The sequence below is a fragment of the Manis javanica genome, chromosome 2, assembly GCF_040802235.1.
Source record: "Manis javanica isolate MJ-LG chromosome 2, MJ_LKY, whole genome shotgun sequence".
NCBI lineage: Eukaryota > Metazoa > Chordata > Mammalia > Pholidota > Manidae > Manis > Manis javanica.
Genome location: NC_133157.1, coordinates 199,567,080 through 199,639,168, shown reverse-complemented (window position 1 = coordinate 199,639,168; position 72,089 = coordinate 199,567,080). Strand labels below are relative to the sequence as shown.

General features: G+C 39.1%; 1 protein-coding gene across 1 annotated transcript; it reads right to left on the bottom strand.

Moving 5' to 3' along the window:
• Nucleotides 1-30,011: 30,011 nt before the first annotated feature.
• On the bottom strand, nucleotides 30,012-59,946 carry SLC30A8 (solute carrier family 30 member 8). The gene is made up of 8 exons (XM_017660154.3): nucleotides 59,876-59,946; nucleotides 52,249-52,448; nucleotides 43,001-43,147; nucleotides 40,805-40,958; nucleotides 36,763-36,913; nucleotides 35,036-35,141; nucleotides 32,155-32,289; nucleotides 30,012-30,797 (listed from the first exon to the last, which is right to left on the bottom strand). The coding sequence occupies exons 1-8, from the start codon at nucleotides 59,944-59,946 to the stop codon at nucleotides 30,652-30,654; spliced, it is 1,110 nt and encodes a 369-aa protein (XP_017515643.1). The 3' UTR covers nucleotides 30,012-30,651.
• Nucleotides 59,947-72,089: the final 12,143 nt, after the last annotated feature.

The window sequence follows — 72,089 nt, the reverse complement described above, 5'->3', positions numbered from 1 at the left end:
GCAACCTCATTGTCAATTAGTCCTACAAAAAGAATCTCAGTAGGCAATTCTCCATAATTCAGGCAGGCAAATAGTGTATATATGAGTGTGTGTTTTAGAAATATCAAAGGTTACAGAGGGGAGCAGGGGCAGCCATACTTCCATGGAGAGAGGTAAATCTATTGTATAATTTCTACAGTGTAGTGTTGTGCAGTAATCATTGCAGTTAGTAATAATAATAAATGTGATTATATGGCAGTTTACAATTCACAAAGTGCTTTTGCCTGTGCTATCCCATTCACTCTTCATAACAACTGAAGGGAGTAAGAAGGGCCAAGAGTCTTATTCCCATTTTACTTGCAGAGAGACAGAGCTCCAGAGTCAGCCATAAATAACATGCAATGGCAGAATGGGCTCTGTTGACGCCTGTCCTTCCTGCCTCCTAGTCCCACCTGCTCCCTGCACTCCAGTTCCTTAAAGGCTCAACCAGGGATCCATGAGCCACACCTGTATTTTAAAACTTGATATATTCTGAGGCGGAGCCAACATGGTGGTGTGAGTACGACAGTGCGAATCTTCTCCCAAAAACATATATGAAAATACAACAAATACAACTAATCCTAAATGAGAGACGAGAAGACACAGGACAACAGCCAGAATACATCCACACGTGCGAGAGCCCAGCGCTTGGTGAAAGGGGTAAGATACAAGCCCTGGCCCGGCAGGACCCAGGCACCCCTCACCCCAGCTCCCGGCGGGAGAAGAGGAGTCGGATCGGGAAGGGAGAGGGAGCCCAGGACTTCTAAACACCCAGCCCCAGCCATCCACACCAGAGTGCAGACACAGTGCATGTGTAGAGGGCTGGAAACTAGGGAAACAGGGCAGCAAGACCTCTGAGTGGGTTCCAAAGCTGATGCCCCTGTGACAAAGAAAAGCGACTGCTTTTTGAAAGTCTTAAAGGGACAGGGACGCAACAGCTGGATGGAAACAACACAGGTCAGAGTCCAGCAGCTGGAAATCCCAGGGAAAACCGAGTGTACTAACCCCTTGGGAAACAGCTCTGAGACCCCTCATGGAGGTAAACAGCCAAGCAGCCCCCCGTCCATTACCGCTCCGGGGTGCGGCGATAGCAGAGAGGCAGCCTAAGGCTGGCCATGCCCTCAGCAAGGGAGCTTCCTCCATACCGGCCAGGCAAGGCACAAAGACCCAGTCTACACACAATTACCCAACACAAGCCACTAGGGGTCGCAGTTGTCCCAGTAAAGAAAGGCTAGTAGCAAGTGGAAAGTTTGGCCCTCCTAGCTGACAAGTCAATAGCACCTATCAACATGAAAAGGCAAAAAAATATGATCCAGACAAGACTAACCCAGACAGCTTCAGCATCTGCTACATCTTCCCCTGAGAAGGAACCTGGGGAGATAGATTTAACCAGTCTTCCTGAAAAAGAATTCAAAACAAAAGTCATAACCATGCTGATGGATTTGCAGAGAAATATGCAAGAACTAAGGAAGGAGAATACAGAAATAAAACAAGCTCTGGAAGGACTTCAAAACAGAATGGATGAGATGCAAGAGACCATTAATGGAATAGAAAACAGAGAACAGGAACGCAGAGAAGCAGATGCAGAGAGAGATAAAAGGATCTCCAGGAATGAAAGAATTCTAAGAGAGCTGAGTGACCAACCGAAATGGAACAATATCTGCATTATAGTGGTACCAGAAGAAGAAGAGAGAGAAAAAGGGATAGAAAGTGTCTTTGAAGAAATAATTACTGAAAACTTCCCCAAACTAGGGGAGGAAATAGCCTCTCAGACCACAGAGGTACACAGAACTCCCATGACAAGGGATCCAAGGAGGGCAACACCAAGACACATAATAATTAAAATGGCAAAGATCAAAGACAAGGACAAAGTATTAAAGGCATCCAGAGAGAAAAAAAAAGGTTACCTACAAAGGAAAACCCATCAGGCTATCATCAGACTTCTCAACAGAAACCCTACAGGCCAGAAGAGAATGGCATGATATACTTAATGCAATGAAACAGAAGGGCCTCGAACCAAGACTACTGTATCCAGCACGATTATCATTTAAATATGAAGGAGGAATTAAACAATTCCCAGACAAGCAAAAGTTGAGGGAATTTGCTTCCCACAAACCACCTCTACAGGGCATCTTACAGGGTGCCCTGAAAGGAGAGAAATAAAGAATCATCAGACCGTCTTTATAAAAGCTCAACCAGCGAGTTAAGTTAGACAGTAAGATAGTAAAGAAGCTAACTCTGAACCTTTGATAACCATAAACTTAAAGCCTGCAATGGCAATAAGTACATACCTTTCAATAATCACCCTAAATTTAAATGGACTGAATGCACCAATCAAAAGACACAGAGTAATAGAATGGATAAAAAAGCAAGATCCATCCATATGCTGCTTACAAGAGACTCACCTCAAACCCAAAGACATGCACAGACTTAAAGTCAAGGGATGGAAAAAGATATTTCATGCAAACAACAGAGGGAAAAAAGCAGGTGTTGCAATACCAGTATCAGACAAAACAGACATCAAAATAAAGTAACAAAAGATAAAGAAGGACATTACATAATGATAAAGGGCTCATTCCAACAAGAGGATATAACCATTATAAATATATATGCACCCAATACAGGAGCACCAACATATCTGAAACAAATACTAACAGAACTAAAGGAGGAAATAGAATGCAATGCATTCATTCTGGGAGACTTCAATACACCACTCACTCCAAAGGACAGATCCACCAGACAGAATATAAGTAAGGACACAGAGGCACTGAACAACACACTAGAACAGATGGACCTAATAGACATCTACAGAACTCTACATCCAAAAGCAACAGGATACACATTCTTCTCAAGTGCACATAGAACATTCTCCAGAATAGACCACATACTAGGCCACAAAAAGAGCCTCAGTAAATTCAAAAAGATTGAAATCCTACCAACCAACTTTTCAGACCACAAAGGCATAAAACCAGAAATAAACTGTACAAAGAAAGCAAAAAGGCTCACAAACACATGGAGGCTTAACAACATGCTCCTAAATAATCAATGAATCAGTGACCAAATCAAAATGGGGAACCAGCAATATATGGAAACAAACGACAACAACAACACTAAGCCCCAACTACTGTGGGACACAGCCAAAGCAGGCTTAAGAGGAAATTATATAGCAATCCAGGCATATTTAAAAAAGGAAGAAGAATTCCAAATAAATGGTCTAATGTCACAATTATTGAAACTGGAAAAAGAAAAACAAATGAGGCCTAAGGTCAGCAGAAGGAGGGACATAATAAAGATCAGAGAAGAAATAAATAAAATTGAGAAGAATAAAACAATAGCAAAAATCAATGAAACCAAGAGCTGGTTCTTCGAGAAAATAAACAAACTAGATAAGCCTCTAGCCAGACTTATTAAGAGGAAAAAAGAGTCAACACACATCAACAGAATCAGAAACGAGAAAGGAAAAATGATGACGGACCCCACAGAAATACAAAGAATTATTAGAGAGTACTATGAAAACCTATATGCTAACAAGCTGGGAAACCTAGGAGAAATGGACAACTTCCTAGAAAAATACAACCTCCCAAGACTGACCCAGAAAGAAACAGAAAATCTAAACAGACCAATTACCAGCAACGAAATTGAAGCGGTAATCAAAAAATTACCCAAGAACAAAACCCCTGGGCCAGATGGATTCACCTTGGAATTTTATCAGACATACAGGGAAGACATAATACCCATTCTCCTTACAGTTTTCCAAAAAATAGAAGAGGAGGGAATACTCCCAAACTCATTCTATGGAGCCAACATCACACTAATACCAAAACCAGGCAAAGACCCCACCAAAAAAGAAAACTACAGACCAATATCCCTGATGAACGTAGATGCAAAAATGCTCAACAAAATATTAGCAAACCGAATTCAAAAATACATCAAAAGGATCATACACCATGACCAAGTGGGATTCATCCCAGGGATGCAAGGATGGTACAACATTCAAAAATCATCAACATCATCAACCACATCAACAAAAAGAAAGACAAAAACCACATGATCATCTCCATAGATGCTGAAAAAGCATTTGACAAAATTCAACATCCATTCATGATAAAAACTCTCAGCAAAATGGGAATAGAGGGCAAGTACCTCAACATAATAAAGGCCATTTATGATAAACCCACAGCCAACATTATACTGAACAGCGAGAAGCTGAAAGCTTTTCCTCTGAGATCGGGAACTAGACAGGGATGCCCACTCTCCCCACTGTTATTTAACATAGTACTAGAGATCCTAGCCACGGCAATCAGACAAAACAAAGAAATACAAGGAATCCAGATTGGTAAAGAAGAAGTTAAACTGTCACTATTTGAAGATGACATGATACTATACATAAAAAACCCTAAAGACTCCACCCCAAAACTACTAGAACTGATATCGGAATACAGCAAAGTTGCAGGATACAAAATTAACACACAGAAATCTGTGGCTTTCCTATACACTAACAATGAACCAACAGAAAGAAATCAGGAAAACAACTCCATTCACAATTCAATCAAAAAGAATAAAATACCTAGGAATAAACCTAACCGAGGAAGTGAAAGCCCTGTTCCCTGAAAACTATAAGACACTCTCAAGAGAAATTGAAGAGGTCACTAACAAATGGAAACTCATCCCATGCTCTTGGGTAGGAAGAATTAATATCATCAAAATGGCCATCCTGCCCAAAGCAATATACAGATTCAATGCACTCCCTATCAAATTACCAACAGCTTTCTTCAATGAACTGGAACAAATAGTTCAAAAATTCATATGGAAACACCAAAGATCCCGAATAGCTAAAGCAATCCTGAGATGGAAGAATAAAGTGGGAGGGCGAGGGGCATCTTCAAGCTCTACTACAAAGCCACAGTAATCAAGACAATTTGGTACTGGCACAAGAACAGAGTCACAGACCAGTGGAACAGATTAGAGACTACAGACATTAACCCAAACATATATGTATGGTCAATTAATATTTGATAAAGGAGCTGTGGACATACAATGGCAAAATGACAGTCTCTTCAACAGATGGTGCTGGCAAAACTGGACAGCACATGTAGGAGAATGAAATTGGACCATTGTCTAACCCCATACACAAAAGCAAATTCAAAATGGATCAAAGACCTGAATGTAAGTCATGAAACCATAAAACTCTTAGAAAAAAACATAGGCAAAAACCTCTTAGAGATAAACATGAGTGACCTCTTCTTGAACATATCTCCCCGGGCAAGGAAAACAACAGCAAAAATGAACAAGTGGGACTATATTAAGCTGAAAAGCTTCTGTACAGCAAAAGACACCATCAATAGAACAAAAAGGAACCCTACAGTATGGAAGAATATATTTGTAAATGACAGGTCCAATAAAGGCTTGACGTCCAAAATATATAAAGAGCTCACACGCCTCAACAAACAAGAAACAAATAACCCAATTAAAAATTGGGCAGAGGAACTGAACGGATAGTTCTCCAAAAAAGAAATACAGATAGCCAACAGACACATGAAAAGATGCTCCACATTGCTAATTATCAGAGAATTGCAAATTAAAACTACAATGAGGTATCACCTCACACCAGTAAGGATGGCTGCCATCCAAAAGACAAACAACAACAAATGTTGGCGAGGCTGTGGAGAAAGGGGAACCCTCCTACACTGCTAGTGGGAATGTAAATTAGTTCAACCATTGTGGAAAGCAGTATGGAGGTTTATCAAAATGCTCAAAACAGACTTACCATTTGACCCAGGAATTCCACTCCTAGGAATTTACCCTAAGAACGCAGCAATCAAGTTTGAGAAAGACAGATGCACCCCTATGTTTATCGCAGCACTATTTACAATAGCCAAGAATTGGAAGAAACCTGAATGTCCATCGGTAGATGAATGGATAAAGAAGATGTGGTACATATACACATAAGAAGAGGGCAAATCCTACCATTTGCCGCAACATGGATGGAGCTGGAGAGTATTATGCTCAGTGAAATAAGCCACATGGAGAAAGAAAAATACCAAATGATTTCACTCATCTGAGGAGTATAAGAACAAAGGAAAAACTGAAGTAACAAAACAGCAGCAGAATCACAGAACCCAAGAATGGACTAACAGGTACCAAAGGGAAAGGGACTGGGGAGGATGGGTGGGTAGGGAGGGATAAGGTGGGGGAGAAGTAGGGGGTATTAATATTAGCATGCATAATGTGGGGTGGGAGAAAGGGGAGGGCTGTACAACACAGAGAAGACAAGTAGTGATTCTACAACATTTTGCTATGCTGATGGACAGTGACTGTAAAGGAGTTTATAGGGGGGACCTGGTATAGGTGAGAGCCTAGTAAACATAATATTCTTCATGTAAGTGTAGATTAATGCTGACAAAAAAAAAAAGAAAGAAAAGGGGGATTACTCTCTGATAGGATAAAACTAACTGTAAATCAACAATTAATGCATGCTTTAAATATCCTTAATTTTGACCACTTAAAGGGTGTCAGAAGATCAGCTATGGAGGTACATTTTTCTGATAATATTCCTTTCTCTTAAAAAAAAAAAAGCAGTTCCTGTGTGGTGACCCCAATGAGTTCTACACAATGGTATAAAGGGCATATAAAAGTGTGGGCAAAGGGTCTGTTTGTGTTTATACAGAGGATCAAAGCCTAATTTGGCTACCCAGAAAATGAACTAAGATACGATATGAAGAAAACTTCCAACATCAGCACTCTCTGGAAGACTCATGCCAGAAGATGATCATCAAAATACCTCAACATTATCCAGGCACTGCTACAGCTGTAGCTGCATTCATCCCACCAGTTCCTGGACTTGCCATGGGAACGAATAAGGAGATATCTAAGCTGGCCTGTGCATACAGTAAAACAACAAATTTGACTGGATCTATACTGTTGGAACTCAATCAAGAATTAGGAGAAGTGCAAGTTGTAGCGCTCCAAAATCTTACAACTACAGACTATCTACTGTTAAAAGAACATATGGGATGTGAACAGTTCCCAGGAATGGGTTGTTTTAATTTGTCTGATTTCTCTCAGACTGTTCAAGTACAGTTGGACAATATCCATCATATCATAGATAAATTTTCACAAATGCCTAGAATGCCTAACTGGTTTTCTTGGTTTCACTGGAGATGGGTGGTAATTATAGATCTGCTTTGGTTATGCAACTGTATTCCTATTATGTTAATGTATGTGCACAATTTAATTAGTAGCTTAAAACCTATACATGCTGAAGTTACTCTACAAGAAGATATGTCCAAGAAATAATCAATCTTCCCATGTTTTCTTCCGCCTGCTACTTCTATAGCTTTTCTTCTTCCTTCCTAATTACAACCCTTAAATAGAATTTGTGCCTCATATCGAATTTACTGAGCATCATAATTCCTTCAAGTGGTAAAGATACCTCAAGACAAATGTTGGGCATAGAAGCCACAGGGCATAAATCTGCAAAGAAGTAAAAAGCTAACCTTTTCAAACAATATTGCTTCTCTCTCACTTACCAACTTTACATTTCCCTGTATGGCCCTGGAAGATGACTGGTTAGCCAGAGACGGGTAATATTCCTCAAGGGAGGAACAACCTAAGACAGGCACAGTCACAGGGGGGCCATCAGGTGAGAAATTGGGGATCAACAGAGGTGAGGCTTAGAAACGCACCCCCCCTGTTTTGAGAGAAATTTTCTGCATCCGTGGATGTTTTATTGCCCTTGTCTAGCTTGGATTAACACATAGTCTACAGGCACACACCTGATCATCTACATTTGCTCTCTTACAACACTGAACTATGTTTTCTACCTTTATCTTGCATCTACCTACCACTTCAGCATTTTATTAAAAATTATAATAATAATAATAAAGGAAGAAATGTGGGATCCACATATAAATCAAGTATAAAAATCAAATGAATATTCATATTTGACCTGATTGTTTATAGTTCATAATGCATGATCAAAACTGAAAGTTTCTGTGATGACTGCCCTTGTACTGTTCACCATGTAAGAACTTATTCACTATGTAAGAATTTGTTCACCATGTAAGAACTTGTTCATTATGCTTCAGAAGATCGGAGACTGTTGAGAATTAGGCTTGGCTTGATTAATGATTGAGCATTGACTCCCCTATACAGAATTTTATTGTTGTTAACAACCATTTGATCAATAAATATGAGAGATGCCCTCTCAAAAAAAAAACTTGATATATTCCGTAATTATTTGTTCAACAAATTATCCCATGATTAGTTAGATGCTAGGTATACAGATGGGTTCTGGGGGAGGAAAAAAAGCTAAATAAGATAAAGATCACTGCTTTTGAATAACTCACTAACTGAGGAAGTCAAAATTGTGTTTTTTTGTGGGATGTGCTAAATGCCTACAATGTGTGGAATAAACAAAGACAATGGAGGAACCAAATCTTTTGAAGGAAGAAGTTGGAGAAGCTTCAGAAAGAACTGATCTTTGGCAAGACCTTGGAGATAAATGGTTTTCGTTTTCTCCTAGCTTTATTGAGATAAAATTGACATATAACTGTGTGTAAGTTTAAGGTGTATAAAATAATGGTTTGATATTTATATAGAGAGAAATGATAACCACAAGTGTAGTTAACATCCATCACTTACATAGCTAAAAATTTTTCTTGTGACGAGAACTTTTCAGATCTACTCTCTTAGCAGCTTTCAAACATACAATGCAGTGTTGTTAACCATAGTCACCATGCTGTGCATTACATCCCCAAGACTTAAAACTGGAAGTTTGCAGAATATGAGTTTTAAGGGAAAGAAGAAGAGAACAAAAGGTATTTCAGATGGGGTGGACAAGCCAAAACAGTCATGACCCACTATGGCCCAGAGGAGAAGCTCAGGATCTTACAAGCATAGGATCCTTAGGAAACGTGATAGTGAATGAAACTGAAAAATGAAGTCAAGCCAGATAACCCCATACTGACAAGTCTAGTTTTTAACCCTGTGGATTATATATTTTTTGGGAATTTAATTTTTAAAAAGGCAACAACGTTTATAAATAAGGACTGTACCTAGGTACTTGGCTAATACATTTTAAACTTCCTTCTCTGGAGGGAGGTCAAGATAATCCAATTAGATGTGGACAGGATATGGGCCTTACAGTGAATGGGGAGGATTGTCTGGGTACCATGGCTTTTCCTTGGCAGTTTCATGAAAGAAAGGAACAGAGAAGGAAGCCATGCCTTAAAAGCCAAAAAAGAAAGAAAGCCACATATGGGTTAATTTTATTATCTTGTTTAAATGTTGTTTAGATGTTGGGGATGGCAGATAGGAGAGAGGCTCCAAGAAGCGAGGCATCTCAGCAGCATGGAGATGGGAGTCATTAGTCATCCATGTTCCCATCGCCACCGGACGCTCTCCCAACCCTGGTGGTGGCCTGATGGTGGGCTGCTATTTCCCTGAGTATAGTAGAAAGCTCTGAGTATAGAAGCTTCGCTGTGTGTGTATGTCTGTGTGTGTGTGTGTGTGTGTGTGTGTGTGTGTGTGTGTGTGTGTGTGTTAAAAAATGAAGGATTTCTTTACAAGGCATTTGGGCACTTGGTAAATCTTTGATGAATTTATTTGAAAATGTATTTTGCTAATACAGTACAAACCTACAGAATTGTCATGCAAGCTTGTGCTGCAGTTTGCCTTTCTCTCCAGTGGAGAGCATTGCATTTACTAAAATTCCAGTTCCTTACGATGTGTCCTACAGAGCTTTTACCTATTCCAGCTCAGCTCATCCCTCATCCCCTTGCCTTGCTCACTTTGCCTCAGGCACACTGCCTTCTTTTCTTTTCCTCAAGATTGCCAAGTTCTTCCTGCCTTGGGCCTTTGCACATGCCATCCTCCTTTATCCTCCACCACTTTGTGTGGCTGGCTCCTTCCTAAGATGACTCAGTTTATGTGGCATCTACTCATAAAGGACCTTGTGACCACCCTGTATAGATACCTGCCTCCCTCTATCCCATCCTGTCACTGATGTATATTCTGGTTCCATAACAGAGCAAAGAGCAATTTTATGTATGTAAAAAAAGAATTTATCCAGGAATAGAAAAGGAATTGAAGTTTGTGACAAGCAAGCTATAGCGAAGCATAGACACGTCCAAAAAGACAGGAAACACCAGCTTTTATTAAGTTTTAGGAAGAAATTAGTAAGGGTTGTTTTAAACAAGTTTATTGGCAAATGAGTTTAAGGTTGTGGTGGTTCCTCATTTGGCTGCAGGTGGTGGTTAGTACATTGTTGCGGCAGCAGGGAGAAACCTTCCTCCCCTTTTTTAAAAGCAGGAGTCAAACTCCTATATGAAAAGTGCCCTCCCTACTCGAAATATTTCTTCCTTGTTCCTGTTGGTCGTGTAGGCTGCAAGTACATGCAAGGGATCTCTCCCTTTAGTGGTTCTCGACTCCATTTTCAATGAGGTTCCCTTTATTTTCGCATTTTCCCCCTTGGATCAAGATTTCCTCAGAAGCATCACTGATCAAAACCCAGATTTGCCACATTTATTGTGTTTTGTGTCTGGGTGTCAGGAAAGATTTTTCTGGGTTGTCTGGTCTCACAGGGGAGGGAAGGCACCTAACAGTTGGAAATCACTGAGGACACGTCTGCGCAACAAGGAGGGGCAGGAGGGAGAACTCAGGCCTTTTCCAGGTGAAGTCCATGCCTTATTGAGGTTGAAAGCCTTGGAGATCATCTCATCCCCGAGCACTGAGATAGCATCACCCTATCTGATGCCTCACTTCTGCAGAGATTTGACAAGGAAGGAACAGGTACAAAATTTTAAAAGTAATACAAAGCAGAATTAAAATATGACAAATGCAGTTTGTATGATGGTTCTCAATCATCAAGAGCCCAAACCTGAAGGTAACCAGCTAAATAGATCAAAGACCAGGGGTCATTTGATGAAATTTGTTGTAACCAGTGCGCTTGTTCCCTGATCTGGTGTTAACTGAGTTTCTACTACTCCAGGGATATTGATCTATGCGCAACAGGTGGTATTTGTAAATACCTCATTGTTCAGCAAGTAGATAATCAAGGGTTATCAGTTGTCCAAACCTATGTCGCCAACACGTCAAATGATCATTGTTGGGCCACTGTTGCTTTGGCTGTGGAATGGCGCTCCTCCTTAAGGGAGAGATTTCTGATCATGTGTTAACTGGTACTTACACCAATCCAAGGGAGAAAAGCTCTCCCCTTAGAGGCAAACTGGAGTCACGTAAGCTCCCTGGAAATTCCTGTTTAGGAAGGCTGAGGAGGCTTAATGGAGCAGACCAATCAGAGGCATCTGATTTGCTATGGACATTTATAAGGACAGTTAAATGTCCCGGTAACACTGACTTCCAAGTTTCCAGCTATCTAAGCATTCATATGCCCGTAGAAATGCTGCCCACCACAAACAAAAATTAAACACTGGGTGGAGCACCGAAGACATCAGCTCATGTTTTGTTATTGGTATATTCCTTAGCTGGAATCTCCTGATTGATCCTTTTCAAGCCATGGGTCAGAGTTGTTGGGATAACATTCTGAGAGATGCTACCCTTTCCTAAAAGAGTCTTTTCTAAAACCATGCAGAGGCATAAAATTGTTTGTATTTAACATGGATGCAGGAAGACAGATCAGAGATAAGGGAAAGAACGAGGGGGAGTGAAGATTCTGTGATTACAAAGAAGGAGTGATTTAATGGTTACAAACTGGGGAAAAGTTTAAACAATGTATGGGAACACCTGGTTGTAACAGCCTAACTCAGCAAGTAACAGCAATAGGCCTGCCGGTATAGTCAACAGGGGCATTTGGGTCTAAAGAGAAATTGATTACAGGTAAAACAGAGGAGGGGTCTCTGACATCATGAACAGATTGGAGCTTTTGGTGACAGATCCAGCTGTCAGGAGGTTTCCCCCTTTTGCAAAGGTTTGGGAATGGATGGGCATTGTCCTGAGAAAGAAAGAGAGGGTGGAAAAAGCAAGAGAATAAGCAAGGGAAAGAAGGTACATAGGCCTGGTCCAGTCATCTTGGGAAAGCTGTCTCCTTCAGCCACCATCTGCTTCAATTCCTAGAAATTGTTATTTTCAGGTCACCAGTTGGTGTGCGGGTCCAGTCAGGGTTTTGTGCTTTCTTTAGAAATGACACATGAACCCAAGAATCTATTCCTTGGAGTTTGGCAGCACAAGCGTTGGTTAACAGTTTTGGGTAAGGCCCCTTTTGATGAGGTTGAGAGAGTCTTTCTGGAGAAGTCTTTTTCAGTAGACAAAATATCCATATTGTAATGTATGATGTTTGAGGTATTCATCTCCTGGGAGTGCAGTGTAAAAAAGATTGCTCACTCCACTGAAGTGTGGTTATTTTCAACAGAAACAATAAGGCCTTTACAATATTGAAGTCTTTCTCCTCTCATCAGCTGTGGACCTGTGGGGAAGTTGGGGTTCCTGTGGCCAGGATCCTCACTGAACTTAAACCACCTGATGATGTAACTGGCCTGTTGCTGGGCTGCCGCTTCCGCACATGTGGGCAATAAGCTATTGTTGCGCTATATAGGGAGCTCGGCCCAGTGCTCTGGGTGGAGGTAGAGACGCTAGTGCTCGACCTACTGCTGGAGACCAAGCCGGGTAATAAACCCTTTCACCCCAAGAATGTTTTGCTGTCGATTCCTTTGTTCACACTGAATCCATAGTGAACTTGCCCAGGGCTGAAACCCATTGGCAAGACAGGACCAGAAGAAGCAGAAGCCACTTGCACTGGGCGTTCCATGATTATCTCAAAGGGTAAGAGTTTATGAGTTCCAAAAGGGGTGGACCTGAGATTTAAAAGGAATAATGGCAGTGCCTTTGGCCAGTGCATTTGGAGGGTCTCTGAAATTTTTCCAATTGAGTCTTAATGACACCATGCATGTGACTGACGGGCCCTGAGGATTGAGGATTGGTGAGCACAGTGAAGAGTGGTGTCAAACTGGCCCAGTGTCACATGCCTGTCAAATCACCTGCCAGTGAAATGAGTTCCCTGGTCACTATTAAGTTGGAGAGGGGTTCCCCAGATAGGGATGATCTTTTCTAATAGTATTTTAGCCATAGAAGAGGTAGTAGCCTATACACAAGGGAAAGCTTCAGTCCAGGGAGAAGACATATAAATCATGACTAAAGTATATTTGCATCCATGAGATGGAGGAAGCTGAATAAAATCCATTTGCTTAACCTCAAACAATCCATGAGACAGTTTAAAGTGTCTGGGAAAGGTGTGGACAGCTTTCCCAGAACTGTATTTTGGGCAGATAGGGCAAGCAAAGTAGGCCCTTTTTCCAGCCTTATTAATATTTCCTCACCAGTATTAAATTACCCAAGTTATCTTTTTATCAGCAGATCAATGACTTAATGCATGTCTAGGGGTTAATAGTAGGAATTTTAGAATCTCTGGCAGGACTGGATTGAAATTATGCCCAAAACAGATTCCCCTCTTCTTATCAAATCAACAATTAATAGATTTCCAGTTTTGTTTTTCCTTTTCTGGTGCCCATTGGTTGTCTCCAGACACTTTTTAGATCATCATGTGGGAAACTTCCCTTTGGGACATGACAGAGCTTGGTTATTGGCTTCTTTAATTGCACATTCTCGTTAGAAATGTCAGTGAGGTGGTTTCCTTTAGCGTCATATCAAGTTTGTAATTCTCATGTACCTTATAATAACCAAAGTGGCTGGTAGGAGTATGGAATCTAGTAACTTTTGGACATAAGAGCAATTGTGAATTTCATCCCTGCTGGAAGTAAGGAAGCTACACTCTTTCCATAATATTCCAAAATTGTGAGCCCCTCCAAAGGCATATTTACTGTCCGTGCAGATGTTAGCGTTTTAGCTGTTGGCTAGGAGGCAGGCCCAAGGGAATGTGTATGACTAGGCCTGTGAGGCTCAAGAAGCCAAAGGCAAAGGTGCTGCTTCAGTTACTGCAAAGGTAGTTGCAACTGCGTATCTAACACATTTCCCATTTTCACCATTCAAATAAGAACCAGCAGTGAACCATGAGAAATCAACATTATCCAAAGACATTTCCTGTAAATCTTTATGAGGAGTCAGGAGGTGATCTTTCAACACCAAACAGTCAAGAAGGATGCCTTCCCTAGAGGGAAGAAGGATGGCAGGGTTAAGGCTATTACAGCAAGAGTTATATGAGGAGTGGTTAGCAAGGGGATTTCATGAGAGATGAGATGACTGGCCAAAAGGTGTGATGAGAAATTCGGGGGGCTTCTAATACATGGAGCACAAGGATGGTCAGAGTGGACCCCAGGACTATTTTTCAGGGACCTTAACTGAAAGAATGGTGGCAGGAATAGCTCTCAGGCATGGGGTATCCTGTTGCCACCAGGTCTAGCGATTGGCTACATAATACCCTATTCGTTGATGGTGGTCCCCATGTTTTTGGTAAGTACTCCAAGGATACTCCCTTCCTTTTCATATATATAAAAAGGGAAAAGGGTAGTTGATAATTGGGATGTCTAAGGGTGGGGGGATTTATTAAGCTTTCTTTTAAGGTATTAAAACCTAGACCATCTTGACATTCCCAGAAATGGAGTCGGGTTAGTGTTCTTTAGTAGAAGATACAAAGGCTGGGCTAGGAGAGAAAGAAAGGAATCCACTTCTGAAAATAACAAGCCAGTCCAAGAAAACCCTGTAATTGGTGCTTAGTTTGGTGTTTTGGCAAGTTCAGGATGCTGTGAAGCCTGCTTGGATCTAGGTGTAGCCCTTGTTCTGACATTAGGTACCCTAAATAACAAAACTGAGTTCAAACAAACTTCAACTTTGGCTTAGAGACTGTTAGTTCCTTTAAGGCTAAAAGTTTCAACAGGTAAATACTGTCCTTCGGTGAACAACCTTGGGAAAGAGAGCAAGAAGCAAGTCCCTCTATATTGTAATAGGGCAGACACCAGGAACTTTCATGTCACCCAGGTCAGCTTTTAAGGCTTGTGAGACGTAGGAACGACTTTCAGTAAAACACTGGGGCATTAATGTCCAGGTGTACTCCTCTCAAGGCAAAGAAACATTGACTGGCCTTATCCACTGAGATGCTAAACAGAGCACTGCATAAGTCAAACCACAGTGAATGATTTACTTTCAATAGGGATGAAGGCTAATAGATTATGAGGGCTGGGAACAACAGGGTGATGAGGGATAACAGGGTGGTTTATGACTTGGGAATCCTGGACAAACCTCCATCCTCAGCCATTAGGTTTTCTCACAGGTGAAAGAGGAGTGTTACAGGGACTAGTGCAGGGAATAATGAGGCCCTGAGCCTTATATTCTTCCATTATCAACTTAATTCCCTGCAGGGCTTCTCTATTAATAGGATATTGATTAATTCTGGGAGAGGCTTTGAGAGATGTATTTGAATCTTAATAAGTGGTGTACTGTGGATTCTGCCAATATCAATTCAGGATTTTGCTTCTAAGGAGTGTGTTAGCTCATTCAACAGGGACAAATGACAAGTGTCCTTTGAATTAGCTCTAGTGCCATCAGAGACACAACAAATAAATTATGTTAAAGTTTCATTTGGTTGGATATTTTGTTTGTTACTGTCAAATGCTAGAATTACTTTCCCCTTTTGGGAGAAAGAAATTCCAGCATGATATTTTTCTAAAAAATCCTGGCCCAATAACTAATGAGGGAAAGACAAGCAAAGGAGAAAAGGGTGGTTATCTCTTTGAGGGCCTAAACAAAAAGGGGTAAGGTTAGAGACAGGAACCTGTTAGGTATTTGAGACCCCCAATATTTGAACTGTTTTAGTACTCTGAGGCAGAGGCTGTTTAATAACTGGAGGCTTGGGCATCAAGAATGTAGCTCTGGCTTCAAAAAGGAGAGAGAGAGATTCATTCCTGATCTAGGGAGTTGTTTCTCCCAGCTGGTTAAGAGGAAAAGGCGCTGTAGTCCCACCAAGTTGTGTCCTTGGAAGTTAGGAGGGCACTGGAAATGCTGGCTGCAGGGCTGAAGGCACTTGATGGTTAGACTTGAAACAGTCTTTTTTTCCAATGCCCTGGCTTTTTGCAGGAGACTTCTGGGTTTGTTTAGAGGCCTCTATTTGTTGGAATTATAAATTAAGGATCTTAATGTTCTTCCTTTTTATTGAATCACCTAGGGTGTGGGCCAGCTGGTTTGATAAATTAGCTAAATCTGCTGTAGACATAGTTTCCCACTCCCTCCTGGTCCATCCGTTTAACTAGAAGAGCAAGATCCTAGTTCAGTCCATTATTAAATTGAATAGAATTAAAAGCTACCCAAGTGGATTCAGCATTTAAAGGAAGAACAGAATTTTCTTTGAAAAAAGTGTGGAGCTGGCTATAAAAATCATGCAGGGGCTCATTGGGCTTCTGGGTACAAGCCTGAATCTTACTCCAATCATCAGGTTTGGGGAAAGCTCTAAGAATTGCCTGTATACCAAGTCAAGAGGATATTGCCCCATTTATAGTTCTAGAGATCTTTCAGAATTACACCAATGGACATTTTTCATCTAGTGTTGGGCCTGGCCCTCACCAACAAGCATGTGTACTAGCTGATATAAGTCTGAGAAACCAGGTTACTAAGTTTGAATAATTATATTAAAATCCTCAGCAAATCTATGAGGATCTTCAAACACTTTGGGAAAGTCCTTGACTATAGTTCACAATTCCTTTAGTCCAGGGAACATGAGAAGTTAGGGGTTTAGAGTTTGGGTCCTCAAAGGGCCTAACTTTAAAAGGGCAGGTTTTAGTAGGGTGGGAGAAGGGGAAATGGGGAGAAGTTTAGAGAAAAAAAGGAAGTTTAGTGAGAGGATTAAAACCAGGAAGCAGAAGGTATAAAAAAGGTGGCACTAGCCTAGGAGGGAAAGAGGAAGATGGTGCTAGGGGCAGGGCCTTAGCACAAGATGCCAGACAACGTGGTAGGTGGCAGGGGTGGGTTCAAGACCGTGCCTGAGATAAAGTGGATGGGGGAGGGGAGAGAGAGGCCTCAGAAGCTTTTTAGCTTTCCCTGAATTGTATATTTGCCTTCATTAATTTAGAAACGGTATTTTGTAAAGAGGTGATATTGAAATCCCAAATACAATTAGAAGCCTCCAGGTACCAAATAAAATGGGCATCTATTTAATTTTAGGTCCATGGCTTTCTAATTTAGTTCTGAGAAAAACAAGTTTGGGGAGGTGGAAAATTCCCCATGATGGCCATTGAAGTTCTAAATTATCTTTCGTTAAGTTGGTCCATTTAGTTAAATATGTGCATCAAGAGGGACCATAATTTTAAACATAAAACCAGCTGGGGTCCCAGAAGGAGGACCCTTCTGAGAGTGTTTAGAGGATTAGGATCCCAGAATCAGTGGTTCAGAAAAACAAATACTGGCCAGAAAGGATGGAGCTTTTAAACAAATCCCGAACAAGGTCAAAGAGCTTCAGCCAAAGGGAGGGAGCTTGAAATCCCGTAGGAGAGTTATTGTACCAAAAGTAGATGGAGATTCATGGAGGTAGTGGCTCCCTGTGGACACCTTGCTCAATTCAGAGGGTCATCGCCCTTTGGGGAGCAACTCCTTCAGATCCCACTTCTGACCACCAAGTAAGGCCGACTTTAAGCAGAGCCAAGGGCAATTTTATTTGTGTTAAGTAAACGACTTTATTTGGGAATAGCAGAGGAATTGCAATTCAGGACAGACAAGTTAGGGAGAGCCCTAGGCTAGTCCAGAGAGACAGGGCACAACAATTTTTATTAGGTTTTAGAAGGAAATTAGTGAGGGTTGTTCTGAACAAACATTTGTTGGAGAAGAACAAGAGTTTAAGGTTGTGGTGGTTTTGCATTGGCTGCAGGGGGTAGTTGGTGCGTTGTTGCTGGGGCAGACAGAGATCTTCCTTTTCTTAAAAGCACATATTCCTATGTGACAAGTGCCTTTCCTTATTGAAATAACTGTTATCTTCCTTCTTCCAGTAGTTTATGTAGTCTGCAATGAGTGGTACATGCATGAGAGCTCTCCCTTCAGGGGCTCCCGACTCCATTCTCAGTGAGGCTTCCTTTATTTTCTCATCACTTACCCTATTCTGGAATGTCTTACTTAGGTCTTTGTTTATTGTCTATACTTCCCACAAAAATGTAGGTGTCATCATCACTCCTGGATCCCCATGTCTACCATAGAGCCTGTCACATATTTGACAACCATTAAATGTTCATTAAATAAGAAAGTGAATGAAAAAGCAAACGCAATTTGAGGATGCCTTAAATTCTGTCCTTAAAGTCTTAATACATTTGCATTAATACTTAAAATACCCCGATTTCTATTTGACTGTTAAGTGTAGAGAGAAGTGGCATCTATTATTACATTTGCATCATGTTATTTCAATATCCCCCATGCAGGTGATGTGTAACTTGTGAACCAGTTTTACTCTGCTATCCCCAACCTCTTACCTTCTCTGTACCCACCCCATTCTCCACCCCATTACCCCTCTCTCCCAGTCTATTATTCTCTTTCTGTATGTAAAAGGGAAGCAATTTACATGTACCCTCTTATCTGGGATAATGCCCTAGTATACTGGGGGCTCTGCAAAGCATTTTATATGCATTATCTCAATGAAGTTTGCTATAAATACCTCCCAAATATTGACAGGCCCTACACATTTCCATTATCACTGCCCCACTCCTTTTTTTTTTTAAACTTTTTCCCCTTCTATCTTGTCCCCTTCCTTTTCATTTGTACCAGTTCCTTAAAAGAAAATTATATATTCAACAGAATGCATTTAAGTTTTAAAGGTCCCCTGATAGGGGCCAGAAAGTTTTTTATGGTGTATTTTGATCATTTGATTCTTCAGATAAGTTCATTGGTATTTCTTTTCAAACAAGAACCCACACCTTCCATGACACCATCAGTGTGGTTCACAAGTCCATGTTTTAAAAGCAGGCCTCTATTTCAGAGAAAATGAAACTGTTTAGGCTCAGTCCATGCTGTGTGCAAGCCACAGGGCTAGGAGTGTTACATTCACTATCTAACAATTACAACCACCTTGTATTACAGGTGTCAGTATCCCCATCTTATTGTGAGAAACTTAACTCTATTTCATAATGTAGCCAAAACTGTGCAGCTAAAAAAAATACTGAATTAGAACCAGGGACCAGGTAAATCCAAGGCTAGAATTCAAATGCAGATATCTGACGTTTGCAACAAAACATGAGAGAATTAAAATGCCTCACTCTCATTAATAACTGTTGAGGTCTACTGGACACAGATATAATACTCCAGTTAAGGTAATTAATTAAATACTGTTTTGTGCTAGGCCATGTGCTAGGTGTTATCATTCAAAGATAAATAGGAAGGGAAACAGATATAAGCACAACAGACATGATGCAAAATGTGAAAAGCACAAGCAAATAACCTGGTTCAAAAGGTAGCTCTGAAGATGGATCAGTTGGTCTTGGGGGGAACATCACGGAAAGCTTTCTGGATGAGGGGCCATTCTTTAAAAAATAAGAAAATGATACCTGTAATTTATTGAGAACTTACTATGAGTAGTGCATTCTGAAACTTCTCATTTAGTCCTCTCATCTACCAAAATTAACTAGGAATTATTAACCCATTCATCAGTGATAAAACTAAGGCATAGATAGTTTGAATAGCGAATAGCTTTCTCATGTCAGTCACTATTCCAAACAGGGTGCAGTGAGATCACATTAGTTATTTTACATATCACATACATATTTTAACTAAAAATACATGGACTTGTGAACTACACTGATGGTGTCATAGAAGTTATGGGTTCTCTATTTAAAAAGAAAGGCCAATGGACTTATTTGAAGAATCAAATGATCAAAATGTACCATAAAAAATTTTCCGGCCTATATAAAGGGACCTTTAAAAATTGAATGCATTCCGTTGAATATACAATTGAAGAACTGAAAAGCTAAAAGAGAACACTAAAATATCAAATACGGTATTACAGAAAGCAGTTAACATTCCTAGGGCTTTGGAAATTAATAGAAGCTTGGAGAAGTGAACCCCCATAGAGCTAAAACTGTCCTCTGAGGGGCAGGCACTGAGGAGTTGATGCTGGTGTCTTAGCCTGGAGAGGGTCACCATGGGGCTCGTGACTGGGATGAACTGTCCCTGCCAAGGGAAAGGAGCATTGCTGGGTTGACTCTGATCAGGAGAAAATGAAACAAGAAGAAAGTCCCCTTCTCCTCCCCATAGCCTCTGGTCTCCTAGGGCCTCCTCCCAGCAGCTAGCAAAAGAAAAACGCAGTTAGCATAGCCCCAATCCCAGCATCCTGAAGCCAAGTATAAAGAGGGTTGAGAACTGAGAGACAGCAGCTTACTAAGTGGCACAGCCAGGCAATGGTCCTTTCACTGTCCTCTCTCCTTGATGACTACTTCACTAGAAAAATGGAGCAATCAGAAGAGAATGGCAGACTGCCTCTACCGCATCTGCCCACCAACCAGCAGAATTCTGTTATTGTAGATCACCTGTTCTGTAGAGAAATTGCCCATGCCCCCTCTAGAGCCAGGCCCACCACTTACACACTAGGTCCTTTCTCCTTGTTTCCATGTACATCACTCCAGCCGTTCCCTCCTCTCTCCCTGAGTCAGTGGCTGCCAGTACCAGTCATCCATGTGCCTGCCTGTATTTCCCAAATGACTTCCCATTAGGCTGGGGCTGTGTGATTGATTCTAGCTAATGGACTCTAAGCAGAAGTGAGAAGTGTCAGTTTAAAGGCACTGTAAGTAACAAGTTTAAGATGTGGTTAAAAACCAGCATGTCTCGCCTTCTCTCCCCTGTTACCTCAGAGGCTAAGCGTTCCAGATGTGCAACTATAAGATGGCCTTCATCACCATGGACACCCATCTGACCACACAGAGCCCACAAAACTATTTTGTAACTGCAGCCCAGATTTTTCTCCTGAACTGTAGACTCATATAAATGATACCTATTTGATCTTTGCTTTTTTGGTTTAATAACTTGTCCAATACCAAATTCCAACCCCACTCACCCACAAGGACTCTTCTCCTCTCACCCTTTCCCAGAGCTCTTTCCTTTTTTTTTCTTTTCTTCCCAGATTTACTGAGGTATAATTGACAAATAACAATTGTATGTGTTTAAGATGTAAACTCAATGTTTTGATTATATGACATGATTACCACAGTTAAAGCAATTGACATATCCATCACTTCACAGAGTTACCTTTTGTGTGTATGTACGGTGAGAATACTTCAGATCTACTCTCATAGCAAATTTCCAATATACAATACATTATTATTATAGTCACTGCTGTACATTAGATCCCCAGAATTTAATCATCCGGCGTAACTGGAACTTTGTACCCTTTATCCATTCCCCCCCCCCATTTTCCCTATTCCTAAGCCCCTCAGCAACCACCATTGTACTCTCTACTTTTATGAGTTCAAGCTTCTTAGATTCCATACGTAAGTGTGACCAGGCAGGAGTTATCTTTCTGTGTCTGGCTTCTTTCACTTAGCATACTGTTGATGGTTTATCCATGCTAATGCAAATGACAGGTTTTCCTTTTATTAAAGCTGAATAATATTCTATTTTGTGTGTGTCTGTGTGTCTGTGTGTTTGTGTGAGTGTGTGTGTATCACATTTTCATTATCTACTTATCTGTCAACAGACACTTTGGTTGTTTCCGTATTTGGCTATTGTGAATAATGCTGTAATGAACAGGGGAGTATACATATCCCTTCTAAATGCTGATTTCATTTCCTTTGAACATATACTCAGAAATGGGATTACTGGATCATATGGTAGTTCTATTTTTAATTTTTTAAGGAAACTCCATACTGCTTTCCATAATGCCTTATGCCAGTTTACATTCCCACCAGCATATATAACAGTTCCTTCTCCAACATGTTATCTTTTGTCTTTTTGGTAATAGTATTTAAACAGGTGTGAGATGATATCTCATTGTGGTTTTGACTTACATTTCCCTAATGATTACTGAAATTGAGCACCTTTTCATATATACCTGTTAGCTGTTTGAATGTCTTCTTTTGAGAAATTGTATGCAGGCTCTTTGCCTATATTTTAATCATGTTATTTGATTTTTGTTCTTTAATTGTTTAGGTTCCTTATGTATTTTGGTTATTAACCCTTTATCAGATGTATGGTTTGCAAATGTTTTCTCTTATTCCATAGGTTGTCTCTTTGCTTGTTTAATAGTTTCCTCTGATGTACAGAAGTTTTTAGGGTGATGCAGTCCCACTTAACCTGTTTTGCTTTTGCTGCTTGTGCTTTTGTGGTTATATCAAAAAAAAAATCATTGCCTAGACTCATGTCAAGAGGCTTTTTCTCAAGGTTTTCTTCAAGTAGTGTTATAGTTTCAGGTCTTACCTTCAAGTCTTTAATCCATTTTGAACACAGTATGAGATAAGGGTCCAGTTTCATTCTTCCACACGTGGATCTCTAGTTTTCCTAATACCTTTTATAGAAGAGACTGTACTTTCCCAATTATATGTTCTTGACACCCTTGTCGAAGATTAGTTGATCACAGTACATTAACATTATGGATTTATTTTGAGGATCTGTATTCTGTTGGCCCAGATGTCTGTTTTATGCCAATGCCATAATGTTTTGATTACTGTAGCTTTGTGATATTTTGACACCAGGAAGTGCGGTAACTACAGCTTAGTTTTTCTTGTTCAACATTACTTGTTTTTTTAGGGTCTTTTGTGGTCCTGTATGAATTTTAGGACTTTTTTTTGTATTTCTGTGGAAAATGCCGCTGGGATTTGGGTAGGGATTGCATTGAATCTGCAGATAATTGCAGTATAGACATTTTAACAAATCAGTTCTTCCAATCTATGAACATGTGATATGTTTCCATTTATTTTTGTCTTCAATTTCTTTCATCAATGTCTTATAGTTTTCAGTGTACAGATTTTTCACCTCCTTAGTTAAATTTTTCCTCAGTTTTGAGTCTTATGTATTCTACCGCTGACATTCCAAGCCCATCTAACCCTCAAGTCATTGCCCAATATTTGCTCTTGTACAATAAGAGACACTGATATCTCAGCAATTGGAGAAAGAAGTGAAGTGAAATACTTCACCAAGTTCTGGAACAAACAGTAAATTTTCATCAGGAAATATGCTAATTTCATGATTTTACTATACCTGAGCAATAAATACCTTTATGAAATACATTTTTCAAGGTAGAAGCAGTGCAGGTCTGTTTACTTCTCAGAGCTGATTCCTCGCTTATGAGTATCAGGATTTTTCAGGACCTCCAGGGTCTAGTTATTCAGCCATTTCCTAATCCTTAATATAAATAAAAGTCTTCTAAACTAAAACAAACATATCCAAGGCAATATTGTACTCTCCAACACTGTGCCTGACATTTGATCACTAAATATTAGTAAAAGGAGTTGAAAAATTAATTAATGAATTGATGAAAAGTCTCAGGGTAGAAGATTAGACTTTTCTTCAAAATCTATGTATCAACATGTCTCTACTCTACTATTGTGCAATATTTATATCCAGGTAAAACAGTGTCCATAGTTGGGGCATAAGTGGTTAATTCTACAGTATTTAAAATTTTAGGTTGTTATCAAAATAATGATTATGATAAGAAGGAGGAGGAGGAGAAAATAATTGCATGCTTGTTAGCTATGCTTGATCATGGTACCTCTCAGAATTTTCTCGTAAGTCAACATTAAAGATGTTCTAATCTAAGATCCTGAAATATTTTCTTGATGGTTTTATGTTTAGAAAGGATTGGAAAATAAATGAAAAGGACATTTGCTTTTTGTTTATGAATTCAGAGCTTATTGAACCAGGGAAATCTGAACTGTCCTTTCTCATTCTAAATTCATACAAGGTGTTGAACTCAGTGGAAACCAGAAAAGGAGGCTTCATCTTTCTGGGCCATTAATTCTTCATAGAAAGCATTGCTCTAACGATACATCATCCCAGAGTACTCATATTTCTGATTGTGTACTTCTGCCATGTCAGAGCCAAATTTGGAGCAGAGAATGGGACAGTAACAGAAATTCTTGTTCATCATTCCCATGTATATGCCAAGTACAATTCTCTCTTCAGCTCTTAAAATATAGGGTAGGAAAAGGAGAAGAAACAGGACATTAATTTATTAAGTGCCCACTCTGATCTGAAGAACACAGTTCAACTTCAAACAAGATCCCAAAGTCACATCTGATTCTGATTCCGTTGTACAGGTTAATTCACTATGGTTTGCAATATCTCAGTACAGCTGGCTGCCTTTCTTCTTCTGTAATATCCAAAAACACTCCGAAATTCTACAGATCTAGGGAAATAACATTTGATGTCCCATTAGACAGTGTACAACACCACCTGGTTTTAATGTCTGCAAATAGGACAATTATGTTTTTAGCAAATGGCACTGCTTTGAAGAAAGGAAATATAGAGCAATTACAGTGATGCGTTGTCTCCTAGTGCTTGATTGACACACATCAAAAGGGTGCAGTTCAGCTTATTCAGTTCAACAGACATCTCTCATCACTTCCTGGCCTTTATAGTAGAAGAAGCACACATTTGCTTGTTAACAACTGTTAAGGGCTACCAATGCCTCTAACCAGCATCTTTTACCCTCACTGGGGTTTCATACCAATGACCAGGCTGATTTCAGAAGTGCTTCTAATTCTTAGATCATCTTTGATCTCTCTTAGACCAGTCTGCTCCCTCAATGGTTCTTCCTTCCAATGAGATTGAGTGTGTTCTCATTACAGCTCTGGTTGGTTTTATGAGAAACATTTTCTGCCATGCTTTTAGTGATAAAAAAGATGATGGCTTAACCCAAACTCTTTTCCCTGATTTTGTTTTAAAGAACATAAATTAACATTTAAAAATAGTATTTAAACAGGTGCCCAGTAACAGAATGGCAACGTTAAGTGTGAAATCTGAAAGTTAGGAAACTGAACCACATATGGTCACCTTTTTTTTTTATGTATATATCCGCCTGCGCTGGACTGTTAAGTGGTTTCATCACTGTCATGTCAAGCAGGACTTGTAAAACTTGGTATGTGGGTATTCAAAGACAACATTTGCTTGGTGTCTTTAATGATTTCTGTAATTAGTCATTTAAACAGATTGCCCTGTGATCCAAAACAGGGAATGCAGGGAGATGAGTGAGAAAATCATTTGCTGAAGGTACTTTAAAGCTAATTGCAGAAAATGAGGCTCCTCTCTTCTAGGGGTTCTCTGGCTTACATTTCACTGGGCAGAGATGGAAGTGGAGGGCAACATTCTTCAAGAATTTATAAAATGTATATGCCCAGGGGCACTTTTTGTTGGCTCTTGTTTGGCTTTTGTTGGCTCTGCAATATTTAACAGATGAGTAAATGATCTATATATGCCAATGACAGCTTAGAGACCAGAAGAAGGAATTTGCATCTGGTTAAGAGCAAGTAGTAGCTAGAACAGAGAGGGAGAGAGACAGAGACTAAGGAAGTGACATTTCACAGGAGCAGGTTAGAAAGTCTAGAAGATCTATGAATCTGCCTTCATTAAACTGGACAGTTAGGATTTATTAATGAATGCACTTTGAGTGCCTAATTCAGCTTTTACTTCAAAGATGAAAGTAGTTTTCAGAGCATGTCAGAGAGGAACTCAACTATTTTAAGGTATCTATAACTTCCTCACAAGCTAACCCTTGCTTGGTAAACGCCTGTATTTCAGCAAGCCCTCAGTTGCTCCATATGAGAGAAAGAGCTGTGTAACATCACCAGTACTTTCCCCATTCTCTTGTAGGTGTGCTGAAGACTAAAAATCCCTTAAAGTTTGGGATGATATCAATCTGTGTTGGTGCACACACATATGTACTTATTTGTATAGAAAAATAAACAAAAGATACTATTTCCTGAATGCCAACCACATACATGCCATGCACAAGTCCAGCCTCTTTAAGTATCCTAATTTCTTAAATTCTCATACAACTGAATAGGGAGCTTTTATTGATCAGGAAACAGAGGGAGAGCACATTTAAGTAACTAGCTCGAGGTCACAGAACTAATAAAGGGAAGAGATCAGATTCAAACTCAGTCTAACTACAGAACTTATGTTCAAAGTATAAACATTCTCTCCTTCATGTCCTTCAACATTCCCATTTCCCATCTGTAACCAAACATATGGAACACATAAATTCCTTTTATGGACCCTAACATCACCGTTGAGTGCTAGATAAATCTTGACTGGGTGCTGGGTGACAGAGAAGCATATGAAGGATGGAGGGTGGTGGTAAATTTGGCCTGATTTCAGTACTGAGGAATAAAGCGTGTTGCTTTGAAGGACATGAAAGATCATTAATGTTTTGATAGCCAGAGAGAATACAAGGCCACAAAGTAAAGAACTCTGCTACACGACTCCAGTAACTTCAACGGCCTGGAGTTCATGATAATGACAAGGACGGAGCAAAGGGAGAGGCAGACCTCCAAAACTGATACACGGTTTACAAAGCCCTGTGGTGACATTGGCAGTTTCGTCTCAAGTTCCCATTGCAGATCGCCTTACACTTTGTCACAAAAATATCCACCATCCAGCCAAGTAAAGAAGTAGAATTTCAGGGAAATAGCAGAAATGGCTAGGGGATGTAAGGCAATTCTTTTGGTTGACATACACATCTACCTTCATTATGATTACCTGGCATCTGTGTGTTTCTGACATGAAATCAAAGATAAACATGGTTTTTAAAAGAAAGCAAACAGTTACACTAGAACTTGTGTGTTTGCTACATCATTTGGTCTTAAGGGCTCTGTCCTGCACAAGGCATGAAAAGCAAAACCATTCAGTGGCCCCTGAGACAGGAGAAATGATTTGGTGACAGTCCCTTCCATTTGGAGAGCCAGCTGTGGTGGGAGCATCAGGAACCTGAGTGGCTCTAATTCTGGTTGCCTAACGTGCTTACTGGGGTGGGGGATAAGTCTGTCTCCGCTGAGCAGGGACTGTCAGCAGAATGCTAAGCAGCTCTTTCAGCAACGTTCATTGATTCGCAGAGATGGTGCAGATGTGACCTCCTCAGTCAAAGTCAATGTTTTCCTGGCCCTCAAAATTTCAGAAAAATATATATGTAAATTAAAAATAATGAAAGGGCCCCATATAGTCCCAGAATAATTGCAACAACAATTATTAATACTTGTTAGGTTTCCAGCACCCTCCTAGAGCTGACAATGACATAAAATCATTGAAGGCATAATTCCTGTTCTCTACAATATTAATAATGATAAAGTAGTAAATATTATATGGTTTTAAAAATCAGAGTTGAAAGTTTTCTTTGCTAGATATATTCTGCTTTGCAAGTTGAAAACTAACAGATAAATATATGCATGCCTTGCATATAGTCTTCCCTTGGTCTAAAATGCCCTTCCTTCATCTGTCTAGAGAACCTCCATATATAATTTGAAGTCCATTGCAACTGCCAGTGCAATGAGTCAACGGCTATGCCCACAGAGTGCTTCTCATCACTTTCTCCATGCTCCCCATATACCCCAGACATGTCATTTGAAATTCAAGATATTATTGTGGCTCTCTGGGCATGTGTCTGAATCCCCTACTAGGGACCTCCTTTGACTGAGGTTCTTCTAGCCTCTGGCTTTTCTTTAGATCCATCTCTGGCTACGTTCAGGTTCCAAGTCAGACCCACTGACTCAGGATTATCAGGGTGTAAGCCTACACGTCTTTATTTTTACTTTCCAGAGGTGATGCTGAGTTACAGTCAGGGCTTAGAAGCATTGGTGTTCTGTGAACAAGGACTCAGCATGAGAGAATCTTGCCTTGCCCATTGCCCCACTTCCCCATGGAGAAAAGAAGTAGTCATACAAAATATAATAGCAGAAGAGGAATCAAAATACCACATCATTAATATCTGCATCAGGATCCAATAACCCATGAAATGTTTGTGGCATAAAACACATTTCTTAAGCTAAAGCTGAACTGAGCTGTCCATTACTTTTCTACTATTTAATTTAAATTTTGAGACCAGCACATTCAATTCCCCCTATTATGCAAAGAAAGAGGGAGAGGGAGACAGAGGACCGATCTACAGAGAAGGCCTTGGTCTAACCTTCCTATTCAGCTCTCTGCTCAGAGGACAGAACCATGCCTGCACCTGGATCAAGGAGACACCCTCTGTCTAGGTTTCTTTACCAAAAGAACAAGAAGAGATAAAAATGAGAGCATATGTCCTTAGCTTTAAGCTACAATAACCCGGTCTAGGAGTGCAACACAGCCCAAAGAATGTCTTAGTCTCCGACAAATCATATTAAGTATTCCTGTCCCCTTGCTGAAGGATCTGGAAAGTGAGCAGAAAGAAGTAGGCCTGGCATCAGAGGAGCAGCCTGGAGCCATGCACTCTCCTGCTGGCTTCTCATCACAAGGCAGCCACCCCAAGCTCCAGGTCTCCATGCCCCAGTCCGTCACCATTCTTCCCGTATAGTATAGCCTAGAAGTGTGTGTGTGTGTGTGTGTGTGTGTGTGTGTGTGTTTGGTTGTTGCAACTTGGGGTGGAGAGTGCTAGTTGTGCCAGTAGAGGCCAGGGATGCTGCTAAACATCTGCAGTGCCCAGTAGTCCTCCACAACAAAGAAGGACCTGACTCGAATTATCGATAATGCTGAGGTAAGAAACCCTGGTGGGGAGAACATTTATTGAACAGGCACCTTACCACACACAGAACCTTGCTCTTCACGTTTATTATTCCATGTAATTCTAGCAGAAACTCCTTGATGGAAGTCTAATCCCCATTTTCAGATGAGGAATCTGAAACTCAGAGGAAGTAAGTGCCATTTCAGGGTCACAGATCTGAAAGGAAGTGGAGTGGGATGGAAACGGGTTCTAATTCCCTCTATCAAAGAGTGCCCTATTTGCCCCACACCCTTCACATCCCCCTTTTGTGTCCCATTGTCACGGGCATAACTCAGGTTCCATGGGGGTCAGATCTTCCCGCAGTTTAACCCACAACCATTTCAATTAGTTTAGGTTTCTTCTTTCTGTAGCCAAACTCTTGTCTCTACATAGAGACAAGTTTAAAGGTACCTAGGAAAGGAGGCCTTACAGAAATATTGTCAGTCCTTTACTTTTAAACTCAACAATTTATTCATCCCATTCTTTTAAAGAGTGTAGACTTGTCTTTTGCATGCAATTCTGAAATAATGGCTGATTATCAATGCAGATTACTTGGTCAAAAAGAAACGGCAAAAAAAAAATGTTCAAAAAGTATAGATGAGAGTGGATAAAACATGTCTGGTTTTCAGCTTTCTAACTTGGACTTGCTGATCTCTCCTGCTTCATGTCCTTCAAGTCACCCCTTTACTTAGTACCCTCCCACCACAAGGCCTTCCTCATTTCCTCAAATGCACCAAGTCCTTTCTTCATGGTGTCTGCTCATGCTCTGGCTTCTTCTAGAATATGCTTTCTCCTACAATTTATTTGTCTTATCAACAACATTTTTGTTCTGGTCTCAACTTGGATGCTGTTTCTCCAGAGAGGCTCTGTGTTGACATCTCCTGATCGAAATCAGCCTCTCTTCTTTCATTTCACTTCCTGCTATTTGTAGTACATTCTTGGTGTTGTTTATTGGTGGAATATCTGTCTCCCCAACAAAAGTGAAGTAACTCCAAGTACAAAGGCCATATTGACCTGATTCACCGATACTCAGCCCATAGTCGGCATCGAAAATATTTCTGAGTGAATGAATGAATGGCTTTGGTTAAGTTTCTTAACCTCTATGAGTCCCTGTCCTTCTCTATACAATGATGGTATTAATTTCAACTTCCCAAATCTGTCAATAGAAAGAAACGAGGTATCGTATTTAAATAGTGAGTACAATACCTGGACACTAGTTGGCACTACATAAATATTATTCAAGACCTAGAAGTTCTTAATTCTTTGACTAACTTATTTCCAGTGTGATCTGGGCTAAGACCTCTGATGCTCTGTGCCTCCTTGTTGTCTTTTATCTTAGGTCACACCATATGAAAACACTCAAAAAACAGCAATTTCACAATTTTTTGATTTGTACATGGCTTTTATTCAGAGAAGTAAAATATCATTCAGTAGTTCTAGACATACTAAAACATAATTTACAAGCCAGATAGAAAGAGGGCATTTCTACCCCATTTAGTGAAAAGTAATGTTGACAGAGAGCCCAATGATATTACCCCAAATGATATTACAACTTGGTGGGAAAGTCAAGTTCTAAGATGTTTGGCCTCCAGATTCTTTTTTAACCTCACTTGGTTCTTCTTATTTTTGCTTCTCATGTTTTGGAAGGATTTTGTGACTCCTTGCCTTGGCACTGATTCTTAATAAAACTTTCCTGAGTTCAACTTTACCCTCTCATCCTCAGGATGTGTTATTGAAGGGAGATAAATTTTTTATTGCCTGTGGTTCCAAACAGCTGTTAACTCTGCTCAGTCAGGGCACATATTCCTATAATTGAACACAGCTACTGATGAGTTGATAATCCAATTGACTGATGAATCTAAATGCATCTTCCTTCATGGTGGATGGAGCTAAATAAAGAAGGATAATGTGTGCATTGTACTATGTCATCTATTTCTCAAAATTCTGTCTTTGGTTCCTTATTTCTTACATTCCAGAAACTGCAGAGCAGCATGCAGTGTGGCCTGTCAGACTCAGTCTGACGGTGCGCTGAACTAGTCCCGGGGGTCTTCACATAAAAGGCAGTCTGGGTCCTGGTCAGCTGGAGATTCCATTTGAATGGTGAGTGAGTGCACAGGAAAGCGACTGCTGAGGACTTTAGCAATCTCTTTCTGGACAGCTTGGCTGTCCCGGCCTGCTGCTGTTGATAAAGAACCATAGTGAGATTGGCACTGATGGCACATATACGGGCAACTGCTAAATCTCCAGCGTCAAGCACTCTGCCTTTGAGCTGGTCAGGTGGGGTGCAGGCAGAGCACTCAGAAGGAGCCCCTTTGACTCTGACAATCAGCTACGTTCACACAGAAAAGGCAGGAAAATCTCTAATGCTGCAAAGTACCCTCTCACTGTGTGAACTCTTCCTGCTCACGGTTCTCTCTGGGGCCTGGCACTCCTAGGAGCTGACTATGAAAGAGAAAGATAAGGCCTAGAAAAACCCAGGACAGAACTATTATTTCTTAAACAGTGCTGCTCACCAGTCCCCAGGGATCTCCGGGTTGCAGCCTTTGAATCTAATCAGAACTTATATCAAAGCTACTGACAGGAACCAGGAGGCATTTAGAGCTCCCCACAAACCATTCTTGGAGCAGCAACCCTCACTGGCATCTTTCCTCTTGTCCCAAAAGGTATCAGGAGGCTGTAAAGTTCTTCCGTGGTAACCTGATTGTTGAGTAGATTCTTTCATGTGCAGTGAAATATTGGTGTGGTGGATATTTTAAATTCCCTGTAGTTGGATCTGAGCCTCTCAGTGAAGATGAGGATGTCTGAGAGAGCACAGTCCTCGGACGCCTCTCCAGGTTCCTCAATTGACTTCTTGAGTTACAGTTTAGTAACCTAGCATATTATCCTTGGCCTGAGCTGTCTCCGGAGGCAGGGAAAGACCCACCACCACCACCACTGCCTATTTTTCCAGCCCTAGAACATATCATGAACAAAATCACCTTCTACTTGAGGAGGTAGTTTAGAATAAACCCTACATCCTATCAGTTATCTCACATGGTTACAGAACTTCTAACCATTCAGTAGCCCACCACTGTTTTCTTCGGGTGTATCTTTTAGTTTGTTAGAACTTTAAGGATGGGACCTGTGTCTCCTTCACTATCTTCAGTGATAGGCAAAACATCTTATATCCAGGAGATACTCAATGAAGAATTATTTTTGAATTCATCCCATCCCAATTATTTTACTGGTCGGGCACCAAGACAAATAGTACTCTGAAGCATAATTTTCAGTCTAAGGCCTTGAAGTCTGCATGGCCTTTTAGCCATTTGTTCTACCTTCCACCCCATGCAAGTCAGCCTCCAGGGGTGTCATCAGTATCATTGTTGCTATGACAACATCCACAAGGGGGTGGTTTTCAAAGGCCTTTGGTAACAAAATAATTCATGATTGTTTGACAGGGAACAGACACTAAGGGCAGCTCTACAAAAAGGTGGGAAATTACTGGCTTTATGGGACAAGGACAGAATTTTGTCAGGGTGTTTTCAGAGCTCACTGACCTGCAGCAACATGAACCGAGAGAACCACCTGGTTCATTGTCAGAGACCAGATCTGCAAGCTGTGCACAGACACCACACCATCCACCGCTAAGATGAGGTCTTTTACATTGCTGTAATTCAGGTTCTTTGGCACACCTGATAAAAGGGAAGAGGGGAAGGCTGCTGATATTCAACTAAATACAGATTGGAGACATGGCCAAACGGGGCTGCAAAGTTCTCACCAAAATATTAACTTACTCTCCCCAATTCTGGCTTCTTGTCTCAAATGTTTACAGATGAGATTTGCCTATTTCAAAGGCTTTGCCACCAATCAAAGAATATTTGCAGAACTTACTATGCAATAACCAACAACATGAATCATTCCTTGTTTTCAGGGTGTATTACTAAACCAATTGTGCTTTTCCCAATTATCTTTACAAAGACGTTGGAAAGCATAAGGAGATAACATGGGATTTGGTATCAATCCCAGGTTAGCATTCTGACTACAACTGTTAGGAATTTACCCAAATCTTGGAATTTCTCTGATCCTCAACACATTTCTAGTAAAACAGGGTAATAAGAGCAATATATAGTTCATGGAGTTCTTTGAGGAGCAAATCAGAAAACATCTGCTCTTTGTAAACTGTAATGCTTTACAAATGCTATTTATCCCAAAAGTCACTTAGTGAACTTAACGTTATAATACCATCACATTATTTGGTCTATAAAATTTCTGTTATTTTAGGCACATTGTCAGGGTTTAATGCCCAGGTCACAAAACGTAACAGTTTGACTGTCACCCTCGTTTCTAAAGAAATGGTGTGAGGCACCCAGGAGGGTGGGGAGCCCGGCCACTCATCAGCTGTTCTTTCAGGCTGAAGGAACCAGGATGTCTCTAGTCTAGAGAAGGGAAGGTGAAGGGAAATAGGATCACTTTTCTCAAACATTGCAAGGATCAAAATTTAGAAGATGAGAGGATATGAAAGTGTGAGGTACTTGCTTTGGCTAGCTACAGAGAGAAATACCGAGCCAGTGGTTATTTAGAATCGTTAAAGGCATCAGTTTGATATAAGAACTTTTAAAAAAAATCAACTCAACCAGCACAACGTTTAACGTAATGGGTAAATCCTTATCAACTAAAGATAATCTAAAGAGGCTGGTTTAGAAGAAAATTCTAAGGATGACCACTTTTTAGCCTCATGTATATACAACACGGTCATATATTTACAACTCACCTGTTGAGTTTATTAAAAATAAATACACCTCAGCTCAATTCCAGTCCTCTGAAAGAACCTGTCTGTGGGTGAGGATGTGAAATCTCTATGCTTCCAGAGTGGCTCTCAATCTTGGATGCACTTAGTATCATTAGAGGAGATTTTAGAAATCCTGCTGACCAGGTTATACCCAAGACCAATTAAATCAGACCCTTTGAGGATAACCCAGCATCAGTATTTTCACGGCTTAGTTGGTGATTCTAACAACAGCAGTCAAAGTTGAGAACCACCACACTGACATTTATAAGGCACTGGGCAGCTCTACCTGGCAGTGGTTCTCAAGCTTGGCTGCATGTAAAAAAAACATCAAAGCCAGCCTCACCTCTAGTCATTTAAATCAGAATCTCAGTGTGGGGCCTAGAGTAAGTAGTTTTAAAAAGTTTCCCAGATGATGGTAATGAGAAGGTAGTTGGGAACCACTAATTTAAAGGAACAGGGAATCCTTAACCCTCCTCTTACAGGATTAAAGAACTTGCTCATGGGGGTTTCCTCCTTGGGGCTCATTTAAAACTCTACAATTGTATTTAGTTTAATCCCACTTCATATTTTTCAGGGAGGTAACAATTAGCCGGCCAAAATGTTCTTTCACTCTATGAGTTGCACAAAGTTCAAGGTGATAGAAACAAATTAAAGGAGTTCTTGTCTCAGATTAGCCACAGAATGTGTATGGAGTCAAGCATGAAATTGTTATGTTGTAACAATAATAAAAACACACCTTTATGAGAAACTTCTACCTGTCAAGGTTTGTGCTAAGTACTTTATTTACAGTTATTTAATAGCTATAAGAACTTTAAGAGCTCGTTAGTAATATTAACAATTCATATTTAACTGGGGAAGAGGAAATGGGAAGTCAGAGAGGTTAAGAGGCACTGCCAAGACCATAGGGAAGTGGAATGTCAGATTCTAAAGGCTGTGCTCTGAGTGCAATGTTATGCAAATTCTAGACCCCTGGTATTTGGACCTAAATTGACTGTTGAGCCTAATGTTTCATCTCTGGGTAGTTGCATTTGACCCTTTGAAGACCTGCTGTCATTCATCCAGGAACCTTGAGATGAGTTACAATCTCACTACCCTTTTTATTTCTTGCCTTACTTATCTCTAGCAGCATCAACATCTTTTCAGAAATTCAATTCTCAGGCCCCACCCCAGACCTACTGTCTCAGGAACTGTGGGGGTGGCCCCAGTAGGTCTCAACAGACCCTACAAGTGATTCTGAAGCCACTAAAGTATGAAAACTGCTGGTTTTATCTAACAAAGGTTTTAGGCAAGTCCTTTGCAGTAGCTATAATGCTTCCTGAGGGATAATTTATACAGTCTTTCTTAGGTCTTCTCCACATAGCTCTGGATAAATTCATATTTTTGCAATGTCTCCTTCAACTTCTCTGTGTAATGTTTGTATATGCTGTTTTTATACTATATATACCATATCATTTAACAGTTGCTGAAGGAAAGACAGAAGCCAATTCTTTGTATTTGTTCTGTATGAATGAAAATCATAATATTTATTTACACAGAAATTCTTTAAGTTTACGTTTTCCCTCTAATGCACATTAACAGTGAGCATGCCTTTTGCACTTATAGGAAAGAAAAAACACTGATCCTGGGAGTAACAATAAAATCACTCCTACCTTCCATGAGTAAGATGATGAAGTCCTTTAAGATAGTGATGGTGCTGGCCAAGACCAGGACAGAAAAGACACACGTACAGATTGGGTCGGCCATTTTATAGTCTGGCTAGAAAATACAGGCACTTTGGTTAAGTGAATTCAGTCCTCCCATGCAGAAAGTCTGATCAATCTGATAAGTGAACCCCCCTGCCTCCTTCCCTCCCTGTCACCTCACCCATCACTTGACATCCAGCTCAGAGGCAGGACTTCCTGGAGACTCAATCCTTCTTTTCAGCTTTCAACTATCTGTGCCTGAAAAAAGAAGGTCTACAGGACATGCTCTCCCGATCATTGAAGAAGTAAAGGGAAAGACATCCTTGAGTGTGTCTCCAAAGGCCTGATTTAACTTCTCTCAAATTGATAGAAATACAGAGTATGTGATGAAACTATGCACAGATTTGCACAATATCCAGTGACTTTTCAGCCTTCATTATGAGGAGAAGAAAGGGTTTCCTCTGCTCAGTATTATTATCTGCATATGACTAAGTACAGCTGAAGCTTGGTCTTGGCAGACTCGGTTAGTTTATTTCTATGACACGTACTCTGGGCAGGCATCTTTGATACAGTCCTAAGGGTCAGAACAGAATCTTCTTCGTTGCTCTCTTTCACCACTGGAGCCTTTAGCCTCAGGGTGAAAGAGCCGCCATTATACCTGTGATGAAGTTTTGTGCCACAGAAAAGTCCATGCCTCGTTACCTCTAAGAAATTCAGCATCAACCTAGCCTTGTAAGAGTACTCTCAAACTCCACTAACCTATACAATTTTGAATTATTTTCCTTAAATTAAAGCTTTCCGTGAGCATTTGCTCAACTGAATTCGTATATGTCTTTGTAATTTTTATTTGCATGTTTTCATTTTTTAGTGAAAATTAATGGGGTCCCATTAACTGGACAATCACAATACAAACAGAGCTAAATGCTCTTCTCCATTATCCCCTTCCTCCACCCTACGCCATCTCTGTTGATTGATGGCATTACCAGAGATCTGCAGCCAATATTTGCCTAGTGTCAGAGGCTCATCCAGGATCCATTTCAGCTTTCCATTAACACCCTGACCTGGGGAGAAGTTACCTCCCCCCCATTGTGGGTGCTATTGGTGGAATAGTCAATCCGGTGCTCTACCCTCCTCAGCCAAGCTAGGTTGTTTGGAATTTCTTTCCCAAAAGTATGAATCTTCAGCAAAGCAACAAGAAATGGGAAAGAAATTGGTTGAGTCACAGTCATTTATATGTGGTGCCCAGGAGAGAAGTTAAATGGTTTCTGAAATCCGGATACTCATAGTGCTCTTATTTCTACCTTGATTTCTGTCCAGGAGTATGTCCAATAATTTTCAGCTAATAAATATATTTTTGCTTAAGTGAGCTAAGGATCTTTTCTTTTTCTTACAACCCAAGAACCCTAATGTATTCATGGTTCCATGCTGTCTATCTTAACCCACAAAGGAATGACAAAAGGAATTCCTTTCTTGAAAGATTGGTAGCCCTACAGTTAGAGACATGGATCTTAGGAATTTGAATGTCTAAGGTTTCAGGCTTTGAATGTTTGTTTAAACTTTTCAGAGTAGTTTGAGTTTGTATGTAGGCAAACATAGGCTGTTTACTCTCATTTAAGTTAATATTGAAGGGTCAGCTTCTGTACTACCTAATCTCTAAAATTACTACAACAGTGAGTAAATTCAAACATACTCACCTTAAAGTAGATGATAAGTGCACTGGTTAACACACTGATGCTCTGGAATAGATCTCCAAGGGCATGCACAAAAGCTGCTCTGACACTGGCATTAGCCTGTACCTCCTTAGGATTGTGGCCAGGACATCTCTGGTGCAAAATTACACTTAGACTGAAAGAGAGAACAGTATCCTCAGCACATGTGAAATTAACCCTTAAAAATCTATGCAGCATAACGGAGGAGTTGACAATTGCATATATTATCCAAAATGTCAGATAGTTTAAATATTATGCTCTAAAATGTACTATTTTGGACTCATTTTGAACACAAGTATATCAGAGTTTTAAGTTTTTCACATCAGGACAGACCATGAAGATCTGCCTCAGTTGTTCTTCCGTCTGCCTAACGCTACTCTGTTTCACATTAAAACTGGAAAGCATCACTTCTTAGAAGAAAGCCTAGAATTTGACAATGAGGAGGGGAAATACCATTAACTGATGGAGTACTGAATGTCAGGCACAGAGCTAGGCTTAAAGCTGAGCTTGGGTCAGAGCTTAATTAAATGTACTGGTTTCAAATGCAAAAAGCAGCAAAAATGGATAAACAAATTAAGTAGTGAATTCCATCAAGATTGGATTTTTAAATCTTTTATTACTTAAATTTTGTTCATTTCTATGAGAATTTGAAATTTGAAAATTTTCCTAATGTCAATGATAAGAGTATTATGCTTATGAATATGTAGCTATTACCAAGAGACATATATCAATGTATTATAAATGTACTTTTGTATATGTGTTTATATATATTACTTTTATATGTCACAATATATATACATATGTATTTACTTTATATATATTACAAAGCTTAGTATCTCCTACCTAAGTCAAAGAGATAAGTAGTAGGCACCATAAATCATGTACTCGATGTTATTTACCTACAGCTTTAAGAGGTATTAGACCAAAGGTAAAATGAGAACCTTTTTACTGATGGCCAACAAGGAGTTTTTAGTCTAGAAGTCCTTTCTGTGCATTTTGGAACAAAAACTTTAGAAATTATTGTTTGGTACCATGTATCCCAGGTTATTTGCAGGTAAAGTGTCTGTTAAATCTCAGGCCATCACCACTAAGTGGAATGACTGCTCTCCCCCAAGATTTGAAAATTACATAATGTACAATTTTTAGATTGGCAGTGTGGGGGCAGAAATTCACCCTCAATTAGGAGCTACCATTTAAAGTTCCTAAAAAAGACTGATCCAGCTGGCAGTTAATAGACTTTCTTTCTAGGTCTGCCCTGGGTGCTCATCACATTCTCATTCATTTTTTAAAATCATTTTATTAAAAAAAAATTTTATTTATGGCCTCCTGTATGCCAGGCACTATTAAATGCTTGGGGTGTAATGGTGAGTGAAAACAGACATGGTCCCTCCCCAGTATAGCTCTAAGTGTGAAGGAGAGGGCATGGATTTAAGGACACACATACATGGAAAAGTCTAATTATACTAAGTCTACTAAGAACTGGTACTATGGATAGGACCACGGGGGAGTCTGATTTAGTTAGGGAGATAAAGCAATTGAGTTGGATTGAAAGGTTATATTAGAGTTAACTGGGCTAGGAGAGGAGGGAATGCTTCATGCAGAGAAAATTTACCATGCAATAGCCTTAAGGCTCTGTAAATAATCTTCATCCTCGAATCCCTTTGCAATTCTATTATAAGTTTCTGTCCTGATTCTGGGTCCCCAAGGAATAAATTTACTCCCAAATTATGGTTCTGGTATCTCTGTATTCATATACCACCACAGCTAGCAGCACTTGATGCCTGTAATCCCAGTTCTGGAAGAAAACATTATAGTCACTCAGTATCTTCAACCATAAATAACTACCTACTTGCACAAGGAAGTCAACACTTTTCAATCCCCTTGACTTTCTAAATTTGAAAAGCACCTGCAATGTTAAGATCAAAGTTCAAAAGCAGTTGCACTAAAAAGAAAATTTGGACAGATTAAATTAGAAAGTCAGATTCATTCAATCATCGAGGACCCAGATTTATGTGGTAATTAGCTAGGCGTATCCCTCATCTTCACGTAGCATCGACACAACTTATATGACATAGGAGTCTTGGGAAATTATTAGTATTTTTCTTTTTCCCACTTCCTTATAGACATGCTGTTTTCCTCATGCAGTTATTGACTGCGGTCAGCAGGACATGTGCTCTGGCTTATTTGTCTTCTAGTGCTGATAGATTTTATGGATCACCCCACTCTTTTTCTCTCAGTGCCAATGTGAAACACATTTTCAAGTTAACTGGGTGGAAAAAGGGACCTAGTTGGTGACAGTAGATCAAATACTACTCTTCTAATTTTTTAGCTCAGAGACTTTGAGCAATAGTTCACAAACTAAGAGGTAAGGAACTGAGGCAGGCGCAAGGTAAGGGTATTGGAGTGACTTAAGGAGCTTTTTCGAAGTGTTTATGCTCAGATTTTCCTGCAATTCCAAAGTTCACTGTGTCCTCTTTCAAAAACACTGTTTAAAATTCCCTCCTGCTATCACTGTCTTCTTCACTTTCATGAATAGACCCGCAGCATAGCATGCTGCATCACAAGATAGACAGCTAGATGGTGCAAAGATAGGACATGTCGTTACCTATTGCTGCTGTCATAAATTACCACAAAACCTCTCTGGCTTAGAACAACATAAATGTTTTATCTTTTTGTTCTGCAAATCTGAACTCTAAAACAGGTGTGCAGGACTGCATTCCTTCTAGAGGTTCTAAGGGAGAGTTCATTTTCTTAACTTTTTTCCAGCTGCTGGAGCTCACTTGCATTCCCTGTCTCCATCTTCAAAGCCAGCCACACAGCACCTTCTCTCCTCTCCCAGTTCATGCCTCCCTCTTATCAGGACCTTTATGGTTGTATGGGGCCTATCTCGGTGATCCAGGATAATCTCCCCATCTCAAGATCCTTCCTTAACTGAATCACATTTGAAAAATTCCTTTTACAAGGTAGGTTAACATGTTCAGAAGTTCCAAGGATAGAATGTGGAATCTTTGAGAGGCCATTATTCTGTGTACCACAGGTGGCAGATATATGATAGATGATAGATAGACAGGTGATGCAGTTTTAAGTAGGGGTGCCCAGAATCAGACTATCAAATGGAAAGAAGCATTTTGACCAAAACTGATTAAAGCTCTGGCCTCAAAACCCCATTTTCATGAACAATCATGTAGTTTGTTTGGTGAAAGGCAGACCAATATGGCAGTGATCACAGGTCCTGTTAGAATGATTTAAGACTGTCTGAATAAGAGACTGGATCAATAGGTAAAAACCAAAGAGAGAGTTCAGCTAACACAGCATAAGAAAGAACTTTCATGGCATCAGGGCACAATGATGTAAAGATAAGAGACTGCTTTTGAAAGAAATAAATTCCATTATTAGTTTTTTTTATGTATATGAAACTAATGACAATTTTATGGGGATGGTACAGAAGAACATTCAAAAGCAGAAAGGAAGCTGAAGTAAATAAAATTTAAGATCCTTTCCAATCTAGCCCTCTAGGAACCGATGTGTTTACATAACAACAACAAAAAAGACTGAATAAGAGTCAATTATATCAATGTGGGACCACCAGTAAGTCAATTAATTACATCGACGTGGGACCGTCAATAAGTCAATTACTTCGATGTGGGACAGTCAATAGGCATTAATTCCTAGGAACTCAATTCTAGGTCTGGTGTATCTAGATTCAAATTCTGGCTCTGCACTTCCTGGTTGGCAATTTATTTAACCTTGTTGAGCTTCAGTTGCCTAATCAGTAAAGTAAGGCTGTTGTGAACATCGACCTGGGTAATGTAGACATGGAAAGCACTCAGAATGGTAGCTATTAGAAGCCAGTATTAAAATAGCCTTTGACTTAAACTAGTACAAGCAGCTTTAGCACTGTTTGAACACTGTCGGGTCACTACCATCCTCACAAGTGGAGGAATTAAACAAAAAGAAACAACAGTGCAAATCTATGTCCAGACAGGATTGAAGACAAGCTTCACGGGCAGTGTGCAGGGCGACTCACATGATGTTGGCTGCCACTGCACAGCCCGAGACGACGGTCATCACGGTTGCCTGGATCTGGTAATCAGGGTACAGCAGGCGCTCACACGCCAGGTACACCAGCACACCGGTCACCGCCCAGATGCACAGGATGGACAGCAGGGCCCCGAGGATCTCTAGGGATTCAAGCACACGGATACCCATGCACAAAAAAGTCATCAACCTCCCCAAGTGACTTAAGACATTAATGTTGCCTCCACAAAGGAAAAAGAGGCTTTCAACTGGTTCACAAAGCAGAAGTGTGGATGGATTTTAATGCTAAGCTGAGGCGCTTAAATGTTGCATTCATAAAACACCAGCGTCTGAGTTCATTATGCTCCATATTACTAAGTAATTTCCAGCGAATTTTTAAAGCAAATTAATTGCTGCCTGCCCATCACTGTTTTCCTGGGGGATTTTAATTTAAACAGGTGCTAAACTGATGGAAACTTATTAGGAGATGAAAAAATGAGACACAAAGAATAAAATGTGTTTAGAAACTGTTAATTTCTCCATAAAACATTTACAACTTGCCAGTATCAGTACCTTCTGTGGAAGAAAATAGTAAAAAGGGAAGGCTTCAGAGGGTCCTTGATGAAAACGAGTTTGATTTGCCAGCCCAACACATGAACACGGAGGCAAGCTCAGAAGTATAGCGGTAGTCTAATTGTATTTTAAGAACAAACATTAAGGAAAAGAAGTATCAGAATGGAGACATTTACATTAATATTTAAAGATAAGGTAGTGTTCAATCTGCCAGCTGAGCAAAAGTACCTTGCTCACTTAGGAATTCCTTAACACCTCACCCTGATCTTTTAACTCAACCTCGTGGATAGGTTCTAAACGCCTACATGGGTCTGGCAATGTCCTGAGAATCAGTAGTGAAGCACATGGTGTAATTGTGCTCTAACCCCCTTTTAAAGCAGAACAATGTAATGTACTGTTCCCCAGGGCCGGGCTACTGCTTCTCAGACTCGTCATTTATATACAACCTTCAGGATTTTTGCCGTCTGTCTTATCAGCCACTTAGTATTTTTTTAAATATATTTACCTTTTATAGATTCTTCCTAAACACAGTTATCCATGAAATGGCATGTTTGATACGCTCGTTGATATTAATCTATGTTTCTATAGTAGTGCTGCCTAAGATGGGAACCCCATGGGGCTGTTTAAATTTAGAAGTAAAATTAAAAATCCAGTTCTTCACTAGCACTAGCCACATTTACAGTGCTCCATAACCACTGTACTTGGTATTATAGAACATTGATGTTGAAGCAGAGAGTTCTGCTGAACAGGACTGCCTGGTCTTCTAGCTTGTCCATGCTCAGGGATTTCCATGGCCAGGATAAGAAAGTACAGCAGTATTTTAAATCCTGAGTCCTCCCTATGTTTACAGAACAGCTTTGACCAATGGTATCAAAAAGGGTTAAATATATGTAAAAATGTTGGGTGCTCGGCCAAAGATACATGTTTTCCAAGCATAGCTCTGTTCAGGGACTGAAAAGCATCTTCAGATCACATTGCCACAAACTCTCTTTATTGATGTTCATTGCCCCTGCTCTCTTCCTCTGAATGTTAAAGGAAAGGCAATTCAAAACACCTGTGATGATAAATCGGTATGAAATTAGAACTTCCTATCATTCTAAGCTTGAAAAACTGCAGTCCACAATTGTCAGTCCACAAGCTGTGGTCTGTGTCCAGTGGCACCTTTTAGTGAAGGCTGGGGGTGTTAGCTTGTCAGTGACCTTTGCTCTGCCTCCAGTTCTCCTTCATGTTCTATTTCCAACTTTGCCAGAGGTTTTTCAGTCTCTACATCTCTTGGGCTCTCTGTTCCTTACTTGGCAAAATGGTAGAAACTTACCCCATCCTCTCTCCCAGATGTAGAAGAATGTAATACTATCAGAGCTGCAACCACACACTGAGACTCTGGGCCAGAGTGTTTGCTGATGAGGCATATGTATTCCTGTTGTCCCATTAGAGGAGAGATAGCACAATTAATCTGCGTTTTAGCTGAATTAACATTGAGAACGCACATTCCCACATCCACATTTTGTCCTGTGCACCAGAGATGTGCCTCTAAGGGATTCCGAATGGGGCTTTGCTTTGCCTCTTCCGTTTTTAGCCTTGGTTTGACTCTACAGCCCTGCTCTGCCATGAACGCTCGTTTGATGAACTGTACCTGCTCGGTGCCATCCAAACGTCAGCCGCTTGGTGGGGGGCTTTGATGACAGCCACAGGGAGAAGAGACTGAGCAGGAAACTGGTCAGGTCAATTAAGAGGTGGGCAGCATCTGTGACGACAGCAAGACTCCCAGCAATGTGCCCACCTAGGGGATGCAGAGTGTTACATGCGGTTAGAGCCCCAGAGTGCAACTGGATTCAAGTGCATGCTATCCAGAGTTGGTAAAAATGCCACAGATTCACAAAACTTTGGATGAGAAAGGGTGTTAACATTGATCTCATCCACCTCTTCTTCCCAAGTTGACAAGAAACTGACACCTAGAGAGCAGGTAAGATTTGAACACGTAGAAATGAATTTCAAGGGAGAAGTCATTCCTGGGAGACCAAAGATACCGAGATTGCAAATAGCAAGAGACCATCCCAGTTAGGCTGAGATGTAAGGATTTGAAAAGAAAGATGAAACTGGAGAGGCATAGGCCAGACGTGAAAGGTCTTGCACCTCAGGCTGAGGACCCAGACTTCTGTCTGTAAACCAGGAGTCACACTCTGGCCGGCAGATGTCTTTGTATTTGACTTGTAATTTTACCATAGTCTTTACCACTTCTTTCTGCTCTGCTAATTTATGTTATCCACCTGAGTTGAAGATCCCTCTTATGAATAGTGGGGAGCAGTAAGGAGAAAGGGCAGCAGTTCAAGCAGGTCTGAAGTATAACAATGCAATAAAGCATAGGGTGTGAACCCCAGCTTGCGAATCCTGCCCTGCTTTCCTATTTGGTGGCCTCCCTCTACTTCCCCTCTGAGAAAAGACCTCTAGCCTCCAAAATAGAAGTCAAAGGAAAACCTTGTCTTTTCCTTCCCAAGGAAAGCGTTGTTTCAGAGCAATAACCTTTTTTGTTCTTACTGCATCTTCCCAGCAAAGAGCCTCTGCTGACTGATTAGTCCTTCCCACTGCTGTTTATTGCCTCATGTACTACGGAGCAACAGGAACTGTCAGTCGTCAGCCCTTTCATCGTCAGACTCACCTTGGCTCAACTAATGTTTTAAAAAAATTACAGAGATGGCTCATAATTGCAATAATCCCCCACAGACTGCTGGCTCTAGCTGTAGTTAATAACTGCTTTGTCAAAGTTTAATGGTCTGAAGCAAAGTAGTCTTCAGGCTTGTTACTGAGCTGTCAGTGCAAAAATTAGAATGATTCATTAGCCAAAAAGCAACATTTTGCTAACAAATCAGCTGTCCTTCCAATTATCCTCTAATGTTGTTCTGTCTGCCAAACTTGGGCCTGAAAATAAAGCTGTATTAATAACGCATAATTTCTTGCCCAGAGAATGACTACACGTAGATAAACAGCATGCCACAATCTCAGCAATGAATGATGGTTGTGATTCTGTGTGCTGGGCTAAAACCATAGCCTAAGTCAAGGAAGTGAAGTTTATAGGGGTTTTTCACCAGGCTTAGTTCAGTCAGGAGGCAACCAAGAAAGAAAAAAGACTTGCTTTGAAGAAAGCATGTTTATGTGGAGGCCCAGCAACCAAAAACCATTTTGCAGAGCTACTTAAAAGAACAATCCAGAAAACTGTGGGCAATCATGCTGAATTCTATGGCACAAACTGTTTGCAAGAGGTAGTTTGTGGCTGAACTTACATTTGCTTCTGAAAGCACGGGGTATTATTGACAATTAATTCAATCATCCAGCCAGTATTTATTGACCCCTCACTGTGCATGATACAGGGCTGGGGTATTCAAAGATGAACAAACCACAGCCCTCTTTCCAGGGATCTCATCCTCTAACATTTGCTGACATAAGACATGTGTAATGGGCTAGGGGCTCAGAAATCCACTCACTCTGGGAGCAATGAGGAACTTTTCACAGGAGAGAGGGGTAAGAATCAGATAGAAAGTAAAGATTTTGGGAAAGAGCCAAGAGACAACAAAACTAGGGGAAAAATGAAAGAACAGAGCACCTTTGTGGAAAAATGAGAGATGTGGTGAGTTAGAGGAATGATGGGGAAGGAGACTGCAAGGGTGGGTCGGGATCCCATGTGGGGAGTTTGAGGTCACGCTATAGAATTTGAAGGTTATCCTTCAGGACAAGGGTTTCTACTTAGGATTTTGACACGTTGTGACATGTTCAGATCTGTATTTAAGAGAGAGATCTTTGGCAGCAGTGTGGAGGCTGACTCGGAGAAGAAGAAACTGGAAGTTAAGACACAATAGTAGTAAGAGTCCAAGGGAATTATAAGAAAGGCATGAAGTAAGGCAGTGGGACTCCTATTTCCAGATTACTTGGGAAGATATAGAAAGCAGTGCACTTATAACCAGCTAGGAGAGGCTTAAGGAAGAAGTTCTGGAAATGGGCGCTCTTCTTAGGGCTTGTTGGGGGAAGATAGGAAGGATGCGGGAGAGCCATTGGTCTCCCATTCACCTCAGATTTAAAGAGTTGGTGTTAAGCCCACATGACGCTTTCTGTGGCGAACAGAGACATACTGACGGGATGGAAAGAAGTAATCGTTCATCTGACAGTGTTAGCCTTTTGTCCCATTACTGTATGCTATTAATTCATATTTTAAAAATTCCTTAATTGTCTTATGAATAGCATTATACTGTATAATGACCTCAAAAACTCATGGAGTTAATATTTAACAAGTATTTAAAACACACCACAGTTTCCATAGGTGTGTTTTGTCATTTCTTAAATTTTTAAGAACCTCAAAACATGTACGTGACCTAAGTTGCTGAGACACCCTAGGGCTAGTACAAATAAATTCCCTTATGGATAAAGCTTGTGGTTATCACAGCACCCAGCTGGAGCTTTCTCTTACTAAGAAGGAGTTTGTTTACTCTGAGATGCACAGCCACCTTCCCCAGCAGGCTCCGGGCTCTGGATTCCCGTCTAGGACCTAGTGCCCCTCCTCTTTGCTTGCCTCTGACTAGGCCTGCTTCAGGATGCCTTTCTCTGGCATTCTCAATTTCTTCTAGTAATGGCCATACTTGAACTTATTTTTGTGAGTTCAGTGTCTGTACATCTGTCTCTTCAAATAGGGACACAGATTGACATCTGCAATGTAACTCCTTTTTATGGCCTTTCTATAGTTAGGAAGTTTCACAAGCAATCAGAAAGAGGCCCAATTCAACAGGCCCCCAGGCCCATTAACAGTGGGCATAGAAACTTACAGCCTCCTCTGATTCCTTCCTCCAATCTGCTCTGCACCCATCTGCTCTGTGGCCAGTTCTCTCTCAGAGCACAACTTCATGACCTGGGTCTCCACTCTTCTAAATGTCATTTGCTCCCCAAGGCCTACAGGATGAATCCAAATTCCCAGCCAGGCCTCACAGTCCTTCTTGAACCCCCAACTACCATTCTAGTTTTATTCTCCACTATCTTTTACCCTACACCACTGCCTTAGGTAGGATCTTTCAGTTATAAGTCATAAATGCCTGACTCAAACTAGCTCAACCAACAACAGCAGAATGATAATTTATTGGCAGAAATAGCTGAGAACAAACTTGGGTGTGATTGGATCAGGTGCAGCCTAATTCTAAAGTTCAAAAAATGTTAGGGCTCTGCTCTGTCTCCATCTGTTGCTATTTATTGTCTTACTGAAGACAGACTTCTTCTGCACTGGCAAGAAAGCTGGGCCTCAGGAAGCTCCAGGTTTATATCATTATAGCATAGTATTTATAAAGGTAAGAGAGAGAGCAGGTTTTTCCCCCCCAGACTCCTTATGTAAAGACCCAGTGTTTGAAGAATCCAGCTTGGCATCTCACACCTAGCCTCACCTGTGAGCATGAAGGTACTTGGGCCAAGAGGACCAGAACATCAGTCAGCCCAGTGAGAATGAGGAAACTTGCGGAGCAGCAATACCAGTCCACTGCGAACAGTGGCACCTAAATGCATAGCCATGAGTCACTTGAATTGCTTTCTATGAATACATATTTCTTGTCCTGTTACATACCTACCCATTCAACTTCTTTCTAGGTAAGGCTGATATTTACTGCCACCTGGACCACAACATTAATCAGATGCCTCCTCCACCTGAAAGGCCCTTCTCATTTCCCTCTTAGGCACCTTTCAATTCCTGCCCAATCCTTCAAGGCCTTGCTCAAATCCCATATCCTGCATGAGGACCTCCCAGATTGCCAAAAGTGATCTGAGAATGATTGCTTTCTCTGACATGGCCAAGAATGTCTGGCGGGAAGAGGTGAGGTATGTGTTGGGGTCTTGAATGTGGACAGGGCTCTGATGAATGTGGTGGATGTGGAGAGGGTTTTTCCATTCAAATAAAAAGGCATAAGCAAAAGCTGCAGAAACTTTAAGATACAATGATTGTTGGAGTGTAACAGCAAAGCAAAACTGAGCAATAAAACAGCATTAGACTCACAGATCCCAAGAAGGGACCGGCGGTTACCAAAGGGGAGGGTTGGGGGGCGGGTGGGGAGGAAGGGAGAAGGGGATTGGGGCGTATTATGATTAGTACACATGGTGTCAGGGGGATCATGAGGAAGAAACTGTAGCCCAGATGAGACAAATAGTGACTGTGGAATCATACTACACTGATGGACAGTGACTGCACTGGGGTATGGGGGGGACTCGATATTATGGTGAATGTAGTAACCACATTGTTTTTCATGTGAAACCTTCATAAGAGTGTACATCAATGATACCTTCATAAAAATATATAAGATAAATTTGTAAAAAGAAGATACAATGATTGTTGTGTATAGAATAAATTAATAGCTAAAACAGAAGAGTCATGTAGGGAAGTACTAAAAGAAAAAGACTGCTATCAGTTTGACAACCAGATGGTGGAATTACTTGAAAGCCAAGGTAAGAACTTTTCATAGTGTCCAGGATGTCCGAGCTTTGCAATACATGGATCTCTTTTCACTTGGGGCAGCTGAGGGTGGCCTGGCACAGAGAGAGCCTCCGAACTGCCTCTTCCTGCTGCAAGTACCGTTGTAGTTCAGACCGTGCTCGGTAGTTTTCCTATTCTTGCCATGATAGAGGAAAGACGTAAAGCAGTGAACTAGGCAAAGGAAAGCCACTGAAGAATTTTGAAGACAGAATTAACATGATGAAAGCAAGGTCTTAGGAAAATCAGCTCAAAATCAATACAACTCAAATTCCAAATGATCGTCAGTATCCATTTAATTCCTTTACTGACATCACTGTCTTCTGACTCTAAAGTCAGATTGGAACTCATAGACTAATTAATTAAGAATGAGAGGAGGAGGTTCACTCCAAGTGAATAGCTTCCCATTTCCCCCCTAAAAATATGTTATTTTAAAAGCAATATGATGGCATAAGGAAAGGTATAAGTAAAAAAGTGAGTTTTGTGATTGGGAGACCATGGTGTTTCAGACTATTTGTTAGACGTCAGTTGGAGTGATGTCCATGGATGCAGGCAGAACCATAGGAGGAAAGAGCCCAGTTCATGCATCGTCCTGCACTGTGTTTGTATGGACTGTGCCGGTACTTTGTCTAGAAGGCTATGAATTTCCAGAACATCACCTTTTCAAATCACATTTCAAAGGGATTCTATTTTCTAGATTTCCCATATTGTTATCTCTTACATAAGCAAAGACTATTGTCCATGATCTTATGAATTTCAATAGTAAAAAAGAATACCCTTCTGGCATAGCTGTCAGTGGATTTTTAAAGGGAGTTTTCCAGATGGGAACTGCTAAAAGTAAGTTATTTGCTATTAAGCTGTTATTATTCATCAAGCTAGTAAGTTGGTTCCCTCAAAAGACTTACTCTATCTCTAGAAATTGTTTGGTATCAATAATTTTTGTAAACTTTGACTGGAAAATTATTTACCAAAGCTGGATTTCTGTTGGAAAAGATGGGTCTAAGTTATCTTCCAGTGTAAAAAATAAAAATCTTAGTACACTCTATTTTCCTTTAGTTAGATTATTATCAATTTAGTCCTCCTGTTGAATAATAGAAAATGAAACCAAAATATTGGTAACAGAGTGTTACAGGTAGCAGTGGTAACAAAGTGGTAGTAGCTTAGGATACTATATGCCAGGTAATTTGTAGTGCTCTTTATTTATTTTTGGAAAAATAAATAAATATTAAAACATTGCATATCAAAACATCTAGATCAAGTTCATAATTGCACATAAATTTATTATTAATAGAAAAAAATGGTAACTCAAGATATTAAAATATGTAATAAGAATATAACCCTGAAGAAAGATGGAGGAACTAACAAAGATTTTTAAAGCCAAAACTGTAAATTAGAAAATTTCAACTATTAATATATTCAAGAAAAAATATATATATCAATAAAATAGTCATTACCAAGTTAGAGCAAGGAAGAGAAAGATATTATGAAGAATATTAAAATGATAAAGGAGCTAGAATAAATAAGAGTATCAATATAAGACAATCATATTCCACTGCATGATAATAAATATGAAAATTTCAGTGATATGACTGACTTTTGAAAAACATGAATAACCAAAATTTAGTCAAGAAGTAGAAATTTTGAGTATGTCAGTGAATGAGGAAGAAGCTAGAAGATATATCAAAGAATTATTTCCAAGAGTGTCTCCAAAGCCAGACAGTTTATTAGGAAGTTCTTTAAAAAGAAGAGATAATTATGATGTTACAGGAACTGTTTCACTTTTTTTATTAAAAAGTTATTATTAAAACTAAACTTTTCACTTTAATTTGCATGACTCCAAAAGCTTAAAAAAAGAACTCCAAACAGAGAACTATATTTAAATACCAATTATCAACAAAGGTATAAAGATCATAATGAAAATATGAGTGACTCAGATTGAGCAGTTGAGAGAATGGTCCACCAGCTCCAAATTGAGAGGCACTATGCCAACAGCCTAAGAACATGAGTTCTGGAATCCAGACCACCTGCCCACTTACAGATGTTATGCAAGTGGAGTCCCTTACCCACTGTATACAAATGCACATTAATAATAGGACCTATTTATCAGGAAGTTCAACAGGGTTAAGTAAGATATTGTGGTAGAAAGACTCATCACAGTTCCTGGCAAATAATAAGAACTAAATAAATATTAGTTGTCATAATGCCAGAAATGTGAAAATCATATTTTATTAGGATATCTCTGAATATAACACACATCATGTCAAAAGATATTTAACAGAATAAATTTAAAAGAAAAAAATTTTATAAAATTCACTCATTCTTGATTATTTGTTAGTTATTCTAAAAACTAGGACAAGGAGAACACTCATTAACATAACAAAAATACTTAAACTCTCAGGAAATATTTTAAATTATTTAAATAATTAGGTAGTTGATCATAATATTTCATTTAGCATAAGATGTTAAATTATATAAATAAATTAATTGATAAAACTAATAAATAAGATTATTTGGCATGGTAAAAATATGAAACATGCAGAAGAGCTATAATTGAAAATAAGGAGAAATATGTTTTTTGCACAAGGAAGATATATCTCCTGAGATGGGTGGGAAGGATGGATGAGGGAGAAGCAAGGAAAAGAGACTGAGACATAGAATGAAAATAATTCACATACACTATTGGGTACAAAATGAATATACACAGTGGAAACTTCCCAGAATACAGAAAGGAAATGTCTAGAAGAATGAAGACCTCACTCACCTCTGTAAGGAATAAACCAAACACATACAAATAACTCTAGTAAGAAATAGGCTGTCTCTGTATTAAAACAAACAAATAAACTAAAATACCAACACATTGGTGAGAGGCTGAGCATTTTTGGATAAATGAATAAATATACCATATTCCTCAGGGGGAAAACTGTGTATTTTAAAGAGATTTGTGTTTCCAAATTAATTTATAAAGCAATAAAATCATAATAGATTCTGGAGGTCACTAAACAAACTGATTTTCATGTTCAATTAGAATGATTAACAGAACTAAATACCCTTACCTTTTTTCTGTTCAACAAGGAATAAGAACAACAGATGTGGTAGCATATAAATCTACATTAATTAAATAGATTACTAGTGACAGAGACCAGCAACAGAGATCAATGAAACACCTTAGAACCAAATTCTATTTATAAATAGATGATAAATGATAAAAGAAAACATAAAAAATACATGGAATAATTAATTATTCCATAAGTGATACTGAAAACTTCATTAGCTCTTTAGAAAAACAGATTTAAATCTTTACAGTATATCTAATTTCACATTGATATAAAATTAGATGCAAAAAATTGAACAACAAATGATACTTATCTTCTCAGTAGATGGGAAAAGCTTACTGAACACTAAAATAGTGAAAAAATAGTAAAAGAAATCAGCTTAAAATGTAATGTTATATACAATTATATTCTACATATAATCTGAAAAAGTACTGAAACAAATGTAACAAAAGTTTACTATCCTCACTATATAAAGAACTCCCAGAGATCAATATAGAGAATTTACAAATTATCTAAAAAATAATTGAACAAGATATTCGAGGCAAGCAGGAAGTACATTAGAAGATAGAAATATGGATTACTAATAAACATGCAAAAAAATTCTAACAGTAACAATGAAAGAAATGAATATTAAAATAAAGCATATTCATCTACACATTACCAAAGAGTTTTAAAAGATTAAAATAGATTCTGGTAAGGATTTGGAGAAAGATTATTCTCATGTAGAACTGGCAGACATGAATTCTTTCAAGCTTTCTATAGAACAGTTTGGCAATATGCATCAAGAAGTAATAAAAAATATTCTTGTCCTTCAACCAATTATTTCCACTTTTAGGAATCCCTTTGAAGGGATTAACCAGAAAGACATTCAGAATTTTATTAATTAAAGGTGTTTTACTGCAGCTTTGTCAATAAGCAGGAAAAAAGCCCCTAAATTTCTAAGAAGAGAGAGAGAGTTATGTAAATCACAGTGGAGCATTTTATAGAATATTGTTCAGGCAGAAAAATGTTTTTGGAGAGTATTTGATGGCATGGTCAAAAGCATTCAGCATCCTCTCAGTTATTTATTTATTTTTTTAAAGTAGTCAGCTACGAATGGGAAATATATTGCACAAAAGTACTCCATATGTTATTGGAGGTTGTCTCTCAATGTGGGAAATGATCGTTTTTATTTTGTTTCCTTCTATTTCCAACTTACTACAATGAGCATATTGTTACTTTATACTTAAGAAAATATTAAATCTTTCTTTAAAAGAAGAGCTTGGGTAACCCTCCCATAATAATGCATGGTTTTGCTTGCATGCTTGTTTAATAAGAGAAATCTTCCCAAGAAATACTCACCCACAACCTCTGCGATCATGAAAACGAAGCATATTCCTGAAGCAGCACAGAGTTTCCACTTGGCGTAGACTTGCTCATTCGCCCTGTTCTCTGTGGCCTTGGAGTTGCTGTGGCAGTGAGAGATGGCTCCTGACTCCGGCTCCTCTGGCCTCTCTCCAGGACATGGATCTTTATTCAAGGATTTCTCCTGTAGTTCCACACTATGGATGAGTTTGACAGATGTAGAAAATGAGCATGCTTGCAAACACCTCACTGACAGCCCTACCCAGCTTTGGAACCACCAAAAGGACATTTGCTAACTAGCTAAAAAGTTAAACTTCATAGCTTCTTCTTTGAGAACTATCAAGTGTGAACATCAAGCAAGAATTATCCTTCTGAATTTTCAACTACTAGAAGTCTTGTTTTTATTTGGTCAAGCTCTTTTTCAGTCTATTCCACCAGTGATTAAGAGATATCAAAGGAACAGGAGAAAGAAAGCAGATACACTTTGATGCATTTCCTTCCCAATGACTTCACTTTGAAAAAATTTTGGACACTGTGCTACAAGTTTAAAAAGGAGGATGGGGGCGATGTTAGATATGTGTGTCAGGCAGCCTGAGGATTCAGACATTCACTGTTACATGCAATAATTCCCCTTCTCCACAGCAACTCTGATAAAAATCATAGCATTCTTTCTTGGACTCACATGGACCCACCCTCAAAAACTTTAACACAGCTTTGCAAACTGATCTCTACCAATCTATCAAAGTTGTAATCAGAGTTAAATATACTTACGCTTCCTACACCAGGCAGTACATATATTTTCTGCTCAAATATAAAGCTTTATTTGGAGCTATTTATAGAATTATAGAATTTCACAGATGGAAAAATTGTAGACAACATTTAGTCCAACCACATAATTTCTTAGCTGAGGTAATGAAGCTTCCAAGAGGTTAAGTATTTGCATGTGGTCAAATAACCAGAAAACAGCAGAGCTAAGATTCCAACCCAAGTATTTTTTTCTTACACCCCATACTGCCTCCCTATCTGAACACCTAAAACCAATCTATACTGATCCAAATGTCAACGTCCACATATCTTGAAACTAATCAGATTTCTAATTTTCACTTTGAAAGGTATAAAAACAAATAAATTAGCCTCCACTCGAAGAGCTATTTCATTTGTCTGGAATTAAAGATCTGAAGGTTTTGGCTTTGATGATGGTGATTATTACTCTAATTATCATTACATTTGTTTTTTTCTGAATTTAACAATATAAATTCATTATTAAAATATCTGGAATTACAGAAAAGCACAAAGCAGAGGGAAACAAATCACTGGTAATCTTACCTCCAAGAGACAACTATTATTGATATTTTGCTGTTTAGCTTTGAAATATATAAACAGCCTTTTAAAACATAAGAGTCCATATTAATCAGGATGTTTTTGGTTGACAGAAAACAAAGCTCATACTAGATTAATTGATAAATGGGAATTATTAGCTCACAACTGAAAACATCTAGAGGTATCAAGCAGTAACCTGATTTTATCAGGGCTCTTAAGCACACTACAGCCGCAGGTTCATTTTCCTCCTGGTAATGGAATGGAGGCCCCAGGTAATCAGAGCTATGCGCTTACATTTTCTTATACAGGGAGAGAGGGTGTCCACTCTCCCAACTGCTAAACATTCTCCCAAATTGCATGGTGGTTTGGCTGAATGGGAACCAACCTCTATAGTCAGAGGAATATGGATGGGCTGATTCTTGCAGTCGGAAGACTGGCCAAACCCAACCATGCTGACTGTTAGAGCTGAGCGTGGGTTACATGCTACCCAAATCACATGACTGCAACTCAATGGGGAAGGGCTCCAGTGGGTTGTGGATGACGAGAAAGTATCACTAGAGGCTTCTACCAAAGATACAGCTTTGGAACCTGATTCTCAGCTATATGTATGTATATATACGTATATATACACACACATACACACACACACACATATATATAAAATATATAACATGTTTTCCAATTATTAACAATTCTACATTATTTTTAACACAGAGATAGTTATATTTAATATAGATGTCATAATATAATGAACTGATTTCCTATATTGGACAATTCATTCTTTTCCAATTACTTGATCATATAAATACTGCTGTGATTCATATCCTTACAGTTGATCTCTATTCAATATATTATTATCTCCTTAAAGTGTAACCTTAAAAGGGAAATTATTTGTCAAAAAGTATCTACATTTTTAAGGAGTTTTATATATCTTGCCAAATTGGCTATGAAATGTTTATGCCAGTGATGTTAATAGCACTCAATATTTTAGTCTACAAATTTTTGCCTTTGTAATGTGATACATACTCTGCTAATGAACAACCATGTAATGTAGTAGTATGAGTCACCAATGGCCACCGGCTCAGAGGAGCCTGGGAGTTAATAAGAAAGCAAGGTGGAGGTGTCCTTTTTCTTTGTGCTGAGAAAGCAGCATGAGCAAGACAGGTCACCCATTGTCCTGGCACTGTTTCTGTAACTACTGGTTTATTTTGGTCTTACAAGTTTGCTTTATTTTATATTCTTCATGAATCTTTTGGCTGGAGAAAACCAGATGGCAAATGACCAGGAGAGAGAACTTATCTTGGAGCGGTTTAGAAGGCAGACGAAGGCAGGAATCCCACCAGGGGCACAGCCTCTACCCGAAGCTACAAGGGGGAAAAGTACAGGAAACCTGGCCAACTTTTACGTTCAAATACAGCCTCCCTGCCCTAGACTCTAAGATTAACCAATATGGATACACTTTGAGCTGAGACTGCTCCTTGAAACGCTAATACAGAAAGCCAAAAGTAGGTTTCAGAGCATCCATTAAAATTGGAAGGAGTAGGTTCATTTGATATGTATGTGTGTGTTTTTGCAGGGAGGTAAGAGCCCGCAGTCTTCACTGGGCTCCCAAAAGGGTCTATGATTCCGAAAGAAGTTAAAAACCAAAGTTAAAATACATTCTTCATCATCTCAGCAAAGTGGTCTAAGCATCTCTAGATGCCAAAGAAGCTCTTGATCTGAAAAATGGTATGAATCCTAAGAAGAATTTTTAAAAGAGGTTTCTAAAAAGCAAATGCTATCATGCATTGAAAATTAAATGTAATTTGCTGTAAATGAATACATTTGCCATAGATTCCCATGTACCCATATATGGTTGAGGCTTTGAAGAGTAAAAGCTATAGGCCAGAGCAAAGAAATTTATATTAGCATCAGGAGAAAAAAAATGGGGAGAAACAGAGAAGGGAAATAAGGAAATATTAGAAAATTTGATGCCAAGAGCCTAAACTTTAAGATCATTCTTAAAATAAGAGTCAGAATATAGAGCTTTATTTTGTAATCTTGGAGAAGCTTTTATTTTATTTTGTATTTTTTTTGGTTGGTGGTAGAAATGAAGCCCATTTGTTTCTAGAACTCTAAAATAGAGCTGGTAATATTTTTCATCCTCCTTTCCTCATGTTGACTACATAAAATCACTTTGGTTTTGTATTTTCACATAACTTTTCCCAAGAGCCTCAAGTCACTATTTCTCTTAGAGGAGGAGATGTAAATTTAGGTCCCACCATACATTTCCAGTATTTCATATACTCATTCATTCAACAAATATGTATTGCAGCCTCCAGTGTGCCTGAACCATCAGAGGTGTTAATGATACTATTGTCTTTCAGACAAAGTTCCTGACCTAAGAAGCTTATAGCTTAGCAGAGGAAGACAAACAGTAAGTCAGCTGATAGTAACAGAGGCTATGCAGTATGATGGGCAGTGACTGGGAGAGGGGATAGGATGTGTGGCTACTTTAAATGGAGCAGTAAAGGAAGGCACCACTGTAGAGATGATATCTCAGCAGAGAGTTAAAGGATGGCCAGGAGCAAGTCTACATGAAGGAGAAATATTGCAAGTAGAGGGCATTGCTGGTGTAAAAGTCCAAAAGCAAGAAAGAGCTTGTCTTATTCAAAAGATTGTCTTGAACAGGAAGGAAATCCATAGGTGGCCACTGTGGCATGAAGCGAGAGTGTGACACTGGATGACATCGAAGAAGTAGGCCCATTGCAGACGTCAGATCATGCAGAACTCTGCAAACTATTAGAAAGTGTTTCATTTTCTTCAAAGTCTAAAGGGAGGCAGTTGGGTTTTGAACAAGCAAGTAATATTAATGTGTTTTAGATTTTTTAAATGATCTCTTTGGGTGATGCATGGAAGGCTAGAGTAAGGAGGGGCAAAATATGGAGACCATCAGGAGGAGGCTGACGCAGACATGCTGGTGGGTTGGGCCAGGGTGGTGACAGTGAAAATGGAAAGAAGTAGCCAAATTTGAGGGATGTCTGGGTGTAGAATCAATAGGACTTGCTAATCAACAGCATTAGTTAAGGGGGAATGAGATAAAAATGGGACTCACGGATGGTTCATAGGTTTCTGGTTGGAGCAACTAGGAGAAGGGCATGCCGGCTCCTGAGCTGGGACTGAGGTGATGGAAGTGTGTACAGAAGCTGAGAGTTTGGGCTCTGGCATCCCACTGCCTGAGTTCAGCTCTCAGCTTTACAACTCACTGGTCACATGACAGCAAGAAAATTACTTAGCCTTTTGGTGCCTCAATTTCCTCATCTGCAAGATGGGGATAATGATAACACCTCTCAGGGTGGCTGTGAGAATTTTATCTAACTCATATAAACTATTCAAAGTGTACCTGGAACAAAATAAATGCACAAAAAGTGCCAATTTTTGTGTTAGTCTCTCATTTTCACAAACCACATGACGTTATTACCATTGTTCTTCAGAAAGGATAAAGTAGATTGTACTGTGAAATAACTTCTGGGCTAAGAATTTTCATGACAAATCCTGAAGAATCCAAAAGCAAAATTTTGTTTCCTCTTTGTCCAGATCCATCCATCTAGATTCTACCCCACTGGCAGTAAGATAAAATCTACACAGATCATCTGTTTTGTATGGACTGACCCTGGGAATTGACCTTCCATTCCTAAGAAGAGGATAAATACCAAAGAGCGAGAAAACATTCATATATCCCTCAGCATTCTCTGGCCTCTTTTCCCCTACTTAACCACTTTCCTCTGTCTGCCTTAAAATGGGCCCTACATTTGTAGTGCCCAGGGCCTTTTCTTATACATAGTAGATATTCAGTACATATAACCACTGTTGCTTTCTTGTTATCCCGAACTTGCTTATAGAGAAGCCCAGGCTAGCCTGATAAAATGCAACACCACACAGAGAGAAAGAGGCCATCAGAAGGAGAATGAAAACCAACCAAAAGCCAGCACACAACCCCATGTAAGTGAAGCCATCTTGGACCCTCTAGCCCAGCGCAGAAATGAGCAGAAGGTGCCCTCATGAGCAAATGCAGCTGACCCCTCATGGAGCCCTGCCCAAATCCTGACCCACAGAATTGTGAAAATAAATGATTTTTGTTTAAGCCACTGCATTTTAAGGGTAGTTTTTTGCACAGCAATAGATAAATGAAACACCCCTCTTGTGGAATTAAGGATTCTTTCAGGTCAAGTTTCGTAACAACTGGTAACAATTTAAATTGAAAGCTGATGATAAGTAGAAAAAAGAGAAGAAAGGAGAAAAGAGAAGGAATATCAGAGGACAAAGTTATTTATGAATAAAGATACAAGAAAATACATGAGAAAGAAGACTGGAGGAGGTAAGGAAAGAAGGTGAATAAGTGAGGGAATAGGTACTTGTGAACTCAGGAGAAATAGATTAAAGATTCAGGAGCCCACGTGGTAAAAGTCCTGTGCAGGAAGCGTGGAGGAGAGAGGGGAGCACAAAATGCACCAGCAGGAGACAGGGGTCCAGATCCCAATTCCACAATCAACAGTCATCCGACCTTAAGGAAGGCAGTTGTTTTCTCTGCCATTCAGTTTCCTAGCTGGTAAAAAAAAGGGATCAGGGTACATACTCGCTTCCAGGTTTAATTGTTTTTATTTGGAAAGAAAGTAAAAATGAGTTTAACAGTTTTTATCATCACTGTACCCTGAAAACTACCCAACTTAGGAGGTGAATCAGGCCCTGTAACTATAAACAGTAGCAGAGTGCTAATGGTCTATATTAATGAGAAGGGAAATACTGTTATTTCAATAATGTAACAGTGCTCTATTAACAGTGCCCAGAGTGTTAACAACTTCTCCAAAATTTCTGCCTGACCTACCATGAGGCTTTGTTGTTTCTTATCTTAACAAGTCACACCAAATATTATTTTCTAAGAAAACTATTCTTATAATGTGAGGTAATCAATGTACTAGATTCTGTCATATTTTTAAGCAAAATATAAATAAATATCCTAAGAAAAATTCCCTTTGCAGCTGCTCAAACGCTTGATGCTATCAGATGCAATGCTGTTACTCTTTAGAATATTAATTTGGTTCCATAAAACAAACAAAAACATTACACTTATTATGAATGGGTTAGTATTCTCTTAAATTCTGTTTCTAGCAAGAATTCATTTCAGATTTCCTTCATTTGTCTGTATGTACTAGGTGTGTTTCTCTTTGCTCTTCACTTGAAATGAACTCCTCAAACACACGAACTCCCATTCTTACATGTCTCTGTCTTTACCAGGCAATTACCTCAGCCTGGAAAACTTCACTTAACTGTACTTTCTATGTAGAGTTTCCCTAACTGTGCTCTAATCCATTTTCATTTTTCACTTCTCACTCTATCACTTCTGAAAAGCTTTCTCTGACTGCCAAGGTCCAGCTAGAACCTACGTGCCCTTGAGGTATTCTCATTGAATTTCCCCAGAATGATTATCTCTGTTGTTTTTTAATTGCTGTTTCTTGTATGAACTCCGTATCAGACTCAAAGTTTCAAAAGGACAGAGATCTGGGACTAGGAATGTATTCTTCTCTATTATACATCCAGGTGTGTCCAATTAATAATTGTTAAATAAGGGGAAATGTAAAGAATATATTGTATGTGGCATTCTGGGAGGTAGTAAAATGAACTAGAACTACACAGAACATTAAACCCAGCTATACTTTTTATAGGTGTGTGAATTTGATAGTGGTATTTTATGATTAAGAAAAGTTAATTTAAAGATCAATATACACACAATTTTGTCACATAGTTGAACCTTAATTTTTTTGTGAAAAAATATAATAAAATTTACTATCTTAAAAGTGAGAATAGTTGAGGAAAAGAAAGGTAACACATTGGATTGTACAGGTTTATTTTCTAGAAGAATATCCCGAACTTGCTTATAGAGAAGCCCAGGCTGGCCTGATAAAATGCAACACCACACAGAGAGAAAGAGGCCATCAGAAGAAGAATGAAAACCAACCAAAAGCCAGCACACAACCCCATGTAAGTGAAGCCATCTTGGACCCTCTAGCCCAGCACAGAAAAATGTGCTATAGATGAAAAAATATTGGTAAAATATGTTCTTCATGCACTTAGGATATTTAAAGCATTAAATCCTGCATTTTTCAGGGTATGAATTATACAAGTCAATCAACAGTTTATGAAATTTTATAAAATGCCCCCAAGTAGAACAGCAAAAGTTCCCAATTATGAAGTAGTAGGACCTAGGAATTTATTGAATATTCAAAACACAGAAAATTGTGAAGCAGAACAGATGTGAGTTACCTACCTGTCTAGTGTGAAGGCATACATCTTGGTGGCTCTGTCACTCACAAGGTAAGCTCTTTCCAGAACCTCCATGGTGGTCAGGAGAAGAGCTTTTGCTGTGTCTGCTGTGGCTGTTTAACTCACTGTCCAGTTGGAAGCAAAGCAGCAATATACTTACCACATACTTTTCAAAAAAAAAATAATAAAAAGGCTTCCGGGACTTGGACTACCAAGCCTCCTACATCAATGTTCTTGGTAGGTCTGCTAAAATTACAGCCTCTGTGGAACATCACCTGACCTCATTCTTCAGCCCACAGAAACTTCTTTCCTAGAGAAACTTGCAGGTAGGATCACATGAAATGTGTGTGTGTGTGTGTGTGTGTGTGTGTGTGTGTGTGTGTGTGTGTGTACGCATTTCTCGTACTCTCATTCCACTGTGCTAAAAGATAGAGGAGCCCAAGGGTTTCCCACTAATTGCTGATGCAGGGATTTGATCTTCAGAGCACAGCTGAGTGGGCTGCAAACACCCTCTTGCGAACTAATCTCATTTTTTCCTTTTCTTTTCCTTTCTTTTTTCGGGGGTCTTTCTCAACCTAAAAGCATTTCTCCTGCGATTTAGTTCCTCAGAGACCTGTAAGCAGCTGTCAGGATTCACTTCTCCCCTAGGACTGTCCTGGGATTTCACTACTGAAGGGAGGACATGGGTCATTAGTTATAGAAGGCTGTAATCTGAAACAGTTCCTGGTGCAGCAGCTTTGAAACCGTTTCGACAGGCAGGAAAAGGGCAGGCTCAGCTTCTCAATAAGTAACAGCCCTCAGTCATACAGGAACTGGAATTATCTGTGTTCCTCTTGACCAGGGTGCTTCTGCTAAGGATAAAGACTCACTCATGGAAACCCTGTCAGATCAACCAACAAAGCTCTTAGGAATGGAGCCTTCTGAGTTGATCCCAAGAGAGCTTCGCTCCCACAAACTACTAGGACCTGACATTTTATTTCCTTACACAGAACCTTCCTTTCCAAATAAGAGAAGGGACTATCACCCAAGGACAGCAGCCTGGTCAGACAGCAGGCATTTCCATGTGGGCCAAAGAGCGTGCGGGGTGGGCCAGCCCAGGGCAGAGAAGAGGGCGTAAACCCCCAGCCACTGAGTCCTTCTCCCTCTGTTGGCACTAACTTCCTGGTGAGAAAGCTCAGGCTAGCATAGTCCCAGAAGAGCCCAGTGGCCCAGCATCTTCAGAATTTGCCCATCTTACTGAACAGTTACCCCCAATGGTCTAACAAAATTAACATTTTCCCCTGGGAGAATGGGATGCAGTGGTGAGGGCAGTAGGCAGTGAGCAGAGAAGTCACTTTTGGCCGAAAGTGAGAACTTCAGGTCTTCTTTCACATCTGTGGTGACACTGTATCTCTTGCTTATTTCAAGATTTCAAACACCCTTTTCAGTAACACAAATTCTAAGGTTTTTTCATATGACCCCATCACCGAACTGGCCATTAACTTTGTTCTGGCAGATGGAAACCACAGAAGTGACTCTGAGAGGCCATTTTCCCTTGCAGAAGAAATTCGGGGTCTAGTGTTAACAGAATAAAACAAAGCACTTCCTTCTCATATATCCTTACTCTTAACTGCACGAGAATAGGTTATTCTGTGGAGGTCAAAGTAGGAAACCAGAAAGGAAGTACTAATCCATCCATGGGACATGTTGCCACACTTTACAGCTTGAATCCTTTGTGAGTAGTTTCTAGCCCATATGACAGAAATAGAATTCAAGTGAATGAATGTCAAAAAGTACAGAAACAACTTAAGTCAGGCTAAAAGCCATTGAGGATAAGTGCAAAGAAGAGAAGAGAAGCAGTACTCAGATGTGGGAAAGAATATTTGGCTATAGATACCAACAAGAAAAGAAATAATCTGGAAGTTTGAGATTGTACACCACGAGTTCTGTCACTAGGACATATTTAGATGCATAGACATATTTATATCTGTGTATGATTCTGTGAATATGGAGATGCATGCTACTTGTAATGTGCATTGCCTGTGAAGCAAGGATAGAGTCAGGATATCTGAGAAAGGCAAAGTGGAGATGGAAAAAGAGGGAGTGGAGACCCAAGCAAAAAAATACAAGGAAGAAATGTATTCTGTGATCTCTCCTATTTATTTGTAAGTTAAACTGTATAAAACTTCCATTTTTTATGGCTGAATACTATTCCATTGTGTGTATGTACCACATCTTCTTTATCCATTCATCTACTGATGGACACTTAGGTTGCTTCCATTTCTTGACTATTGTAAATAGTGCTGCGATAAACATAGGGGTGCAAATGTCTTTTTCAAACTGAGCTGCTGCATTCTTAGTAAATTCCTAGGAGTGAAATTCCTGGGTCAAATGGTATTTCTATTTTGAGTTTTTTGAGCAACCTCCATACTGCTTTCCACAATGGTTGAACTAATTTACATTCCCACCAGCAGTGTAAGGAGGGTTCCCCTTTCTCAGCAATATCCCTCTTCCTCCAATATCTTGTCAGCAAAATGTTTATGAAAAATTTTGCCAACATTTGTTGTTAATCTTTTGGATGTTGGCCATCCTAACTGGTGTGAGGTGATATCTCATTGTGGTTTTAATTTGCATTTCTCTGATGATTAGTGATGTGGAGCATCTTTTCATGTGCCTGTTGGTCATCTGAATTTCTTCTTTGGAGAAGTGTCTGTTCAGCTCGGGAAAGGCAGTATATACAGAGAAGACAAGTAATGATTCTATAGAATCTTACTATGGTGATAGACAGTGACTGTAATGGGGTATATGGTGGGGACTTGATAACAGGGGAAGTCTAGTAACCATAATATTGTTCAAGTAAGTGTACATTAACGATACCAAAAAAAAAGTGAAGATAAGAAAAAGATAAAAAATAAAATAGTAAAAAAAATAAATAAATAAAACTGCCATTTTTTGTAGATCCAATATGGTCTCAAATCAGCAATTTCATGATTCTACTTAAATGCATATGCATATCTATAAAATGTATGTGTGCCCACGTGTGATAGATTTAAAAAATAATGTGCAGGGGAGGGGGAGGAGGACTGCTGAACCACTGTGATGTACATTTGATAAAATGAAATAAAAAATAAAATATAAAATAAAATAATGTGCATATTTTGAAAGTATTGGGAAATTAGGTACTATTTTCACCAAATGTTTGTGACTTTCCAAGCACTACCCTTGAAGACAAGTGAAAGCTTCTGGTGTAAATAGCATAAGAGCAAGAAACAATGGGTTACAGCATATTAAGCTTTTGCTTAAAAAGTAATAATTTTTAAAGTAGTAATATCACTCTTCCTCCAATATCTTGTCAGCAAAATGTTTATGAAAAATTTCCCATCGTCTGTGACTAATCTTTGGCCTACTTTGGCATGCACTGGCCCTTAGGGGCCAAAGGCCCTAATCAGACCCCACAAGAGTCAGAGAATATGTGTTTGAAAAGCAACATGGATCAAGAAAGAAAATCCTCTCTCTTGTTGACATTCGGTTTGGTGTGCATTAAGCTGCTCATCCAGTTTCCTAGGCAACTGGCTCCCAAAACATCCTGAATTACAGGTTGTCCTCTCCGCCCACTCACCATCACAAGCTTGTAGCAACTGAAGGGGCAAAATGCAATTTATAACAGCTACCTCTGGGAGTAAATACTCTGTCAGCCACAGAGCATTACTGACACAGCTAAAAAAAACTGGTTCAGCTCCCTGTGCTTGCTGTTGTTAGCAATAATTTCTTAATAGGATTTTATGAACAGTAGCTAATACTTGTGCAAAGACAATTTACACAAGTGTTTTAAATATTGTTTGATATTTCACTTGCAGAAAGGATGTGTGTGTTTATGCAAAAGCACCATAATCATCCCTAGATGCTGAAGTACCAAGTTTTAACAATTTGCATTCCCAAATTTAAACTCATATTTCATGACTACTTCGTATTGTCATTGTTTGTATGTAACTGTCTTTTAAAAAGAATGTGTGCTTGTTGTACAAAATACATGTAGATTCTCATTGTTTGGCTCTTGTTTGTGTGGAGAGGCAATGTAGTAAGCTGGTTTAATACATGGGCTTTCAAATTAGATACTTAGTTTCAGTTTCTGGTTTGGCCACTTCTTCACATATGTGACCTTGAACAAGTTACCTGAGGCTTGTGGTTTTCAGTTTCTCATCTGTAAAATGGGTACATGAATGGAATCCATATTTCAGAGTTCTTTGAAGAGTAAGATACTGTGTATAAAAGTTCTTAGTATAGTATCTGGCATACAGCCAGTTTTGTATAGATATGAATTACTATGGACTTGACCATGTCTAAGTAAAGTGTCTTAGCCATCCCTGAGAAACTGACCCTAGTCTGGGCAGAGGGCTAAGAATGGAAGAACCCACTAAGGAAGTAGAAATTATTAGAAGGAAAGTCTAGGACTTGAACCTGCCATCACCTGTTAGATGAATTTAGGTAAATCCTTCAAACTCTCGGGACTCAACTATCTCAAATAATAGATTTGTGCCTGCCTCATTGTACCGAATTAGCAGTTGAGTGCCATTAAGAATGTGTCCTCAATAAGAGGATACAGCAGGAGAGGAAAGACAATCAGTGTAACCACCTACTAAAGATTCTGGACTTACACAGTCCCACACAGACTATAAAGATGTTATTTCTAAGGTGGGTTGCATTTTCGCAGGAAGGTAGTTCTGTTTTTTTTTTTTTTTAGTGTGAGTTTTTTAAAAATTCCATCCAGGAACTGAAAACAACATTAGAAATTTAATTGGATTATATTTTAAAAAACATCATGAAAATTTCATTTTAATCTAAAGTAAACGTGTAAAACACAAACCATTTCCTGATGTTTCATACCTTACTTGAAAAGGACTGAAAGCCATCTGAATTTTATTTTCTTCATGATAAATTGGGACTATATAACTTTTTTTGCCATTTTTATTTTTAAAGAGATTAAGCTATAGAAATGTTCCAGTGCAAATGCAATTTGTATTTGTTGAAAAAAGAAAAAACTGATAAAATATTGATATTAAACCATAAAAGAAATAATTTATTAAGCCTGCTAGATGAAAATAAATAATATAAAAATAAAGTAGCAGTGTTTTGGTGGGGAGGAATATTGGGGCTAGGTGGTTAAAATGTTTATGAAGTACGTATTTTATTAGTTTCCATGTCCCACACGTCCTTTTCTAAGCACTCTGCAAATTTAACCCTTAAATGCACCCTCTGAGCTAAATGTAGTTACTTTTGTCTTGCATACTCCAAAGCAGTTTCTGCTATCTTCACATTCTCACAACTGTTTATGTCTTTCTCCTTTACTTACATTGGCAAGCAAGAGAGGTTTCCAAGGACCGAATCCTGATTTAGAACATAATAAGAAAGGAAAAATCATATGATAACCTCAATAGATACAGAAAAGCATTTGACAAAATTCAACATCCATTTATAATAAACTCTCTAAACAAAATGGATATAGAGGTACTGTAGCTCAACCTAAATAAAGACCATATATGATAAGCCCACAGCTAGCATCATGCTCCATGGTGAAAAGCTGAAAGATTCTCCTCTAAGATCAGAAACAAGACAAGGATGCCCACTCCTGACACTATTCAACATAGTATTAGAATTTCTAGTCAGAGCAATTGAGCAAGGAAAATAAAAGGCATCCAAATTGGAAAGGAAGAAGTAAAAATGGCACTATTTTTAGATGGCATGATATTGCACAAGGAAAACCTTAAAGAATACTTTAAAATAACTGTTAGACCTAACAAATGATTCAATAATGTTTCAAGATAAAAAAATCAATATACAAAAATCTGGTTCATTTCTATACACTAGTAATGAACAGTCAGAAAGAGAAATTAAGAAAACAACCCCATTTATAATTTCATCAAAGAATAAAATATTTAGGAATAAATTTAACCAAGGAGATAAAAGACCTGTATTCTGAAAACTACAAGATATTAATGAGAGAAATTGAAGAAGGAAAACATAAATGGAGAGATATGCTGTGCTAATGGATTGGAATAATTTAATAGAGTTAAAAAATGTCCATACTACCCAAAGCAATCTACAGATTCAGTGCAATCTCTATCAAAATCCCAATGACATTTTTCACAGAAATGGAACAATCATAAAATTTGTATGGAACTCCAGAAGACCCCAGATAGCCCAAGCAATCATGAAAAAGAACAAACGTGGAAGCATCAGATTCCCTGATTTTAAACTCTATTACAAAGTTACAGTAATCCCAGCAGTATGGTATTGGCTAAGAAAAGACATATAAATCAGTGGAACAGAATAGACAGCCCAGAAATAAATTCATGCATATATAGCCAACTAATTTATAACAAAGGAGCCAAGGATATACAATGGGAAAAGACAGCTTCTTCAATAAATGGTGTTGTGAAAGCTGGACAGCCACATGCAAAAGAATGAAACCAGACCATGATCTTACACCATACACAAAAATTAACTCAAAATAGATTAAAGACTTGAACATAAGACTTGAAACCATTAAACTCTCAGAAGAAAACATAGCTCCTTGACATAGGTCTTGACAATGATTTTTTTAAATCTGACACCAAAAGCAAAAGTAAACAAGTAGAAATACATCAAACTCAAAAGCTCCTGTGCAGCAAAGGAAACCATCAAAAAATGAAAAAGCAACATACTGAATAGGAGGAAACATTTGCAAATCAGATATCTGATAAGGGGCTAAAATCCAAATTATATAAAGAACTCCTACAGCTCGATAGCAAAAAACAAAACAAAACAAAAAAATAGGCAGAAGATCTGAATAGACATTTTTCCAAAGAAGACATATAGGTGACCAACCAGTACATGAAAAGATATCTACATCTTTAATCATCAAGGGGAATGCAAATCAAAACCACAGTGAATTATCATCTCACACCATTCAGAATGGCTAGGATAAAAAAGTCTAGAAATCACAAGTGTTGGCAAGGATGTGGAGAAAAGTGAACCCCCATGCATTGTTAGTGGGAATGTACATTGGTGCAGCCACTATGGAAAATAGTATGGAGGTTCCTCAAAAAATTAAAAATATGACTACCATATGATCCAGCAATTCTACTTCTGGGTATTTATCTGAAGAAAATGAAAAACTGATTTGAAAAGAAATATACAGCCCCACTTTCATTGCGCCATCATTTACAATAGCCAAGATATGGAAAAAGCTAAGTGTCCTACAGTGGATGAATAGGTAAAGATACTGTGATGTGTGTGTGTGTGTATTATTCAGCTATAAAAAAGAATGAAGTCTTACCATCCATGACAACATGGATGGACCTCAAGGGCATTATACTAAGTGAAATAAGGCAGACAGAGAAAGACAAACACTATATGATCTCGTTTATATGTGAAATCTAAAAAAAATATATATATATAAACAAACCTAAGCTCATAGACACAGAGAACAAATTGGTGGTTGCAAAGGTAGGGGGTTGGGGTAGTAGGGGACAAATGGGTGGCCTCTTTTGTTTTTCTTTTTTTTAGTTTAAATAAATTGAACATTTGGAAAAGCACCTTTAAATATTCTCCCAATTGTTATCATCTGTTTTCTTGGAAGCTATAAAAAATATAATTTCTTTTGATAAATGGCCAAAAAACAAGGATACTATCAATTATTTTGGCCTATGTTTATCATCCATGCATTGAGTTTGAGAATGTCAAGAAATTGGCTATCTAGTTACATTGCAGATGAATTAAAGATTTGTTAATGGCAAAAATGGGAAAAATCTGATCAGCTTGAAGTTATCATTTGATGGCAAAAAATTAATTATAATGTAGGAACAAACAAAAAGTAAAAAATAAAAATGAAATACTTAAGAAAAAAATAATTTCAAACTTCCATGAAGCAGGAGATAACTATGTTCTTATAGAGTTAATAGAAAAAAGTAAAATTATTTGACTGACCTTTAAAAGAGATAAAAATAGAGAGATAAAATAAAGTCAAAGTTTGATTTCATTTAGAAGATACTGATTGATTATTATGTGTCACACATCTCACTAAGCTCTAAAGTACAGAGTAAAAGAATTGTCAGGAAGTTCATATGTGTGCATGTATTTGTTACTCATTTATTTATGGAAAGCAGTGAATGCAACATAGTCTCTTCCCTAGAATCATTATAGATAAAACAATTCACTGCAACAAACTGCTCTGATCTTGTGGGGAGACAAAGAATAACTTTTTTCCAGTAGAATATGCATGAAAAACAGCCAAGGTTAGCAGGGAAGGCTACCTGGAGGTGGTGCGCCTACAGGCTCTTGAGGATGCTGGTCCTTACAGAGCCGCAAGCTAAGAGGAGGACCCTGGTGCATGGCTAACCAGGCACCTTGGTTTCCGGGAGAATCACTTTTCTCTCATTTCAGCTGGTCCTTTTCATCTAATTAGTCTTTCCTTCCCTTTCCTATCTGATTTCTCCTTGCATCCAGTGAAAACATGCAAAGTGTCACCTAGGGGTTATTTTTGCCTGACCAGCCCCCTTCTGTCAGTTGTCTGGAAGATTGAACTTTGCAAAGGGTTGTTAGGTGATTTTGTGATTATCTTAACCTTCTGCATTTTGTATTCCCAAGGAGTTTTTCTGTTAGGAGTGAGGCATAGAGTTTGGAACTACATTACCTAATTTTCAAGGGACAAGCATATGGAAGAATGCTCCTCACAGTGGCTAATGAGTATTTCCGTGGCACCGCTTCAGAAGCCAGTCTATCTCTGAGTTTATATAAGGAAATTTTGATCAGTCTAGGTTTTACTTTGTTTTGGGCCCCAAGGCAATGATCCCATTGGTCTGTTGTGTCTCAAGAATGACCAGAGTTTTATTTGTTATTACTGTTTTTGGACATTTCTTGGATGCTTGATACTGTTCTCTGAGCATTTTTATTGTGGCTGACAAACACTATATTGGTCTACCTGGAACAGTACTTCCCTGTTTGAATCTTATTTTTTCTTTAAAAGGTAGACAAAACCATACTTTTTAATATTCCAGCTCCTTGGTCTCTAAATGCACAGACTACCACTGAAAACTGAAGCACTGACTTCCTGAATTAAAAAAGAAAGCAAGAGAGCCCTCTTGTCATTATCTGGAATGCCACCATTTAATTTTCATGAGTACAGTTTACTTTCCTTTAGTGGAAGGTCTTGAGGGCCCCTAATTCATCTTAGGCGAAGGATTTTCACAGCAGGTCCCCAGATGGATGCCAAGAGAGCAAAGGCATAGCTCATCTTCTCCTCTCTCAAAGCGTGCATTTATTTGACTGGAGGCTGACAAGACTGCCTCTCAGGAGAGAGTCCAGGAGACAAGACAAAAGCCGCCTTGTAGTTTTCCTTAAAAGACTGAGCCATTGCTTTCCACCTCAAAGCCAGAATGTGTCAGGGGAGGGCAGCTGGGTTTTCTGCTTGGAAGCACAAACCACAAGGCCTTGTAACTAATTCACCTCTTCTTTCAGTATTAATGAATTTGCATGCAGTGAGTGTGTATCTTAAAATGGTACTAATCCAATTGTAGCAAGTCTCAATGCAACCACCAGGGGATGAGTTTCATGAATTTGCATCCAGTGCAGATAAATGAGATAGCCTATTACCTTTTGCAACCCTAAACTTTCTACTCCATAAATACCCACATATTGGTCAGTGAGCAGATAAAGGGAGCTTCTGTTTCCTTCGCAGTCAGCTTACTCGGAAAGAGAACAAAAATATTTATTTAACTATAATAGGTAAATATAGAATGCATTATTGAAAATATTATGTTGGCAACAGATTTTTTTAAAGCTCTGTCTACGTAGGGTAATATTTCCCTTTACCCTTCGAAACTTAAAACTAAGATTTTTCCAAGTCTTCACCAGAATTAAGATACTTAATCATTCTCAGAATAAAAGTTTCACTTTAACATTTTAAATATCTGGATTAAACTGCCACAAAAACCATATTCAAGACACAGATAATGACAGTGTCCTTGCATTTAAACTATTACTCAACAAAAATCAATATGACAGAACAGTACGAACACTTTTGACAGAAGGTGGTTAGAATGGGACTTGGTATAACCTGCATTTCCTGGTCACAAATTAGTCTCCAAGAAAGCTGGCAAATAATAGTCAGATGCCTCTTGGCCATTTTCTATTGAAGGAAGCAGGAGAAATCAATTCTGTGATTAATGCAATGTCCCAATGAATACTAATTCTCCATCACTTCTTAAAATTATCATTATTATGGATGTTGCTGTCAGCAAATGAGGAATAGTTCTTTTTAATCTGCTTTATACTTCATAGTCAGTCATTTCTCCTCAACCTTTTAATAAAGACTAGGCCCCCAACAAAAGTGAAGTACACTGATTAGCCCTAAAATGTGAACACACTGAATTCATTGTTTGCTGAAGTATATCCTTCCCACAGTCAACTGGCCAGATTACAGTCCTTTGAGCATTCCTCTCTGACTCATATGATCATTAGCTACTTATTCAAACTCTTGGCTGGGTAGACATGATTATTTAATTTCTACCCAATGGCTTAGACAGTGTGGTACACGTCTATGTATTGAAACTTCTCTGAGAGTATTTCTCCTAGGAAGCATCTTTGACTCCCGAATCTCGCCCAGCCACCCATTTCAACCAGTACTACTGCTGAGTTGACTGCGCTGTCCTGCTGAAAGTATCTACTTAGTAAATTTGAAGGCTGCAAGTTCTAATTCTTGTACCTTTTGCTAATTTTTGATGTGTCCATGGATAAATAAGTTTGCTCCTTTCTGCACCAATTTCCTAACCAGAAAAATTTGAGTGACAGTACTGAGCCACTTCAGAAGTTTTCTGTGAATAACATAAATCCCCTTCTTTCAGGGGCAACAAACCATTTTCTAAGAATTTAATACTGTTAAATACTCATTTCAAGCTTAAGAAGTCATTTATGGAGAAAATAAAATACACAATGAGGCAAATACCACACAAATAAATATTTTAACATATTTATAATTTAAAAAGTCATATACACAGTAAAATGTTTAAAATTCAAGAAAGTAGACAGTGGATAGTCAATCCTCCTACCTAAGATTCTAGGCAAGGATCCAGGGAATCAATCAATTTTAATATCCTGAATATCTTCATGGAATTCTTTGTGCATTTATGGACACAATACACACACACACATTTTTTTCTTTGCAGTCCAACTCAGTGTATATTTTAGGAGTGACTTAGAAGCCTGTCAACAGTGAATCACTTACATATTGTTTTAAATTTTTTAATACATTTTATTTTCTTACAGCAGTTTTAGGTTTACTGAAAATGTGAGTGGAAGGTACCGATATTTCCCCTATACCCTCTATCCCCACACGTGTCTCCCCCATTACCAACATCTCCAACCAGAGTAGTACATTTGTTACAACTGAAGCGTCTACATTCACACATTATCATCCAAAGTCCACAGTTTAATTAGGACTCACTCATGTACATTTCATGGGTTTGAGCAAATGTATAAAGACATGTATTCACCACTGTACGGTCATACATAGTAGTTTCGCCACCATAAAATTCACTCACATGCATCTTTGTGAACCAGGTATGTGTCCCACTTTTTATGAGGGCTGCCCTCTGATGAATCCTAAGGTAGCACTGATAATGAAGCTGTTTTCTTTGGTCGGCTGGGAAACTTCCAGGCCTGTCCTCTACCTACTGGACCAAGAAGATTTGGTGGGCATGACCTCTGTTTCATAACTCCTCAGTGAGCCAGCACATACAATGCCACACCCCACCTCATGCCTTTTTTACTAGCAAATTGAACAGGGTAAAGCTCATAGAAGTTGCTTTTCACTGGCAAACAAGTGAAAAAAAAAAAACATGAAGCCTTAGGAGACAATTCAACTCATTGCTCACCCAGCAATTGGCATGTCACCCCCGTCCTCCTTTCCCTCCCAAGCCTTGGTGCAGTTCTTAATTCTAATAGCTCAGCTCCAAGCTCATGTTAAGCTCTAGGAATTTAAACAGACACAATTCCTGCTCTCTGAGAATTTATAATCGAAGAACTGCTTTTGAAAAGCAATCCATTTGGTACCAGGCAACATACCATAATAATCGCAAACTAGCAAACATGTCACAGCACTGCCAACCTATCTATACTTGAAGTACATAACATTCATTCACAAAACCTGAACAAAGAGCGAAGAGAGAAGGACTTATCACCAGCCCTGTTGCTTTCAATGTCAA

Excerpts from the sequence above, each read along its gene's own strand:
- SLC30A8 (XM_017660154.3), bottom strand. The coding sequence starts at position 59,946 with ATGGAGGTTCTGGAAAGAGCTTACCTTGTGAGTGACAGAGCCACCAAG. Across the intron at positions 36,914-40,804 it reads GCAGTGGCAGCCAACATCAT|TCTAAGTGTAATTTTGCACC; the intron begins GTGAGTCGCCCT and ends TCTCTCTTTCAG. Across the intron at positions 35,142-36,762 it reads CACTTATCATCTACTTTAAG|CCAGACTATAAAATGGCCGA; the intron begins GTGAGTATGTTT and ends TGTATTTTCTAG.